A 72,089-nucleotide genomic window follows, 5' to 3' on the forward strand; every position below is an offset into this window, starting at 1 on the left:
TTTTAATTTCCATTACTTGTAAATTATCATGTGTAGCCTATCATATATAGGTTGTTGGAGCTTACTTGTTTAAGAGATTGATATGTACATGTTTTGATAATATCTTAGAAGTAGATTGCTCAAATCAAAATGACTAACAACTCATGGGCATAAAAAGGATGAGAAAATTAAGCATCAAGCTCATCTCTCATGGCAACATCGAAATATTTAGAGAGTATGTTATTCCCTCTCCCTTTATTTTCATATTCTTCAAAAATTTGTAAAGAGAAGTTCATCTTGACGCTGCCACAAAGTTCTTTCAATGTTTTCTTTGTTTTAGCCATATCATTAAGCTTTTCAAGTTAGTTGATATCTCATTATCAATGACTAGATAAACTCTTGAATTACGCTCTCCCCATGAGTTCTTAAGTAGTATGTCACTACTCAATAAATTAAAAAAAATATTATAGACGAGCTTTATTAATTTCTATGATTGATCCCATCGATTACATTAAGAGGGGATTTATAGAAGAAATTTTCTAAAGGTAATAGGATTTTCCTAATTTCCTTAGGAGATAGATTTTATAGAAGAAAATAAAGAGAAAATATCAAATAAATAGTAGAAAATAGGTTCCCAATTTCTATTAAACTTCTAACTTATCTAACAAGAGTTTCTAAAAGGAAATAAATATAAAAGTTTGGACAAAAATTAAAGAAAAATCATCCTTGAATTATGGGCCATGGAATGACATTTTCATAATTTTTTAGAAATTCATTGATATAAGTACAACTTTGATAAATTGCCCGTAAATTTCTCATCCAATCTCCTTTGAATGATTTAAGATGTGTTAGAGGCTCAACTCAATGCCAGATTATATGTCTCAATCTTCAAAATTCAGGTTTATTAGATGCTTGTGAATCAAGTTTTACTTTATATTCTTTCGTAGAGTCATGCTACAGATCTTATAGTTGACTAGAATGCATTCCATCCTGTCGGTGGATCTTAGCATGAGTCTCAATATAGCCATACCATCCTTTTAAGATTCGAGGATTCTACCATGACATCTATTACTTCCTAAAATCATTTTTTTAGGCATTTGAACCCTTCATAGTTTTAGTTTCACCTCCGCAGTTGAGCATGCAAATATTTAGTTTAGCTAATAATTATTATCTAACACTTAACTTATTATAATAATAATTATATAGATATTATTTTAAAATCTATCATTAATCTACATAAAATAATTTTTAAAATTTCAATCTTCAAGCCGGTTATAAAAGTTTATTTGCATGCGATAAAAAATGACTCACGCAAAAAACATTATTATTTTTAGAACCATCTAGTCATTGTCCTATCCTCAAAATAACGACTGTTTTTATTTCAATCATAAATAATGATTTCTCAGGATCCATATTGTGGAATATCATTGTCCCAAATAAAAATTTACTTAGATGCAATTAGAGCCATCCATCTATTTTTTTTCCCTTGGCAGAATTGCACGAACCGAGCGGTATCCAACGTGTTCAGACCGGTTCATCCGGTTGGACTGCTGAACCGGTGGCTCATCCGCATAATAAACAAAGCGGCGCACGTGCGAGAGCATCAGCCCAGAGGTACCTTCGGAAGAGAAGCAAACGCACACGCGCTTGCACGGCGCAAAACGTGGCAAAGATTTATTAGGTCTCCCATGCTTCCTCCCCTATATATATATATGCACGTAACCCCCTCTATTAACCCTAATTCTTCTGCGAGCGGCGAGGAAAGAAGCGACTTTCGGGCAAACGGAGGCGGCGGCGACGGCGGCGAGGGCGAGGGCGATGGAGGGAGGTCTTGTCGCTAGGGCTAGGGGTTGAAGAAGGGAAGGAGAGGAAGAAACCCTGGGCGATCGATTTCCGAGAGTCGTAAGCCTCAATGGCTCGGCAGGACAACCCTTTCGCCCTCCTGGGTGAGGACGACGACGGCAGCGACGTTACGGTGCTCATCGCCAAGGTCGAGGCCAAGATCTCGACGACGGCAGCGCCGCCGGCCCCGGAGCAGCAGAAGCCGAAGGCCGGTGTCGATGGCTTCCATTCGAAGCCTCTCCCTCCTTCCGAATATGGTACGGGCTTTATACTAAAGATATTTTCTTGTTTTCGTTTTATTGATTGCTGGGTAAGGGTTTTTCCTCTTTTATGACAAAGATCTCTTCTTCTGTTCCTTTTATTGATTGTGGGATTAGGGTTTTTCATTCTTGATGCCGAAGTTCCCTTCTTTTGTTCTTTTTGTTGATTGCGGGATAAGGGTTTTTCATCCTTGATGCCAAAGATCCCTTCTTTTGTTCCTTTCTTTTATTGATAATGTGGTAAGGGTTTTCATCGTTGATATAATGGTCCTTTCATCTGTTCTTTTTATTGAGGTACGATAATTTCCTTTATGATGCGGAAGTAATGTTCTGTTGTTCTTTTTGACGATTCTTTAATGGTTTTATTGATTACAGTGAGGACGGAAAGGGGTAGAGGGAGAGGTGGCCGCGGCCGAGGTTTGGGAAGAGCTGTGTTTAGATCTCGTGGTGGGGGTGCTGGCGATGAAGCAGATGGGCAGTTTGGGAACGGTGCGTCCAGGGCTTTTGATGGCGATTCTAATGGACGTAGTCGGGGACGTGGTGGTGGTAGAGGAGGAAGGGGGCGTGGAAGGGGCAGGGGATTCTATGAAGAGCGGGGATTTGGTAACGAGAATCAGAATAATGGAGGGAACGAGAACCAAGGCCAGGGAGGAGATGGGTTGGAGGAGCGGGGTGAGGTCCAGGGCAAATATTACGGTTCTGGTGAGAATCGCCCTCCCAGATATGAGAATGGGAAGTTTGGTGAAGAGGGAAGGAATTCAGATTGGGAGGAGAAGGGGTACAGTGGTGATGGCCGTGGGTTTAGAGGTGGGGAGCGCCGTGGGGGAAGGGGTTATACTGGTCGTGGGTTTAGGGGTGGTGAGGGCCGCAGATATGGTGGGCGTGATGGAACTCGGAACTTATCTGAAAATAAGGAAGCTCCTGCTGATGGAACGGAGCAAGCTGTGAATGATGCCCCTAGTGGTGATGGTGCAACTGGATGGTATGCATCTGTCTGAAAGATTTCTTACTTGTGTTGGGTTTATTGCAGTCTTTAGTCTTGATAGATAAAAGTCATATTTTTTTAATGATTGAGTACTTGGTTTAATCTTTTGAATATCACCTTCGATCATCAGCAGAGCTCTCATTCTGAATGAATGATTTAATATAGCTTTCTGTTTTTCAGTTTTATTATTTCCTTTGGAGCAAAGTGTACACTTGATCTAGTATGTCAAGCTAATTTTTAATCATGGGGACTGGTCAGTTATTGTACAATCTAGCATCATATAATTTTAGACTAGTTTTTGTTAGGGTCAAAGATATGTATAGTTGATGATGGTGTTATGGAAGTCATGTTTTTTGATATGAATACTGCACCACAACCTTCATCAGCTATTGATATGATTAATAATACCCTTAACCAGGATATTGTATCAAGCAATGTTGGCAGCCGCACATATGCCTTTTTTATGACTCTATTATTTTTAGTATCTTCTTTGAGACAGTTATAGTGTAGAATTTGAAGTCTGCCAGATTTTTATAAAAGCATCTGGGAAAGGGGTGATGAGTTTAAAAACCAGAGACATTTGTACAATGAATATGATCTTGTTACTTGTCACTGTTTGATAAGAAATATATGTCTATTAACCGGATAAGGTTCAAACTCAATATATGAGTTCAATCTGAATGATTTTAAGGCCAGATTGAGATTGTGTGATGTGTGCTGTATGTGTGGTTCTGCTTGCTTATTTGTATATATGTATATGCTTATATGGGCGTGCAGATATATGTATAATATGCATGCATGCATGTGGGCACTACCTGCATTCATGATAAATAGGTAGTTTCATATAGGTCGCTACAACATGCAAATTCTTTTCTCCAATTTGGTTTAAAAAAATATTGATAATGGTAATGGTGCTTTCTAGGGGAAACATGTAAGGAACTTCCTTTAAGGATCTTACAATGCTGAAAGTGGTACTCACAAGGGTTGGATCTCTGTTATAATGTTAATCCATTTGATTACTTTGCTTATGTAAAAGATACGTGGAGTGGGTTTTACTTAAACAAAATTGAATATCCGGATATTTGTTGATTTGTATACTTTAAGGTTCAGTTATAGAACATTGACTCCCCATTTATTTTTTTTTCATAATATGTGCATTTAGCTTGGTTCAATATGCAATATGGTTATTTGTTAATTTGGATAATTTAAAGGTTCAGTTATGAAAAGTTCACTCTCCATATTTGCTTTATAATGGGCATTTTGATTGGTTCAATATAGTTTGATATTATTGAGGACCTTTGGTTAGATGTAGAATAGTTTGTATTGGTAAAAAGTATTAATTTGTATTGGAAAAAGAAGGGCGAATTCATTCTTATGGAGTAGGTGATTAGCCAAGTTGAAATAGCATTTTATGTGGTTATTCAAAGACTATGATCTGAGATTCATGTCCAACAGGACCATCATTTTTGTATGAATTTTTTTCATCACTTCTAACATAACTTTGGCATGTAGAAGGTTTCCATTATGCGATGTAGGGCCAACTTGATTCTTTATGAATTGAGAGGGGGTGATTCAAGTGTGGTGGGGAGGCTGGTAAAGTAGATTGATTGAACGATGACTAAATTTACTATAAAATTATCAAAAAAATGTTTTGATTAAGAAGAGCGGAACTTCTCTTTGAGTCATACCTATGGTACTCTAATTCAACATATGATGCATAGTGATGAACTTATGTTCGGCAGTACATATTAGATATTTATGAAATGCTCCATGTTTCTAAGTTCTTAGACACATAAGGTTGAGGTGTTCTTACCATGGACAGATGCTCTACTTATTTATGAATTTCAGGTAGAATATATGACAATGGTTTCAATAATTTGAACTTATCCTAAATGTGTATAGAAGTGCATATAGAAAGGGTGGCTGGTTAGTTTTCTTGGATGGCATTTAATATACACTAGTGAAACAAAGTGAGGGAATTAATTCATGATAAAACCAATCTGTTGAAAAATGAATGCTATATTTTGCCTTCATGGCTCAACTGTGGTGTTTTATTCGACTAGTGGTACAATAACACATGGTATTATAAATGATATTTCTAGAGGTAGGATTCTCTCTCTCTCTCTCTCTCTCTCGGAAGGCGATTCTGAGAGGTTTTTGGGGTATAATTTGTTAAAAAATTCAGTTCTTGTCAGACAGAAAATAATTACATTCTTGATAATTTATACACGTGGTTGAACTTAGTGGTAGGCTGCCATGAGGCATAAAATTTTATCGAGCACCATGAGGAATGGCATTTGTGATTATTTTTGTTTGGATGTTGAATGCTCGTTAGACCTATCATCTTGTTATCTTTAGTGAAAGTTAAAATGTGATCGAGTTCCATGAGGTGCTTTATTGTTAACATAATGTCATTGTTGAAGAAGGAAAATGGAAAACTTGTCGTTTAGTTCTCTGAGATGACAAGTGGCTTAGGCTGAGTACCAAGGCAGATCTCCAGTTGGTGCTCATGTAATGTTCTGTTTATGGAAGGCCTTTTAGGGATTGAATAAGATCAAGTATTTTTCAGACAACAGATGGGTCATCTGAGCACTTGTGCTATTCTTTTCATCTTTAGTTTCTATATTGCTGCTTATATGGAGCTTGGTTCTTTGATTCCAAGTGTGCTTGTATTCTAATCTTGTTCTTAATTTTTGTGTATTCTAGCCTCTATATGAAGCTTTGGCTTTCTGATGCATTTATATTTGATTATTGATATATCTGACTAAAATTATTTGTATCAGGGACATGCCTGCAACGAATGATGTATCGAAGGATGCAGAGCCTGAGCAAGTAAATCCTGAGAAAGTGGTTTCTGAAGATGCTTCTGAGAAGAAGATGCCTGAGGAAGAGGATAACGTAAGAATTCCTTCTGGAGTAGGCTGGATTAGTTACATTTTGAACATCACTTAAGTTGTTGCCTCCATATTAAGTCATTTTTGTTCTGTGATCCCAACCAGTTGGGGCTCTTCATGGGGCTGCCTGTGGGCCTGTTCATTTAATAGGCAAATTACAGTGATAGTGTTCATACTTGGTTTTGGACTCAAGTTGCAACTGGATTTTATGTTGTTCCCCAAATAAGTACCTTATGTGTTCTTTTCTTTTCTTTCAGTCAATGACCCTTGATGAATATGAAAAGTTGCTTCAAGAGAAGCGGAAAGCTTTAGAAGCTTTGAGGACTGTGGAGAGAAGGGTTGTTGTGGACAAGGAATTTGAGGGAATGCAGTTGGTTGAGAAAAAGAAGGATGATGAACTCAAGCTGGTTAGTTGTTAGGCTCATGGTCATAGTTAATGCTGCTTTAAATGTGTTCTTTAGAATCATTGCATTTGCTGACTTGTGGCTATTTTGTTGTCGCAGAAAGTCGAAAAGGACAAGCTCAAGAAGAAGGATAATGTTGAAAAGGAAGAGAAAGTTCGCAAGGTACTGTCTACATATATGAACTTATTGACTGGCTTTTGTATGCTCCATTTGTATCATGATTTATTTGCATGCAATCATTTTTATTTTTTTGTTTATTTGTTACTAAATACAACTATTGGAGAGTTTGCATGCTATTTATGACTTGATTTGTGCTCACGTGCTTTCAGATGCATGGAAGTTGGAATGGATCTATGGTGCATTACTTAACAATTCTCATGCTAATAATCCACATCTAGGATAACCTTGATCTAATTTTGTTGAAATGACTAAACATTTCGGTAGTTTGTTGTGAAATGTAATCCAAATATTACCACAAGAAAGTGAATCCGACATCCTACACTTGGTTGATTTCATCAGCAAGTATAGTGGTTTTTAATGTTTAGGATATCTATCATCTATACCCTGGTGGATATGGCAATTACTGCAACACCAGCAGAACATGTCTTGTTCTTGAATCCTTCAAAATCGATTTAATGGGGCTCTTTCCTCTTGTTTCCAGTCAAAAGTACACACTTATTGGTTCTCTGTCAAGAAATTTCATCAAATGTCAATATTATGATTTATAAGTCAGATTATTGAGAGAGAGAGAGAGAGAGAGAGAGAGCGAGCTAAGTAGCTAGCAATTCTTGTGTCAGAGCTAACACCATGTTTGATTAATCTAGGATGTTGTCTGAGATAGCTATATCCTTCTTTGGCTGATTTATTTGGTCTAGTTGTCTAATGACCGATATTTTTCATTGATCCTTCTCTCAATAGAAGTTTTGACCATCCTTAGGAAGTAGAGAGGAAATTGAGCTATAAAGATAGCAGGGAAAAAAAGATAGAATTTATTGAAAATGCATCAAGGAAAACTTATGTCGTGAAAATATTTTTCAATTTATTCGCTGTTCAATTTCTCTTGCCATCACTGAGTCTTTACTGGTGGTATTTAGTGGTTTGAAAGCGACATTTGAAGAGCCTTCATAGCGATAGATGTTTGGATAAAGTGACATTAGTGTTGAAATGAAGATTAACAAAATGAGAATTAGGGTGTAACATGCAAGGCTAATTGTGATATGATCCGCTACGTTCTTATGTAAAGTGTGTTTAGATTATCCTAGCATTTTTTGTGTTGTTTTGGTTCCAGCCATGATAATCAATAAGATGGCCTGCTCAGCAATTTTCATATAAGCTTGTATTATGTAATTGTATTTTTTCTGTCTGCAAGGAGTTGCCTGGTGTCGATGATACTCATCGACATTTAGGCAATGACGGCAAGGTGTAACCTAGTAATGTAATATGAACCTCCTTTTGTTCATACTTGCAGTCGGTGAGCATAAATGAGTTCCTGAAGCCTGTGGAGGGTGAGAGGTATGTTGGGCCTGCATCTGCTCGTGGACGTGGTGGTGGTAGAGGTCGTGGTCGTGGAGAGCGTGGTGGATTTAGAGGTGGTTATGGAGGTCGTGGACGCGTCGCTCCTGCACCTTCCATTGAAGATCCTGGCCAATTTCCAATTTTGGGGGCAGTTGCTAAGGCATGATTTTGTCAGTGGTTAGGTTTTTGTTTTATTTCATCTTCCTTCTCCTACTTCTCTTTTTGGGTTATGGATCTACATCAGGTACTTTGTAGTTTTATATCAATCTTATGGAGGTGTCAGGGACTTCAGGTAATGCTGACATTTTTGTTTGTGTGTCTGGGAACACCTTTCATATATATGGCGATATTATTTTTTTATTTTTGACGTTCAACCTAGCAAATATCATTATTATACTGGTGTTCGTGGTATGTGTATTATCTTTGGATGCACTCTGAATGGAATTTGGATTTGCTGGCCCTGTTATTCTTTTTCAGATTGATATTGTGTGCCTGAAGCCACTTGGAGAGCTATAAAGCATTTTCTAGGAACCAGGCAATGCCGTGGCCACTTTTGTGGTTGGCTTTCTGCATCCTGTTCTAGTTTATAATTCTCAATTTCCTAGCATTTTCTAGGAACCTGGCCGGGCCGTGACAGCTCTTCTGCATCCTGTATTAGTTTATAATTCTCGATTTGGATTTTGATAATTAATTGGTGTTGCTGGGTCAAAGGTTGTGATTGCTTTTTGCTGACATATTTTGTTTAAATCCTCGTTCACTTCCCCCTTGATGTCTCATCATGACTCATCAGGTCATTACGCTTAGTTTCATCCATTTTTAATCCCTTAGATGTAATCGACTTTCCGCAATTATATCTTTGCTGCACTCCAAAAGCTTTTATTTTTGCACTCAGTAATAATGTAGTTGCATGCTATGTTTTTTACGTGCCAGGGTACGCTAGCATTGTTAATGGTGCTATCTCCCAAAAGCTAGCCGTGTGCTGTCTTTAACTGGGTTTTGCTCCAATGGTGATGGTAGCCCTTTTTGCAAGTTCTGGGTAGATTTTGGGTGGTGTGCGTACAAGAACCTGGACTTTAGATAATTAAAGTGCAGGAAGGTCTCATCTCCCTTTTCTATGAGAAAAGCTTGCTGTCTATTCCCTGCGTCGAGCTCTAATGAGGAGGCCCATTGAATCTGAAACTTCAAATCCCTAATTTTCCTACTTGCTCTTATTTTGCAAGCTATGCACTCTAACTTCAATAAGCAGAGTCTTAACCTAGACTTGATCCCCATTACTGGAAACCAATTACATTCCAAGAAGACTTGCTGACCTCCCCATCATTATGTGCCAACACAAGGTGTATGACCCTTTTGCTCTCTCAGGCTCACAGTACTCGTATATTCAACAATGCGAACTACCCCAATGATTTTATTGATGAACAATGTTGTAAAATTTGTCAGCGGTCGCCATCCCTTCAGCCTTTTATTAGTTGAATCCCATGCCTCTTTAGCACCACTAATTCAAGAATCAGTGAGCTGTGAGTCCTGATAAGAAAGAATTCCCATGCCGCTTGCTTACAGCCAATGTACAGGAAACAATAATCGTAGGAGGAGCTGGGGGATGCGTTTAGTTCGTGACTCTGGAATCGGAATCGAATTTGGATTGGGATTTGAATGCTAATGGGAGAGTCTAAATTAAATTTTGTGAACTGGGGCATTTCTATTCCTTTTGGAATTAAAATCTGAATGAGACTTTTCCGAACCAAATGGCTAGAATAGGAATTACTTATTTTAATTTCTATTTCAGAGCCCAACTTTCTCCAACCATACATGCGCTAGTTTCTTTTCACGTCCCAAACAAAGCCACCTCATCTCCAAGTCTCCATTTATCTTCGGTTAAGATAGCTGACGCCAGAGCAGTTGACAACTAACAAAACAATTGTCCAAGGATCTGACTTTATATGGAGATACAGAGATGGTTGTTTCTGGAATTGTGATTGTGTCATAGGATGTTATCCATGCCGATGCCAAACTGATGAACCTGCAAGGCTCATACCGAGCTAATGATCTCAAGGCTCCTCTATATATGTATGGGTACAAAAACACCACCTATCCTGTTTACACTGACATATTAAAATGTATCCTTCAGATATCCATACAACTTACATTAGGAAGGTCTGGGATCAGTTGGTATTAGCTATATGCTGGCAGCTATGACAAGAGGGAAATGAAAAGGTCTTGCTCAATAGAAAAGCCTCTAACTTTACCACCCTTGCTGTTGCTTTGAAGTTTGAACCTTTTTCTTTCCGGGACAATGGTTCGAATATTAAAGATGCTGGTAGTCTGGCCTTCTTGCTAACATACTCAACAATTTGTTTTTAAATACTCTCTACTGGCCTCCTCCTTTCCTAACAAAAGCAGGGGAAAGGAGCTACTTTTGTTCCTTCTCTCCATTTTATTCCCACGAAGAAGGCTATTCTCATTATATATAGTGGAAGTTCATAATAGATTGCTAACAAGATATTTTTAAAAAGAATATTTGTTACAATCTTATCTGAAGCCTGCCATGTTATACACAGCATATAGGAAAAAGGATCATCATTATAAGAGCATTTATTATAATTTTATAGATTTTTTTGTATATATACCTTTCTAAATATACGAAATTGCATGAAAACCTTTGTAATTTTTTTTTTTGCACGTACATCTTTTTTTTTTTCTTTTTTACATATACCGTATCATTTAACATCGTGAAAAAATAACCGGCTTAAAATTTAAATAACTAAAATATCTTTATGGGTAGATATGCAAAAAAAAGTTGTAAGGATATATACATAAATAGCAATTTTATAAGGATATTCATGTTTTTTTTCATATTTAGAAGTATATATATTTAAAAATTTCATTAAAAAATAAAATTTGGCCAAAATTTGTTAAATTTTTATTATAAGCTTGCTAGCTCAAACCGGACCGGCATTTTTCTGCTGAAGACCGGTTCGCTTCGGTCCACTTCTTGACGTCAAAACAGACCCCTAACTTGGTTCAATTTTACCGTATCTCTCTCTTCCTTTCGCTGTCGCGAATTCGACTCTCCTCCCAGCTCTTGAGATCGCGCCCTACTCGCTCGCTCTCCGCTCCGCCCCCGAGATGGCGCCCAAGGTTCTAATGGTGAGGAGAGGGCTCTTGGATCCCCAAATTCTCTTTCTCCATCTATCTCGCTCGCAGCCTTAGTCCTCTTCGTCTCTTTTGATTCTAATCTCCCCAAAAATCTTTTCCTTGTTCCAGGTCGCGGAGAAGCCCAGCATCGCTCTCTCGGTAGCCTCGGCGCTTTCTGGTGGTCGGGTGAGTCCCAGTGATTTCTCAACTTTGCATAACTCGAACCCTATGTGAACTATTTTGAATCCAAATTGTTGAAATATGAATTGCATGTGCTGGAAAAGATTGCCAGGAAATTCGAAAAAGTAGCCTCTTCTTTTCTTTTCTTTTTTGTTTATATTGATGAATCCCAGTTTTATTATGGTATCTCATAGGTTGGCATATTGAATGTTTACTTGTTGTTGAGTTCATGGTGAGAAGCTGTTATTTTGAGGATTTTATACATCATGCGAGAACTTGAGATGAATGGGAAGATTTTTCAACTGTAGGGAATGGAGATGTGCCAAAGACTTGGGGATGGCAAATTCTGACCCTGACTTGCGGTTGAAATAAATGGGGTTGGGTGATTGTTTTATAATTGGGTAGTTTGGGTTTGGCCTCCCAACTTGATGGCTCAACATGAGTTGGATAAACCATTAAAATCCAGTTTAGGACCCTAGAAATGTGGTATAATGCAATGGGCCCTAGGCTAGACAAGGCTTGGCTTGAAAGCTTAGGAAAGTTTTGCAATTAATTGATTGAAAACAAGACTACTGAAGAGAAAAGTAGACAATGCTTAGAGGGTTCAAGGTTTATCATGTTTTCTTCTCCACTTCAATTTTATTTCCTCTTTTTCTCTCTATGGGGATTCGCAACCTTAGATCCCTTCTTTTTGGCCCTAGTGTATAGATTGGTTGGTGGGTTAGAATGGGTTTACTTTTCTAAAACCAACAATAAATGTGCTACGTATGGGTTGAGGGTTTTTTGACCCAACATGAATCCAACCAGACCAGTTATTGCATTCTATACAAATAGCATATGAGGATTTGCTTGATTTGAGAACTATACCATTGAGGTGATGCTTATGTAGAGAATTATGGGAAATAGGATAGGCTGTTGGCAAGATTGGTTGATGAGACATTCCAAGGATCAGTGATGCTGCAGAGCCTTTTGCTCTTGAATTTTGTCAGCAAATAGTTAGTCCAATAGTCTCTTTATGCAAATTAGGGTATCTAAGTGGTTCTTGCTATTTATATTTAATCATACGTTCTTTGTGATAGTAATCTGCTATGCATGGATTATTTGCTCGATTCTATTTCCAGCATATTGTAGCTTGTTCAATAATGTGCATGCACATAGGTCTACTAGAAGGGAACTCCAAGGTGACCATTCACAATTGCATGCATCTGGCAGCTGACTATTGTTTTTTTTTCACCCTGATAGGACAAAGGGGAACCAGGGATCCCCAAACTGCATTCTATTGAACAAGCATTCACCATTGTTAGCTTTAGACATAAGCACTAGCCCACTAGGAAGACCAAAGGTCCATATACAACTCATTTTCGATTTCAATTATGGTTCCTTGGCTAGAGTTTCAGCAGTTTTGGCAGTTCAGATGTTTCACTCTGATTTCCAGAGTTTCAGTCAAAAAAGTCAGGATAGAAAACCCCAAAATAGAGAAAATAACAAACAAAGAGAAATCAAGACATGCCATTTTACATTGATCTAAGTTACCCAGGCTCATAATTAGTTGTTTTGGGTGGTTTTTTGTTGAAAGCTTGCGCTTGTATCAAGGGGAGAGGCCTATCATTTTTGAATCAATTTAATTGAATGCATTGTGCAACGAGAGGTAACAAAAGTTCTTTTCTTCTTCTACTGCTCCTTGTAGGACCAAAGCCCACATAGAATCATGATCCTTAAACACTCAGCTTTGCGAAGGTAACTTAAATGTCATATAGGTATTTGGATAGGAGGGTCACTACTACTATATTTTTTGGAAGAAAAATAAGTTGGTATTATGGCACATGCATGTTGGTGTTATGGCATGGGACAATTTGCTTATGCTGAACATTAGTATCTTAGATTGACTTCAACAAGAACAAGGGTGCTATCAACATCTGCCAGATTCAACACCTAGCTAATTTAGCTTCATTGTAGTATCAATTATCTTAGCCAATGGAAAGTGGTTGCTTACAAGTTATCTATGAAGCACGTACATGGATATTCTATGATATGGATATACCAGTACAACAAATCTTGATAAGTAAGATATGATATGGCTAGAATATGTCTCTCTATATATGGTAGAGCTAATATGTAGGTATTCACACAATAACCCTTATAAGGTCGGTTTCTAACCGGACAATTGGGGCCCTGGCACCATTGATCCGAGCCATTAGATGCGATCTACTTTCTCTAAACTGCACACTATTAAAGATATCTAGCCTATGCATCTAGTGGTCAAAATATGCATTGTTTCATATTATCTAAACTATTCATTTTTGACCATTAGATGCATAGGCTAGGAATCTCCAAATTATATGATTTTTGACCGAGAGCGATTTGGACATAGTAGATCGTATCTAATGGCTCGGGTCATTGGTACTAAGCTCTCGGTCATCCAGTTAGGAACGACCTTACTAGGGTGGTTGTGTACGTGCTTATATATTAACTTTATTTTATCTCTATATTAATATATGTATATATGTATATGTATTTCTATATATTTATCTTATACATATATACGTGCCCACATATATAAACATAAATGCATATGTGTGTATGTAGAAAAGTATCGATAAAGTGTAGTAGGCTACCAAAATAACATATTCCATACTTTATACAATAGCATTAACTTCATAAGTTCATCGTTAATCATTATTCCATGGACCACAATCCATAATCTATATTTTAATTTTAATATCGATAGACTACAAAATTGATCCTCTCCTTCATTTTTGGAGGTATTGAGGAAGTATCTAAAGTATATCTGGGAAAAATCCCAAGTTTTTTTTACTCTACACAAGTATTGGACATATAACCAAGAAGTATTTGATACGGATATCATATATTAACGACATGCGATTCAAAGTATTTGTGCTTTCTAGCAAGTCATGTAGTCAAATGTTATGTCCTTTTGTAATTAATGTACACCTTGCATTATGAAGCCAAAAGGAGATGGGTCTTGAGCAATAGCTTTCTTATAATTTTTTTAATGCATCATTTTTTCAATATAAATTAAATTAACTTGCTTGCTGTTGCCTATGTAATTAACGGATTAAGACAATAAAAATAATGATCTATGATAATTCTAATTAAACAATGATATGGCAATGTCAAGGAGAACTTGCAAGGAAAAATATGATCTTTTGTTTTGCACCTATATAAGAATCTTTCTTGAATTTCAAAATATTAATTAAGATATCTACTCACCTACTGATTTTTGTAGTGATCTTATCATGATTATTTGCTTGTATCTTTTTGTTCGCGACTTACAATTGCAAAGATCTATAAAGCTTAATTTTATTTTTGTGCCAACAACTATATGGTACTATAAACATTTGGTACCTTGATGTCTACAAAATCAACCCAAACAACATATTTTCGAAAGAAAATCATAGTGCAGCTGAAATGACCGAAATCAGCCAAATTGTCGAAAATTGGTTGAAGTCGGTTGAGACTAATGGAATTTGAAGATTTTGGTTGGTTTTGAATTGGTTTTGGCCGAACTTATCTACTTCATTCGAAACTTCAAAGCTTGCTTATGATGAATAGAGCAAACTAGGCCCACTATAAAGTCAGTGTATTTATTTTCTTCTTTGAGAATATAAATGGCCAAGGTATTAAATAATGTTGCAGGATCTTGTACTAATTTTTTGCTAGAATAATACAATTAAGGCAGGCCGAACCAGACTAAACCGCTCGGTTCGGCCCGTATCGAGCTGATCCGGTGGAAAACTGGGTCGGTTCGCCTGTTAAAATTGGTTTTGGCCTCGAACTGGCCGGATTGGATATCGAACCGACTGAAATCGGCTGAAAAAGGCATGAACTGGACTAAATTGGTCGGAATCGGCCTGGTACCCGCTGGAACCGTTTGGAACTGGCCGGCTCCGTTCAAACTTGGTGCGAACCAGAGTTGGCGGAACTGTTCTGAACTGGGCAGTTCGGGACGTACCAAGCTGTACTGGCGGCAGACCGGGATGCTCCGGCAATGGAAACGAAACCCGCCGACGGAGGGGAAGAAAGAGAAGGAAAGAGAGAAAAAGAGAGATTAAGTGGGGGAGGGAGGGAAAGGAAAAGGAAGGAAGAGAGAGGGAAGTAGAGGCCGGCCGACGTAGGGCCGATGGAGGCTGGCGATCTGCGCGGAGGAGGCGGAGGAGGGCTGGCCTCCACCTCTCTCTCTCTTCCTTCCTCTCCCTCTCCCTCTCTCCCTTGCTTTCCTCTCTTTCCTTCTCCGCCCCCTCCGTCTCCTCCGCACGGGTCATCGTACTCTGCTGACCCTCCACCGGCCTCCGTCACCCTCCTCTCTCCCTCCCTCTCTCCTTCTCTCTCTTTTTCTTTCTTCCGTTCACTAAAAAAATTTGCAATTTTTAAGTAAAGCCGGCAAATCGTTTGCTGGCTTCACTTAAATATCGCGAAATTTAAAAAAAATTAAAAAATTAAGTAAGTCGGCAATGAGTTTGTCGATTTGAACTTAAAATGTGAAAAAATAAAAGGAGCCTCCTTCGGGCAAAATGAAACAGGGGACCGGAGGTGGAGCCTCGCCTCTGCTCTCCCCGGCCTCCTCTGCATGGAGGCTCCCCGGCCTTCGCCAGCTGGCCCCAGGCCGACCTCTCTTCATTCCTCTCCTTCTCCCTCCATTCCCTACCCTACTCTCTCTCTCTTTTTTTCTCTTTTTCTCTTTTTCCTTCTTCTTCCCCTCCGGCGACAGCGTCTCGGTTTGTTTGCCGGAACCGTCCTACTAAGCTGCCGGTACGGCTCAGGACGTCTCGAACCGGGCGGTTTGGGACGGCTCTGCTGACCATGTCTTATGTATTATTTGAATTTAGTTAATGTTATTCTTTGCTTGGAGATACTTGGTTATTAAAGATGCTTGAAAATTTCTCCAATCAATTTTATGTCCGGCATTCTTCATCTCTTCTTTGTTATATCAATATAGATTTAGCTTTGGCGTCTACTGGTTCTTTTGCTTTTTCTTGGTGGTTGTTATTATATGATTCATCTAGCTGTCTTACGTGTCACAGATGTCTACACGGAGGGGCAGTACTGATGTACATGAGTTTGATGGAATGTTTCGGGGACTTCATGCACATTTCAAAGTGACATCTGTTATTGGTCATGTCTTCAGGTCTCCCATCTTATTGTTGTTTCTGAGGTCTTTTTGCTCTGATAGGATAGAAGTAATAGTCTTTGCAAATACCTACTTTTCTTGTTGATTTGCTCTGCTTTTTTTTTTCCTTTTGTTCAATCTTGCTAGTCTTATATTTGCATGTGGCATTGCCACATATTAACAATGTAATTAGTTGCCCATGAACAATGCAAATATATATTTCTGCAAGAAATGTTGGATGAAGTCCTAAGGTAGTTGTGGATTTGAAGATAGCTTTATATATCCAATTGAATTTATTTATTATTGATTTTAATATCAGCAAAGCTTAGAGAAAGAAACAAGAATGCGATGAACTTCCATCTGATATGACACAACTATTTAGCATAATGTTCATGTGAAATCACAGGAGTTCTTAAGCAAATATCAAGTTTATATGTATGGGTTTACTTACATAATTGAGTGATATTTTTAGAAACATTTATTTGGATAAATCTTAGCTACCTTAGTCAGGAGTGGATGCTGTAGTGGGTCTGGATGTGAGTGCATGAACTGGATCTCTTAAAATAAATTAGAGTAAGTGGGAAAAAGGGTGCAGGAGCAAGTTTCAAGAGAAATTGCAAATTGTGTACTTTATATTGAATAGTTTGGCCACAAAGGGAGAGATGGCTACCAAACCTTTTTTACTTTACATTGTTATGATTCATAACTTATGAAGAACTTTATCATGAACATAATTGAATGGAAGTCCTGTAGTGACTTAAAAGCATGTGATGATGGTAATCTCGATCAAGACCCTCCATGCTATGTGAATGCCTTTTTTGACCAAGGTTTGTTCTCTTTGGGCATGGAGGCTTAGTATGTGCTCTCATTATGTGTAATTTTTTTTTGGATGTGTATTTAATCTTTATTGTATCTTAATTGCTTTATTCACATCTCTTGAAGAGAAATAAGTGCATGCTTTTGGATAATCTTAAAGTTAAATTGCTACGAGTAACATATCAAGTAGTTCCAAAGCCAAGTTATGTTGATCATATGGGATTATGGGACAAATGTTTGCTTCACTTGAAGACTTGATGATAATCTTTCTTTTTCCCATAATTCCCTATCTAAACAAATCATGATTCTTTACAACCTGTCTCTAATTGTACACATTATTTTTATCCTATCAAATTCAACATGTTTAAGCACACAAATTTGGAAACCAAAGAAAGTGGAGCCATAACAGTGTCCTAAGATTTGATGATTCATCACTCAAAGTTAGATCACACAGTATAAAGATATTTTATAATGTCTGAACTTTGAACTGCTTTTATAATTTGGGTGAAACACATGGTCTTCTCGAATTTCTTTTGGGTGTCCTAATGATTTGAAGAGTCGTCACTGAAGTTAGGTAAGGGATTAGTGGCAAGTGATTTAACATGGACAATGCATGATCCTCTCGATCTTCTTTTGGGTGTCCTTATGGTTTATATCCTCGAAAAGTTTATGTCCTTAAACAATTTATCAAGGAGATCAACTACTCGTCTCCTATGAAGCCTGAACACAAATATAATACCATACAAGATGGACAAGGCTACATGGAAATCTTGAAAAATTAGGATGTAATATAGCTCGGATACAACAATGAATAACCATATATTGACATATTTTTATTATATATGACTAATTTTCATATTGTCTGGCTTAATAGAGAATTTGTAGCTGTAACTTAAGATAAGTCATTTGAGCATCCTTTATCTATTTACCAAGGAAGTGGCTATTGCTTTATCTTCATCTTTAGATGTTGCATATTGATGCTTTGACACATCTCCTAACACCTTTCCTATCTCGTAAAAAGGTTATGGTATAGTTGCTCCTTTGCGTCACTATCTTGAATGTACAATCCTCCTAATGTTTATCCAATTAGGCCTTTAGTTTCTACTAAGAAGTAGCTCAACATCTTGTCATGAGCAACCATTCTTAAGTAACTTGTAGCACCTTGTTAAACACATACTATTAGACAACCTCTAAGGATGGCTTTCTTTCTTGGCTTGTTTCTTGAAGGACCTATAGGCTCCCTCTTAACATTCCATCTATCTCGGTTAGCATCTTCTGGCTTGGCCTAGCTATACATGGGGTCAGATTAACTCATGTCTAATTTGAGCACTTCTATCGTTTTGTGCTTAATTTCAGATTTTACCAAAGCTGCCATGGCTACACTTTGTGGTTGATGCCCAAAATTGGTGCTTCCATCATTGTCCATTCAAGATTTTATATCAATCTTTTAGTCAACTCTTCTATGTCCTCAAGTTTTCTTATTCTTGTTGTGCTATAAACATCTTAAAATGCAGTAACCATCTGTATCTTATGTGCTCCATTTGATACTACTATTTGTCTCTTGCTTAAGGATCTTGTAAGGTTTTCTCCTCTACTCAATTATACTTGGCCAACGTGTCTATGTTGTTTTTGTCTTAAGCTAGTTCCTAATGCTTTATTATCTATTTGCTATGTTGTTCTTATGTGCATTCTTCCATTTCATTGAAGGATTTTGCTTGGTCTCTATCAAAGGTTCAAATCTCGAGTTTTGAGATCGCTTCGATGACCAGCCAATACAAACTGGTCCTTGATAGGGGGGCCCTACATGGATGGTATGCCTTGATACTAATGAGTCAAGAAAAGGTGTACCAAGTAACAGGGGATCAGTATGGGGTTGATATGCATGGTTAACTAAAATCAGTGTGCATTGGCACCTATCATATCGGCTCGTGGTTGTTATAGTTTGTACCAACCAATTTGGGGCCAAAATGCGTGAGATTTCAACCCTTGCTCTTACTCACTTTTCTACCTCCATGTTGGAGTCAGAGTCTTCACCATTTCTTATTGTGCTTTTGATTCTACCAATTCCAATTCAATTATTCGATATAAATATTGTTTGGAGCCTTTGTCATATTTAGGGAAGTGTAGAAAGCACAATAACTTCTCTATACTCTAGCACTGCAACTCTATATCAAGCAACGGCGTGTATCATTGTAGAGGCTATATGACCCTAATGTCCAATCTTTCATACTGGGGTTCACGCTCATGAGTTTGGCTTATTATGATAACTAATGTGTGTATGTGTAAATGATAGAGAATGCATCAAAATTGATAGCCATTCTACTTGCCATTTTTATTTTGATATCCTTAATTCCATTCCTCCCTATTTGATCTATCCATAAACTTCTTGAAGATCCACACCAAGGATGGCGGAATTGGTATCGACAAGCATGCTTGTCGGCGATTGGTATGGTGTGGTATTGGTATGTTTTGTACCGAACTGTAGCATGCCGGAACCATGTGGAGGGAGAGGGCCAGAGAGGAAGGAGAGGGAGGCAGAGGGAGGGGGGAGAGGAAGGAGGGGGGATAGAGAGTGGGGGGAGAATTCACCTAGAGCGCAGTTTAATATGTAGAGGCTGAGGAGATGCTTAGAGGCGCGAGTCCACCAACCTGCCAGCATTGGTCGGTCTTCCAAGTCAAGTGGCCGTAGTCAGGGAAGGACTGGGAGCAAGAGAAAGGTAGGAAGGAGGAGGGCAGCTGTGGTGAGTGGAGGTGGGAGAGAGGCGAGGGTTTAAAACGGTCTACATGGGGGGAGAGGGAGGAAGGAGGGATAGAGAGGGGCTGGAAGAGGGGAGGATCCACGATTTGGTTGAGGGTGGGGGGAGGGAGCGGTGATTGCAACCCGAGTGTCTTTTTAATCGAGTGCGTCGAGTGGATCTCGTACGAGGCCCTTTTGAATTGTTTATTGGGGGTTTGACTTGTTTACCGAGCCAACGGAGCAAACTTTCCTGGTTCTCCATCGATTCGGTTCGAGACGGTATGGCCAACAACGATCCATACATTAACTTTGTAAGCTCTACAGATTAGTTGATTTGTATTATGCTTATGTTAGCTAGGGTTGATGCTAGGAAGAATATGCCTAAAGAGAAGGTCGAATGATAGTGTAAACATATAGGACATGGGGATTAATCTTTGGTGTCTATTTATAAAATTTTAATTTTTTATTTATTTTTAATATTTATCTTCCACCTTGCTTTTTCTAATAAATGGTAGTTTATGGTCTATATCATTCAGATTGTAGCCTTGGTTTTTCCTACAATTGCTTGCTTCTATACTAATGATATTTTGAGTCTTGGGTCATAGCTGCCAAATTTTAGGTGATGGACCAAGTTTTGCTATGGGAGGTTATAGGGGAGCCAGTAGGCGCCACGGTCTTCACCCCTCCCCTCCCCTCCCCTCCTCCCACCAAAAATAGAAAAAGACCTAATTTTTAGATGAATCTTGGACCCCTCGACAATCCATATTGGATCCATGTTAAATTGCACTCTGTTGTCTGTCCTTTTTTAGGTACCTTCGATGGAAAAGCCTTGTTTCAATAGTTTTGTTCGATAAACTCATTGCCATTGGTATCCCAAGGATTCACGCTATATAAAATATCCTAGGGAAACCATCTCTAAGCAGTAGCATGTTGCCCTTACCCATTTGGCATCCTGAAACTCATGAGTCAACCAACATTTCCTTTAATGAGTCCTCAAAATATGCCCCAATCTCCTGTATTTCTGATGGAATTTAAATTTTGGTAGGAGCTTCTCAGAATGAGATTCTTATCACAATAATTTTTTCCCCTTTTTTCTAAGAAATTGATAAGCACAACTGTTGTCCATCCAGACCTGATTATCCACCTAAATTCCATCAAATTAGTGAGATGGAGAGAACAACAATATCTACCCTCTTAATCAAGCATAAACCTTAAACCCTCTCTCTTCCCTCTTCCATCCCCAAAGACATTTCCTCAAATTCTGTTAATTCATCGAGGAAGAGTGCTGCATCCTTTGTTTCACAATTTTATATTTGAAAAATAAAAGTATTTAGAAGAAAAACAATATTAAAACATGAATTTTCCTAATATATGTAGCAAATAGTTTGTCTTTGTCCCACACATGTAATGTAAGGCAGGCCGAATTGGGTCGAACCGGTGCAGAACTAGGTTGGTTTGGTCCTGTTTTTCGAAAAATATCATGAACCTCTCTGAACTGCCTGTTCCGCCCTATTTTTCGGAAAATATCACTAATCGCTCCAAACCGGACGCTTTGGAGCGGAACTGGTGCGAACTGCTTGGTTCACACTAGTTTGAACCTGTTTGCTCCCCACCTCTTTAAAGGCTTGAAATTGGTTTGTTGAACTGGGGGAGAACTGCCTAGTTCACCTCGTACCGAACAGTAGCCAACTGGTGCGGTCCTAGTACTGCTCGGCTAACCTTGATATAATGAGTTCAGGTTACCTCCCTTTTTATTGCCTAGGTGATGGATTTAATTACTCTGATTTTACCTTTATTTATAATCATACCCCTTCCTTCCTCCATGTGCACTGTTGAACAGAGAACTATTAAATAGTATATGAACTTTAGTGGATGTATATTTGCTGAATCTAGTGCAGTCTATTTGATTGGTAGAACCGCAACCATCCATCCAATGCACCTGTTTAAATAAAGACTGTTTATGGCATGTGTCAATATCTAGTTTATATAATATAAATGGACTGTGTATGATGGTATGCGACTATGCATTCCAAGGCATGTCATCTGTCCATAGGCCTAGGAGGCTGCTCATGGCCGAATATGCTTGTGAAGTACATAGGGAGAACTCTTAGCATCCAAGGTTTGGTAACCCTTAAAAATCTAAATATTGATATGCTTTCTGAATGTTTTCATATTCAAATTTCTACCCCTCAGAGAGATATTGAAGTCTAAACCAATTTTCTTTCAAAACTAATCTTGAAAGTTGAAACAGTCCAGCTTGATGGTGCTTTTGGACGATACATTTAACAGTGTGTACTCAACTAGTGACAAGAAAGTGCCAACGGATTTTCAAATTTTTGATGATAAAAATCAAATTATTTATCAAGCAGTGAGCTTAGTTCAGGATATTTTATTAATATGAAGGTTAACATCTTGCGTTATGTTTCCTTTTGATTAATATTTATATAGCTTGTACCGCTTCATCTTGTATAATTTTATGTTTGTGCATTGATCAACATGTGCATGTTATATTGTGTGTTCTAGGATTGCATTTTCTAATCTATTACCTATTCAATATATGACAGTGTAGATTTTCCACCAACATACCAGAACTGGGAAGTGACTGATCCAATGGATCTTTTCCAAGCACCAATTTTGAAGTCAGAATCAAACCCGAAGGTATCATTTTCTTGTAGTTTTTGAGACTTATGATTTTTTTGATTGATGCAGTTAAATTCATTGAACAGATATCTAGTGTTTCTGTTACTCTTATATAACTAGCTTAATTTTAGTTATGTTGTGCATCTTTTCATGGGATAACAAATAGCTGCACATGCTTGGTTTATACACTTTATTTTATGGTTTGCCAAACCGGGCCGAACTACCTAGTTCGGGCAGTACCGAACTGACCCGTTCGTCATACATATTCAGTTGTGGCCCCTACCGTTTGAAACCGATATTGGACCGGCCAAAATCGGTCCTTTACCGGTCGGAACTTGTCGGAACCGGCCGGTTCGGTGCCGATTCGGTGCGAACCGGTTAGTTCGCACCGAGTCAACCCGATTTCGAACCAAGTTGGGTATGAGCCACCTGCCGCTACCACCTGGTCGGTTCGCACCGAGTCAATTCGATTTCAAACCAAGTTGGGTATGAGCGACCTGCCACTACCACTTGATGCCTTTTAAAGGCATCGGGTGGCGTTAGGAAGGCCCGAGAATGCCTTCCTAATATAATTTGAACCGGCATGCCCTACCGGTTCTGTCCGATACCGAACCAGTACCGAACCGTACTGGGTGCCGACTGGTACGGGTCTCGACATCGATTCGGTGGACCTCGCTTTATTTATTATTCATTGTGCCCTTAGAGTTGCAGTTTGATATGCACAGTTTTCTCTTTTGGAGGAAAGACATGATTCAGTTTATTATGAGGCTTAATCATGGTCTGCTAAACCATGCTGAACCGTCCGGTTTGGGCAGTGCCGAGCCGACTTGGTGCGAAATCGGAACGGTTCACTATTTTTTCGGTTTCGTCCCCAAACCAGCTGGAACCGGTACCGAACCGACCGAAACCAGTCCCGAACTGACTGAAACCAACTGGAAAGGGTTCGAACTGGCCGAAACCATCCAAAACCGACCGGTTCCATTCAAACTCGGTGCTAATCGGTCGACTCAGTCAGGAGGGTGACATACATCCTTCCAGCATAGCCAGGTAGAGGGGCATGAAGGGTAAAAAGGAAGTCGCCCAGCACACTAAAAAAAATAAATAAAAGGCACCTGTAGCCCAAATGAAGTGTTGAGGAGTCAGTTCACTCAGATTCAGAGATCGGGAGCAACAATTCTGGTGGTCATGAATATGTTGGTCAGGAAGAGAGTGGAGGACAAGAGACCACCGTTTATGAGACATAGCTGCAGGGTGGTCTTCAAGTTATCGGTGAGTCTCAGTTTACACATGCTACACAGGATAGGAACTACGATGCACAATTTGGTAGAGCCCGTAAGGGTATGATTGCATATAGGAGACAGACTCTTCGTGGTCATTCAGGAGGACATGATGCGGCTGTAGATGACCTCGTACGTGGAGTAGGATTCATAAACATATCAGGTTTGAGTCGTATACTAAATCTTATTACTCGCAGATGCAGGCAGTCTATAACCCATATGGATACAGATATAGATATAGTGCATCTAAGGAATCTTCCGGTGGCTATTATCCTACGCAACTCAGAGTATCTTACGGATCTGATTTTGTTACCGGCATATTTGGTGGCCGCGAGGGGGCTGACGCCGGGCTGTGCGGGCCCTCCGCCGGCATCCTCTCCCTCCCTCCCCTGATCTCTTTTTTTCTTTCTCGTTCTCCCTCTCCTCTGTTTGTTCTGCTGTGTCGATATGGGCCCGACATGGCACAACGCGGGCCCGTACCGAGCCGTTCCGCCGGAGAACCAATACCAGTTCCTCCGACCTTGGTACCAACTACCAAGTACTGCTATGCTGTATTGACCTTTATGTCGAGTATATTTTAATGTTTGTGAAATATTATAAAATATATTTTTGTTTCCTATACAGAGTATATGAATGATTTTTATAATTTTATATAAATGTTACCTGTTACCCTATAAATTTTTATCTTTCATTTCCCTCTCCCGTTTCTAGTACTATTTCCTGTAGTCTCCCACATATATAAATGTTACCTGCAAGGTTGCAACTATATTTCAAATTGCTTTTTTGTGATTCACTAATCATTATCTATTCCGTTGTTTTATTTTGAATCAATATTGTGAAGTTACTCTCTGGTCGAATATTATATATGCACCCAAGATCCATGATACCGAAACTAGCACTCGTGCCAGTATCGTATGGCATGGTACCATGCTGTCCCATCCCAGCGTGAATCAAAAACGAAAAACTAGAGGGGGAGAGAGAGAGGAAAAGAGAGAGAGGGAGGGAGAGGAGGGCTTCCTCCCTCTCTCGGCATCTCTCTTTCTCTCCCTCTCCCTCCCTCCCACACACACTCTCTCTTTTTTCCTCTCTTTTCTTCTCCCTTTCCCCCTCCGTCGCTAGTTTCTCGTTTTGCTTGTCGGAAAACCGTCCTGGTCTGCCGCCGGTATGGCTTGGCACACCCTGAACCAGGCGGTTCGGGATGGTTCCATTGTCTTTGTAAGCATCTATCTTGTTCTTCTTTGCTTCCTTAAATTTCGTACACCATTTCCTTGCTCCTGCACACTCATTTCATTCAGGACCTGCTGCTTAGGCTGCTAGAATCTGCTATAAACTTTGAACTATCGCCTATATTTATTTTCTTGAGGTCATTTACTGTATCTTCAAGATCACTAAGCTTATTTGTTCTAAAGATTCAATATTAAAACTTAATCTTGCAGTTTGGTTTATAGTTAAATAGGAAGTCATTTCTATTTTGGTATCACAGGAAGGCTATAAAAGTGTAAATGATCTAAGCTGTCCATGAGCAGCTGATGATCGGCTCGATATAAGCTCTGCTCAGTTAGAAAACAAGCTGAGCTCAAATAGATCTCAGAGCTCAGATCATAAATTAGCTGATCATGAACATGAGTCTCCCAAAAAAATAATGGGAAGCTTGCTTTGGCTCGATAAAAGCTTGGTGCAAAAACGGATATAGGCCAAGCTTGAACAACTTAAGTTAAGCTCATGTTGAGCAGCATTTTATATATCAAGCTGAGCCCAAGCATTCTCATACTGGGCTCAGCTTGGCTTGTTTGCCTCTCTTATTACATTTGCTGCTAGCAATTTATACCACAGATAAGTATCTTTCTGTAAATTTGTAAGTATCATTCATTTTGGGTAATGGGCGGACTAACTATGACTCTCTTTTGTATGTATGTATGTACTTGTCTCAATGTTTGCTGTCATATTCATTGAGTTTGCTTTGGTAATTTATACTCCTGATATATGATGTTACTTTATAGTTCTTGTCCACGTCTTTTACTTCATATGCTGAAACACATACTTTAAAGGCTCATTTTTATAGGCATCTGTCTCAAGAAGCTAAAGGGTGTGGCTACTTGATTTTATGGTTGGATTGTGATGGTGTCATATTCATTGAGCTTGCTTTGGTAGCTTATACTCCTGATATATAATGTTACTTCATAGTTCTTGTCCCCATGTCTTTTACTTGATCTGCTGAAACACATACTTTTAAGGCTCATATTCGTAGGCATCTGTCTCAAGAAGCTAAAGGATGCGGCTACTTGGTTTTATGGTTGGATTGTGATCGTGAAGGTGAAAATATATGCTATGAAGGTATACTCTATTGGTCCAATATTGTCATTGGCAACAATATTAGTGTTGAATCTCAAAGGGATTACAAGTTTCCTGCCTCCTGGATAATTGACTAATAATTTGTCACCCTGAAATTAAATTGTGAATGAATGGAAGCTTGAAATATCTGTTACTAAATTTGCTACATTAAAATAGTGGCATTCACTTCTTTCAGGCAATTTAGTAGTGCTTAATTTTGATTCTCATGATTTTTCTTGATTAGTTCGATCATTGAAGTATGTTCTGTGGTTAGTAAGTATTTGAATGTTGGTTTCTTAGATGTATTATATACTTTTGTAAGACATCCATTTCAATCTTCACAGACATTTCTTTGATCTAGTATGTAGTATAGGTCACAAACTTCTATTTGAGACCAGTTGGCAGAACTTTGTAGCTTCAGTGAAAGTTTGGGAGAGAGATCTTACAAATGTCATTATCATTTTCTGGTTATTCCTTCTGCGACCACAGAACTATTCTTTTGAAGATCATGCAGCTTTTTGTTGCATGGTTTCTTTTATTAGTATGCCATACTGGTGTTGGATATGTTTCTCTACTTGAATTTGCCACAACACGCAGTCTTTCAAAATCCAAAGGCTTTTATTTATGATATGACAACTTTTTTTATACACAACTCAAAAGAAGACAATCTGTGTTTATGCTTATTCTGTTAGAGCATGGAATATATTTAAAACTTGTTTTGATTTGAAAAGTTAAAAGATGCTAAAATTGTTTCATGGTCCCAGATCCCAACCCAGCTAGTCACTTGTCCAATCTGGGAGATCCGGTATGAGCCGATTGCAAGTGGGACTTAAAACCATGACATGGGTCCACTGAAATTTAGAACCCACCTTGTTATTCATAGTCTAAAGCACCAAAAAATGAATATGAACCCTTTTATTTTTGCAAGGTAATTGAACATATGCATTGAATGGACACAATATTCATGTTCATGGTACTTAGAGAGAATGCATGCCAAAATGCATGGTAAGCCATGTGAATTCAGTCATTTAGAACTTGCACTGTCAATTATTCCCTGCATGTCGCAGGAGGCACAAGTTCGGCAGGTAGATGCTCCAAACATAAATCAAAGGTAACCATTATGCTGTCATTGAAATGAACCATGTTATCACCATTGAATGCATAACATGCAGGTAGCGATCGTCGAAACATTTGAATATCAGTTTGTAGGCAATCAAAGTGTTATGGATTAAGATTTACAATGTGTAACTCATGTATTTTCACTTTTGGACAAATTCTAAATCCTATATGCACGAAATGGACATATACGTTATACATTATATATACATATAGAGACAAATTTAGACAGATACATTCAATTTCTGTAGAAGTGGGAAGTTCTAGGATGATTGATCCATTTTGGTTGATTGATCCATTTATTGGTGGTATATAGAATGTGTACAATTGGTCTAGAATCTAGATAACCATGTAAAAAGAATGATGCTATCTGATGCAAAAGATATGAGGATCACAATGTAGTCTTAAGTACACTTATCTACATCAAGGAAGGAGTTCTCCTTGTTTCTTTTCGGACCAAGCTCAGCAAATCTTTTTGATTGCAAATGAAAATATTCTGAATATTTTTGGTTGAACACATGCACTATGTATTTTGTCCATACTCTATACTTTTTTATATAATAATTGCTGGTTTGGTTAGTTTATTATGGTTAGAGGCACTTAATTTGGAGGTTGATTTATATATACATTCAGAAAAGGTTTTAAAATTATGCTGTGATTTTGTATTTAATAATATGTATGACCATTCTGTTTATTTCCGCTGGTAAAAATAAATGCTGACCTTCATGAGATTGTGTGCCAGATATGTTCATAGCCATGTTTAGAAATCTATTCATTGAAATACATGTCATGATTCATGAGACTTTAAAGCCAGCAGTCATGTGGGATCAATAATTGCCTTATACTATCTGTGGCTTCAAACATTTTAAGTTTTTAACCATGGATCTGCAACTACTTTACAATCTTGCCCAAATTCTGACATGTTCATCACATTCTGCTAGTCTTAACATTGCATACATGCAACCAGATATTTTTCTATTTGCAAGAATCTTTTTCCTGAAATCATATTGTTGTAGTAGTTTTGTTACAGATCACTTTTCTTTTTTTTGGTACATTTGAAATTATTCTTATCAACTCTGCTCTTCAATCCAGTTATTGACTGTACTGGAATACATGAAAACGATGCTGGAAGAAGAATTTACCGTGCTCGATTTTCATCTGTTACTGAGAAAGATATATTGAAGGCCATGGACAACCTTGTTGCACCCAACAAAGATGAAGCATTGGCTGTAGATGCACGCCAAGAAATTGATTTGAAGGTTGGAGTAGCCTTTACTCGATTTCAGACTCGCTATTTTCAGGGGAAGTATGGAAACCTTGATTCTAGAGTCATTTCGTAAGTTCTTTTCTCCTCCCCCACCTTCCCTTGCCGGTCCTTCCCCTTATTCTTTTCTTCATTCATGTATTGTTGATTTATTTAGCATGCTCTCATTATAAACTACTAGGTTCTTTTTTTTCCATATTAATTTGTTATTAACTAGTCATACTATTGATTTGTTGAATGCCACCGTCCTCTTTTTTTTCTCCCCCTTAAATACACAGTACCTTTTTTTTATTTGATTTGCTTGAAAGTTCAGTTTCATTTTCTATGATTTACTGGACCTAGGAAAAAAGGGTATTTGACTGCTACCCTTTTTTTTTGTTGCCCAAATCTAAAAATTAGTTTAAGAGCCAAGCCATTGGGAGAGGGTTCATTTCATTTGCTCAGCCTAATTTGGAGAAATAACTGTTGCAGTAGGAAATGGACAATAGGTTTGGAGGAATCTAGGTGTTTATTGTTCGTAGGAGTTCTTCTCTTCTATATTCATTTCAATATGGAGCTTGGTTGTAATGGGGTTCAAGAACCAATATTTAATGTGTTTGTCTGGTTTAGAAGAGGTTTTCCTTTTCTTACGGTTCAGCCAAGCAAGAGGTTAGTTTCTTCTCTAAAAAACGGCAGGTCCACAATTTAATGAATGCACCAAGACCCTCCTCTCCAATTATCTATTCTTGTTTTGTCCTGTTTTATTTTTTTTCATTTTTTATAGTGAAGGCCAACTAAAGTATAACATTATAACTATAAGACCACTTCTAAATTCTAAGCGAACTTCTATTGTGAAGAGTATAAATTTGTAATCAGATACATGGGGTTTATGTTCTGGCTGCTCCTATTATTGTTTTCGAAATCCTAGTAATGTCTTTAAAATATTTTAGAATGCTCTTTAGTCTTTACTTTTAATTGTCTTCATTACTAAGGTGATGGATTAAATTCTGGCTTTTAATGATGTAGATTTTCTCATAGTTTTACACAAGGGTTTAGATCCCGGAACGAAGGCTTGTCCTAATATGGGCTGAATCAGTAGGTATCAGGATCGGCTGACATAACCATTAAAAACAAGAACAAAGAGAAAAAAATAAAGATAAAGTCAATGAAAAAATTGGAGTCCAAGGATGCAAGTCTGTTCCAAATGTCAGGACACAATGGTCCCAATTTGGAGACCCAGAGCTCCTGGTGCACCCCACGGCCTGGTCTCTCCTTGGTCCAATATGGTACTGCCAAGAAGGACCAGGTCCTTCATTTTTGCTTTTACTCATGTCATTCTTATTTGCTGTTCGCTTGGTTCTTAATTTCTTTTCTTGAATACCCCTTATCCTCTATGTGGTTTATAGTCAGAAGATCTGTCTTATCATCATCATCATCATAATGATAATACTAATGATAATTATCATTTTATTATTATTATTATTTATGTTTACATTTACCTACATATGAGTTTTTTTCTCTTTCTACTATTATTTCTAACAGAAATTCCTGTGTTTCTCTTATTAATGCATTAGTCTCTCCTTTACACTGCTGTTACCTATTGCTGTTTTATTTAGCAAGTTTAACCCCCTTGTTATCTGCTTTTGTCCATAGTGCCTATTAGATTGATAGTTGTAATAGTCATCATCAGTTACAGATTTGTTTGTGAATGTTAAATCTTAACCAGTACAAAACAGACCATCAATTTCATTGTTAGATCTTACTTAGGTTTAGTCCATTATGGTCACCTGAAGTGACCTGGGTTGATTTGCGATTGAAAATTGCAGAATACCTGATACCTTTGAACAACTAGGTAAATATTCAGAAGCAAAAATTAGAAGAAAATAATAAAAATATTTTTAAAAATATATTGTTCTTCATGATTTTTTCCATATCTTTTCTGTCAATTCCTTTGAATGCATGCAACATGTGTCTTGCAGAAGTTAAAAATGGAAAAAATTGTCAGTATCTAGGGGAGATCTCTATTTTGCTTGTCTTACATGGATTATTGGTTACGTCCTATTCTTATGAGTTATGAACTGTCTTTTACTACTCGGTAAGCAATTCACGTGCTAATTTTATCAGTTCCATATATTCATGACTGGCTATTATAAGATCTGTTTTTTGTTTCAGCTATGGCCCATGTCAAACTCCTACTCTGGGATTCTGTGTACAGCGTTATATGCAGATTACTACATTTAAGCCAGAAAAGTATTGGTCTTTGAATCCTTGTATAATAAAAGATGGTTATGAACTACGTTTAGAATGGGATCGTAACAAAGTATTTGACTACGATGTGAGCTTCTTTTCTGATTCGTGCTTCAATCATTTACTTGTTGTTCTACCTTTCTTCATTCTTATGAAGACTTTAGTTTCTCCATTCGAATTACAGGTTGCCGTGATGTTTCAAAAGCTGGTATCTGATAATCATACTCTAAAAGTGACAGATATTTCGACAAAAGAAGAGTGCAAAAATCGCCCCTGTGGCCTTAACACAGTTAACATGCTGAAGGTTACCACACTCACCTGATGTTCTTTACTTCAGCTATATTATTTAAATAAGCTATATATTTTTTGTCTCACATACTGATGACTTCTGTATTCTATATAATTAAAATGCCCTTGTGAATATACTTTGTAATGAGCTTTCCATCAAGCAATACGTTAGAAACTTGGTAAGTTGATCTCTTGGTCTCCTTTAAATGAGTGATTTAACTATATTTTTATATGAATAGCAAGGAGTTTCTCCATTACTCTCACAACTACAGTAAATGCTCAACTCCTACGAGCATACATGAAGAAATTTACCCCTCTTAAATTGGTACTTTGTTTTGTCTGTTCTTGTTGTGGAAAACTAATATCAGATTTGAACATTAATTTTATTTATCGGTGCTGATTTAGTAACCAAATTCTAGGTTGGTTTTTAATTTTAGATCATTGGTAAAGAGTGCACATTTCATGTATTTTATGATTCTTGATATTTAAACTTCACCTTGTGCCTTGGGTGTTTTGATAGGATATATAAGGATATAATCTTTAAAAACTGGAACCATTATTTGGTGCATGCAATTTTGGTTCCTTGTTTAGCTTGTTATCCATTTAAGTATTTGGTCAGTTTTGTGACATTGAGAGTAAGAGATATGGTGGTCAGAATCCATTAGTAGGATAATAACTTATTATGTGTAGTTGTGTACTCATGACATACCCATACCCGTTTCACAAACATAACCAAGGATGCTGTATGGACATACAAGTAGCATTGTTTCCTCTTACGCCTCTTTTCCAATTTTATGGCAGAACATGGATCTTGAGTTTGCTAAGCCTTCATAAAACTTACTATTGATGGTATGCAGTGACATCAAAAGTTTTAGTTTTTGTATGATGTTTTTTTGGGAAGTGAGCCAAGTGGATATAAAAAACAAACATCATGGGGATTTTTAGCATGTTTATTTTCTCTTGAAAAAAAGATTGCTAGCAGTTTGTATATCACTTAAAGTAGTAAAAACTTAAGCTTGAATCAGGCTACTAATCCTTGTAATGATTGAAAATTTAAAGGTACCTGATTTATTTTAATGTCAATAAGATAATAACACCGCTATTATAGTATATATATACGTAAAGGATTTCACTATAAATGTTCTCAATTATGTGAAGATACCTGCATCACCTAATAAGATATGCACGTTATTATATGCAATTTTTTCAAGAAAGATGGGGGCCACAACAAGTTTCATTTTGTCCTTAATCTAGCCTCACTTTGTTCAAGAAAACAATAGATACCTTTTATTTGCAAAAATAAAAAAAAGAAGCAAGCTAATTCATTCCAAACTGAGGGCAGGCCAACCAACTTGATCCTAAGCACATTACAAAGCTAGCACTTGAAAAGCTTAAGACCATTGAATTCCAATAATAGTCACACCCATTATTTTAAAAGAACCTTGGGCCTTCTTCAATGCCATGTTCTGACATTCTGCTTCCACTTGAGGCTTTTCCTTGCTCTCTTGCAGTCTTTGATTTATCATCACTGTTATCTTTTGTGATATTTTCAAGATTATTTTGCAGTGATCGATTTGATAGGTGCTTGTTTGGCATTTATACTTAAAGATGAGTTGGTATCACATAACTATCCCAAAGTCCAGACATAGGTTGAGTTGTTGAGGCCTTGAGGGCCTCCACAGGAACAAGCACAAGCTGATGCATGTAGTGTATATATGGATTCAAAAACCCAGGAAATGGGATGATATCATCAGTACTGTACTGTTTTAGCATGAAATTGGCATCAGTATGGTTGTTGGGACACCAAAACAACACAAGGTTAGGACGTACTGGCCGTTCTAATCAATACCAACTGATACCAAGGCTAGTAAGGCCAGCCGAAGCTTATCCCGATCAGATGACATTTTTTTAGAGCACGGGAATGGGACTAACTGACTGTCCTCCGTTTTGATTGGTATAAGTTGGTACATAGGGTTGTCAGTTGGTACCAAAATGTTTTATAAGAAATGGTGGAGGGCCATGTTGGTTGATGCAGTCTGAAGTTGAAAAGAAAAAGACAAATCGATTGGTCACTAATACAAATCATTCTAGGAATTAGATTATTTGACTCGATAATAAAAGGAAATATGCTAAAATTAGTTGACCAGAGAAATATGGAAATCCCGTGAAAGCTAATGCCGACTTTGATGGAAATTCTATAGGACTTTTGACCAAATAACGAGTTGTCAAATTTCCTGGCCCGAATCCTCTAGACTTTGCTTCCACTTGTCTAAATAGTTATGAGTTTTGACCATGAATGATAGGGATAGGGAAGAAAAATTATTCCATATGCTAGAGGCAATTCACTCCCAAAGTTGATTATGCTACAAGACAACAAATGCAATTCAGATCAAAACTAGGCAGTCAAATTACCTTCAATTCATATCATGTCCATATTGCACATCAAAAAAGAACAAGGTTGACTTAATGTCTATGTTACATTAATAAGAACCCCAAAAGAAAATTGAAAAACCAAAAAAAAAAGAGTCAAATTTGCTACTAGTATGATACCGGAACGCACCCACTGTTTTGAGAGTTGGTATTGTATTGGTGGGTATTGTACCATTCCTGGGGAAAACCAGTACTACCATCAGTCTCGGTATTTCAACTTCATTCCATTAGAATGAACTACATGAGATCATTCTCTTAAATGGTAATCATCATCATTGTCATGCATGCTGCATAATTATTGCCTTCTTGATCTGTTATTCTATTTTGCTTATCATGTGTAGATTCATGGTTTAAGAGCTGCATTGTTAATTTGTCTCATGCTAGATATTCTTTTGAGCTTCATTTGTGGAAAATGTCACATGGTTTGGTATGCATATATTTTGATTTTCTTTTTGGTGTTCTTCATACCCAAGTGTTTGTCAGCATCTATTCACCTTGTATACCCTCCACAAGTTAGTATTTTCATCCATTCAAATTAAAGGTTATATTAGCTTACCTTAACTGTAAGGCAACTTTGTAGGAAGAAAACGACACCATTGTTGGGCCAAACCCTGATGAGAAAGGTGGATGGTAGATGTTAGGTTGAGAGCTGTCACAGATAACATGACAAACTATGAAACAAATCCAAATTTAATATGTTGAACATTAGGCCTTCCCCTGACATTTGATGCGGCCCTTTATAGGAATGTTTGGCAAGTGAGAATGCATAAAGCCAACATCAAATTGTTGGGATAAGGCTGGGTGTTTATGATCATGGTTATAAGGGCAAGATACATGGGATAGCTTAGGACTAAAAGGAAATTGAAGGGCATCTTGTTTGTATCAAAATTCTATTTTCTTTTCTTTCTTTCCTTTCCCTCTCTTTCTCTTCCTTTGCCTTTTTCTTCTGACATCAAGTTGATGGATTGGTTGCTGAATGTTTGTATTTTGTAATAGATAACTGATTATAGTCTTACTAATTTAACCCTCTTGGTCATGATTGTCGCTCTTGAAAAATAAGAAATCTGTATTGTTTATCGGTTAATGGCTCATCTTGGTTTTGATCTTGTTAACACAAATGCCAACAAGTTATATTTCTACTAGATAAACAATGCATGATAGTCATCAGTCAATGTGGTATTTTGACAATCATAAGGTCCATCATACCGGTATGTGCTGTCCTGTACTAGGCATACCGTTCCATAAATCGAGACTTGGTACAGGGGGCGTACCGAGTCTTGGTATGCTGAACCACTCCCTATATTAGTATGGTATCGGTATGGGATCTGGTAGTAAGAAGATGAATTAACCTATGCTTCAAATAAACTTTTTTATGTCCCTTTCATGGAAGAAGTGGTTTATGATGTAATGAAATGTTGAGTGAATGTTGGAGATATTAACAGCCATTAAGATATTCATGATTGACCTAACAACACAAAATGAATAGCATGTCTACATGGGCTAGCTACAACACTAATGATGAATTCTTTTGTTATAAGAGGATAAAATTTCACGTTTTTTGAAGAGGAATTTCTGAGCAAGGAGTGGATATAATTGCACACTCCAAGGGCTAAGTCATTGTGCATCATGCCCATATTTGACATCTTATTGAATAGTCACTATTTGTAGAAGTGCCATCCACATTCACTAATGATGAAGCCGTGGAATAGAACATGCAATTTCACTTGTTAGAAAAGGCATTTTTAGGCATTTAGCAAATATAATTATTAATGAACTATGAAAAGTATAATTTATCATGCCCTTGCTAGTTAAGGGCTGGCATGGCATTCAGTTCACCGTGCGCCCCACCCTGTAAGTATGTGTTGCTGTAGCTTGCACCCCAAATTAACAAACCACTTGACCCCACAAGCTTGAGTAGATAGGAAATGGGACAACAATGTATATCTGCCTTAACACCTGCACCCCCTGTTTGGCCTGGATCATGCATGTTTATGGATAAATTAGTCGAGACAACAACTGAAATGAGTCAAGATTGCAGCTGCGTGAACTAGATAATTACCCAATGGAGGGAATTTGAACTCTTGACCTTCAAACAACCTGAGCTCTGACACAATTGACTAACTACCTGACCCAAAAGCTTTAGCTGATAGATAATGGGTCAATAATGAAAGTCTTGCCCAACAAATATGATATTGTGATGGTCCCTGGCATGCAGTTAGCGTGGAAAGATGCACACATTTAAGATTCACGGCAAACAAATACTCCAAGTAATTCATTTTTTTTAAAACATAGATCAGTTTCTACTGCTTATACTGGTTTATGATTACATAAATGTTTAAACTACTAAAAATAGCTTTAACATAAATGTATTATCGTAAACTATGCAAATTTCTAACGTGTGGACTGTATAGCATCAAGTAATTTATTACACAAACTAACATATATGTGTGTGTGTGTACGCATATATATAATATATATGTGTGTGCGTGTGTATTTCTACTCATTATACAACACAGAAAAGCTACAGTAAAAGCATATGATGGTCTTGTTACCTGCTGCCTGTAATGTGGGAAGCTTATTTGCCAGTTTTGCAATGGAAACTGATATATATGTATAATGGGTGCACTTAAATTCTGGCCTTTGGTTGAGGTACAACAGTGGTTTTTTATTGTTACTGTTTCAAGTTTTTAAATCAGGCCTCCAAATCCTCAGAAAAGTGGGCAGGATAAATGAATAATTTAGAAAGGATTTCTGACTGTGTCAGAAATATAGGTATTTGGAATTCTTGTCTATGGAGTTAATACTGAAAAACAGGATACAAGCTCATAGTGCTTCATATTGCCATGGAATCATGGATAGATGCATATTGATATAATGCACATTTGGTATAGCATGATATGCTATGATAGTTATAATATCTTTCCTTGTTGAAGGTAGGCAACAAAAGGTCGCATACTTGTTTATTCTTGTAAAATGGTGGTCATTCCTTTTAACTCACCGTAGCTAACAAAAGTTCAGCAACATGTTCTGAAGTGGTATTTACATGTTTTTATTAACTTACATGAAACATGAATTACCAACAGTCAGGGAAGAGTTTTTGTCCAAGTAGTCATAAGCGCATGGTAAGGATTAAGGGAGATGTATGAAAAGTCACTATCATACAGCAATTTGTTTTGATGGGCTAGACTACCATTATACTGCAATATCCTTTCATTTGGGCTTTAGTGTACTACATGTTTCCTCCCCATTATCTAATGCATGCACATGCATGATTATTTACCTAGCTATTTCCCTCTCCTTTTCTGTCTCTATAATATATTTGTATATACTTCACTATCATATTGTATTGATATTGTTACTAATTTTAATATGACAATATCACTTTTATCAATCTTTTTCATCTAGTAATTATACAGGGTTACGTGCTACTTGAGTTTTATTTTTAAAATTTTTGGATCCATATTTCTTCTTAGTCAATCAATGTGTTTTAGAAACATTTGGAAATTGAACAATGGATCTGGCTAGCATGGTATGTTGTGTCTGTATGCTTGTTTATGTTGTTTATGTTGTCATGGGGGATAGCATTTGGCTCCATTTCACTTATTTTACCTAAGTATTTGATTCTTTGATTTTCATATTGTATCTTTTGACTTTTTTCATATGTATGTTAGAATGTTTGATGTTCAAAGCATGATATACGCTTCTTACCCGACTAATATTTTGAATCTTTTCTTTAAGATATCAGTGACTAAATTTAGGAGATTTTGCTAATTGTCTTTGTTGATGTGTCAGCTAAAAGTCATAGAACTTGATAGATTATAAATTCATCTACATGTGTTTTATCTTTTATAGGTTGCCTCAAGCGCACTAGGGTTTGGACCTCATATGGCGATGCAGTTAGCAGAGAGATTATACACTCAAGGCTTTATCAGGTTTTATCCACGCTAAATTGTGTTAGGGATAGTAGAGATATTTGGTTCCTCCCATAAAATTTATATTCTGGACTTCCTGACAAAATTTTTGCAATCTTGAGGTTTTGTGATAGGTCCAGATTGAGCTGTGATAGTATCTAACTTACTGTTATATTCTATAGAATACAACCAATAAGAATGAGTGCTTCAATGTGTCAGTAGTGTTTCTCATAGGAGACTTCCGTTTATATTATGTAGGGCATTGGGTGATTAAATGCATGGACATTTTGGTCTTTCAATGATGACAAACCCATTGATACTCCCTCTTCTTTGGCGTATACATAGTTACCTAGCATACATACAGTAAAAAAATCTCCCAAGATCTTAAAAGTTTCTAAAACATGCTAAAGTTCCTTCTTTTATTGCTATAACATCATTAGAAGAAGGAAATGGATTACTTCCAAATAGAGAGAGCATTAGAGACTATTCTTATATAGCAGAAAAATGATTATTGTGCTCTGGTTCTTGGTCCAAAAATAGTTAATGCTTTGTGCTAGGAGGCATTAGTCACTTTTGGATTGCCAGTGTGTCTGCATCATGTTCTCTGTTTTTGTAGATTGCTGAGCATGAGGGCAACCTTATGGCCCTAAGGGCTTATCTAGAAGGGATGCCAGAAGGTGAGATGCATGAAAGGGATGCTGTGGTCATGGTCGTGGATAATGTTGGTCCCATGTCCATGAAGTAGCTATCTCATTCCCCAGTGTGTAGGTTCTAGAATTAGAGTAGCCTTTTGTGATAATGGGCACGCAATTTGAACATCAATCCTGCAGATTTCTTTAGGCTCAAATTATGTGAAGCAAACATGTACGCAGAGACACTAGAGTGGAGGAGATGACATAAGGATGGAGGGGGGGTGGGAAAATAGGTGAAACAAATGTATTACATAAGAGTTTTAACAAATTGAAAGAATCCCAATTGGTTGTTGTTTCCCAGTTACAGAGCTAAGCAAGTGAAAAGACCATGTTTTGGGCCTATATGGCATGTCGGCATCTCCCACCTCCTAACCTATGTTGGCATAGCACTTTTAGAAAAAAAAGAAGGAAGAGCTTCATTAGCCAAATAAGGGCAACTTAAACCAAAATTACATTTATAAACTTAAGAGAGGATGCTTAGTGATTAAGAAGAGAAATAATTTCTTATGAACAACAGAATAGTGACGATAGATAATAAGATTTTATTAAAAGATTGCCGCTTGCTAGTAAACAAGAAATCTAGGGAAGGAAAATAATCAAGCTGCAATGCAACTCCTATAAGGAGCTCAACATGTGATTTTAAAGATAAATTGAAGTGGAAGCTATTGACATTTAGAGGAAAAATTTACTTGTTAGAGAGCAATAGGACACCAAATTGAACCTCAGTGAAGCAAGGAGGAGGAAAACTGTAATGAAAATCAACATGACGTTTGATATTATGGCTATGTTTCGAGCATGAAGTCCATGCTCAGATGATGCTATATATATGTTAGTTCTTTTGTTATTGACTTCTCTCGAACACAAACAATGTTGGAACCTAAATACCTAGACACTCGCGTCCGGCTCCAAACAATGTGTTGGATATGCTTCTAAGTCGAATATGTATCAGATACCTAGATTTTAGAGAAGTCCTATTTTTTCCACTTTGAAGATTGGCATACAGTTGAACTCTTCCAACAATAAGTTTGACCATCCATTTTCATGCTAGAAGTGAGTATTTATTCTTCCTAGCGATTGACCAAGGATGTAGCTATTGGAATAACATTTCAAAATATTATTTTCTTATATCTTTTAAGTTAATTGGAAAGTTTGAATGTGGAACAAATATATTGAAAAATTTTAACAAACAATATCTTCTTAAAGTTATCCTACATATCCTCATATCTCCTTCTCTCTTGCCAAGTCAGACATTTGGATGCATGTCTGAATCCCATTCTTGTATTCATGTCCATGCAACACTAGTTGGAACTCTTGCTAAGGGCTGATAAATTATATATTGATCAGGGCATGAAATCTCACAGTCATGTATTTTTCCTGTATCATTCGCATATTGGTACAGTGACATATGCAAGATGCCCCTTCTATCTACTCATTGTTCACTGAAGTGGATGATACCTGTGTCGATATGGGTTGATATGACATATAGGGCCAAGATTTCAAACCTCGATTTTGATGCAATTGATCATCAGCACTGTGTAAATTGTTCGTCATGTGTCTTATCTGTTTCTTATCATGACCTAATCAAATATGAAGGCCAACCACTCTATCCGTTCTGTGTACTTTTGACTACTAATAATGTTTTTGCTTATTTTGGCTGTCTGCTAGGCTCATTTTTTTCTTTCTGAATGACAATCTACAGTTATCCACGTACAGAGAGCACAGCATACCCTTCATCATTTGACTTTAGAGCTGCACTTGGTGTACAACTATATAACCCTATATGGGGCAATGATGTGCGGGCACTACTAGCTGATGGTTTTCATAAGCCGCGATGTGGATTAGATGCAGGTGACCATCCTCCCATTACTCCAATGCGATCGGCAACAGAGGACATGTTAGGAAACGATGCTTGGAGACTGTACCAATACATTTGTCAGCATTTTATCGGCACTGTTAGCCCTGATTGTCATTATACAAGGTTTCTAAGTCAACTCCTCTTCTTCTCATGATAATCTGCTCATAAATAAATCTGTTGTTCCGTCCATTGTCTATACAATTATATGTCCAAGAAGTACGTTCACAAAAGCATATTTTGTTTATATAATCTTTCTTATTCAGATTTGCAAACATTCTTCAGATTTTTCCTTTAGCTGTACTATGTACATTTGAGAATTGGTATTATTTCAACTTATTCAGTTGTTTCGCTATGCATTAGTGAGCTTGGTTAGATATCATGCTATAAGGTGGTTAGTTATAGATTATGACTAGGGTCAGCTTTTATGAGTATGTCAACTAAGGTCCGCTGAATCGGTACTGAGTGCCATACTGGTTGGTGACTGGTATAATGTGGTATTAGTTTGGTATTATACTGGCACAGAAAACGGTATAGCATATAGTTATATGACTCGTCCACCATTTTTTTTTTCAATTTTTTTGTCTTCAGTTATTATTTTAATCATTGTGGTTATTTAACTTAGGATTTTGATGATGTTTTGATCTATTTTTTTGTCATCAAATGGACTTGAAGTATAATTAATGCAATTGTAATATAACTGAATGCATGATTATATATAGTTGAATATATATAATATATTAAATGGACTTAAAGTATAAAATACTATTGACATCTAAAATTTTGTGGAGTATTTATGTTCCTCATAGACGTCAGCATCATGGTCAAGGTTTGTCGAATACCCTTCAACTAGTTTAAAGTATGCATACCCGACACTTGGACACATCTTCATAAGAAGAGATACACAAAGGATCCAACACTTAGACATGCACCTATACTTGTCACACATACCTGATTACATGCAATGTAGGTGATCAGATCGAGTATGGAAGGATTTTGAAGTGCTAAGGATCAAGTAAGATGGTTCAAAAATTTACAAGCAAATTCCTAATTTTTTGGTCATGTTCACCAAAACTTCCCCATAGTAAATTGGTCTTTCATGACCACTCAATATTTTCGAGATACTTATTAATCACACTGTAAATAGTGGTGTTGGTAACACTAGCGAGGCCTAAAATTGATAATCTATCAATTCAGCATTATGTTATGATATCTAAAATACTTTGCTTTGTTATTCCTCTACTTAAATATCAGGTCAATGAACTGCCAATACGAAAAATGGTGCATGAGGACCTTTTCGGGCATGTATTTAGTCCTGCATTGGTTGTGCATTAGGGAGGTCTTGGATTTTAAGCATGGCCAAGGACCCCAATTAATAACTTGGGTGCGATCTTAGGTTATTACACTGTGTGTTTGTGTATGTGCCTGTGAGAGGAGATATATATATATATATATAGAGAGAGAGAGGGAGAGAGATCTTATTTTGATTTTGTTGCAAAGCTTTTCAAGATGGAAGAATATCATTTATAGTCTTCCTCTAAAAGATGCTTTTCTCTAATGATTGTTCCAGGACTAAAGTAGAATTTGCAGCTGGTGGGGAGCTGTTTCACTCAGTTGGGCAACGTGTTACTGCTAAAGGATTCACATCTATCATGCCATGGATGGCAGTTGGTGAGAAGAATCTTCCGCAGTTTACTAAGGGGGAGAAGATTGATATTCTAAAAGTTGACTTATACGAGGTGGAATTCTGCACTCCATGTATTTGTGGCTTCTTTCTTATGAACAACTTTGTCAACATGTGTTTTAATTGGTCATATCATTTTAAAATACCGCAATCTGTAATATCTAGCTTAAATTGGCCTCATAACTTCCATAATTATGCTGTCCAAAATTTGAGTTTATTTAGCGATGAAGTTAATTCATATCTAGGTACATACTAGAGATTTATAGCTAGTACCATGATTAGTTTTATTTAATTTTTAGGGCAGTACATCACCTCCAGACTACCTCAGTGAGAGCGAGCTAATTTCGCTCATGGAAAAGAATGGGATAGGTACAGATGCTTCAATTCCTGTACACATAAACAACATCTGCGAGCGCAACTATGTGCAGGTTTTTACCTAATAATCTTTCTTCTCGATTATTTTAAATTTTCACTTCTCATTTGTGATTGTGCTTATATAAGTTTACGCAGATCACTATTTAGCAGACTAGCACCTGAATCAATGATCTTTGAGATTCTGAGTGTCCAATGCCTTATGAATCCTAAATTTTCGGTTTCTTATGTTACTTATAGGTCAATTCTGGAAGGAGGTTGGTACCGATGGCCCTAGGGACCACTCTGATAAGGGGATATCAATGCATTGATCCAGACCTTTGTTTGCCAGACATCCGCGGCTTTATTGAGCAGCAGATCGCCCTGATTGCTAAAGGAAAAGCTGATCATATCCATGTTGTGCAGCACGTCCTTCAACAATTTAAACAGAAGTATACTTACTTCGTTAGAAAGGTAAGTTTTAGCTAATATGTGGTAAGAGCATGTTGGATGCCTTATAATTCTCTTTACTTTACCTATATCAGGATTCTTGTTGTGAATCTTGGAAGGTCATCAAGCTCTGCTTTACGACCTAAATGACATTCCATTATGATTTTATTCTGCAGCATATAAGTAACATAGTCAATTACCTATAACGGAATAAAATGATAAAGGTAAAGTGTAAATTTGTAATCTATATACTCAAACCATAGATGTATAATTAATGTATCATGCTGTGCTTACCAACCCGTCCTCTTCAAGAAGGATTCCTGTACCAACTAATATCCTATACTAGCATATCTTGGTATTATGATTGGGGAATCCATAATGTGTGCACCATCCATTTTAACTTTCTTGTCCAAGAACATCCATATCCACCACCACATATAGCAGAACCTCCTAACCCACCTCTATATTTCTCTTCAAGGCTACTTGCGATTGCCAAAGCAGATATTTTGTTAGAAATATTCTGTGTATCAGGACAAAAAGATTGCCTTTGAATGCACGAGTATCTTTTGTAGAACACCATCATAGCTTATTGGTGCAAATAATTTTTTAAGATTTGAGATTAATAATTTGCAACTCTTCAAGCTACATTTCTTGGGCTTCAATGTCTTGAGTGGTAGATAAATTCTCATCTTCATTAACACCATAAGGGCAACATACTACTTAGTAAGAAACTTTCAGTCCATTTTGCATTATAAAATACAAATATTTTAGAGATCAAATCAAAGATTCTATTAATTCTTATTTCCACTTACTCAATAGTTTCACTGCTCTATCTGCTTGAGAGTAAATATTAGCAGGTGTGTAATTTTTATAGCAAGAGCATTAGTTTAATGTGTATTGTAATCTTATATACACTATATGGTCATTGCTGGAGAAATGGAAGTAAACTTTTCTTATCTCCTGATGTTTTCCTCCATGTGAGAGGCACAGTTGTAGCCTAAAATATGAATTGATTATACATTTTGACCAAATTTTGGTTTCTACCTAAATGTATGGATATGTTTTGAAAATCCTAATATTTTTCATATTGCATTATTAGAGTCTACTCGAAAAATTGGGGGAGTTCGTATCCATGGATAATTTTAAAATTCAAAACTATATAGTCAATAAAAAACTAATTTTTAAAATTTATGCACATATGGAAGATATGACTGATTTTAGTCTAGTATGATTTCATTTGGATGGTACAAGAGGAGAGGAGGAAAGGGCCTGAACGGGGTCGACAGAACCGTCCCAAACCGGGCGGTTCCAGCTGTTCCAAGCTGTCTCGACAGCTCACCGGGATAGTTCCGGCCAGGGTCTGCTGAACCGACCTGTACCGGTCGGTTCAGCCCGTACCGGACCGGTACCGACTGGCATCGGTCCGGTACAGGGGTATAAAACGGTTCCGACCCAATATGGGTCGGAACTGTTCGGTTTGAGCATCTAACCGGTGCGAACCGCTCGGTTCGCACCGGTATGAGCTGGAACCAGTGCGAACCGGCTCGGTTCGCATCGGTTCGGTGCTGGATTTTAGTGCCAGCGCGTGGCACTTTGAAAGTGCCACAGCGCTGGCCAGAGGCACTTTGAAAGTGCCACACTGTGGCACTTTCAAAGTGCCGGTTTGTGCGGCACTTCAAATGAAAGTGCCACATTGCGGCACTTCGAAAGTGCCGGTTGGTGCGGCACTTCGAAGTGCCGCACTGTGGCTCACAGTGGCACTTTTCAAAGTGCCACAGTGTCTCAAGCCCTCAACGGTTGGCTATAAAAGCCGACCGAATGCTAAAGCCAAATCCATCAGCTTAGGTGAAGGAAAGGCAGAGAGAGGAGGAGGAAAAGAAGAGAAAGGCAAAGACAAAGGCATGAAAAAAATTAGAAGGGTCGGAAAGTATCGTTTTTCTTGAAGAAAAATCCAGTAAAAACTAAATAAGGTAAAATAAGTGAAAGAACTCAAAAAAAAAAAAAACGACGATGGGGTCGAAACCAGGCCGAATGTGCCCTATCGGTACGGTATCGGTTCGGCTCGATTCGGCACCCGTACCGTACCGTTACCGGAGCCGACCGGTACGATCGGTACCGCGAATCTTGGTTCCGGCAATGAAAATGAAAATCGTTGCCGGAGGCGGAGAGAGAAAGAAAGAGAGAAAAAGAGAGCGAGCGGGGGAGGGAGGAAAAGGGTGAGGGAGGGTGGCGGAGGTAGGCGAAGGGCCGTCTAAGGCCTGTGACAGGGCAGCAGGCGAAGGCCGCAGCCGGACCCTTGTTTCTGGCCTTCGCTGGCGCTCCGCTGGCCTCCCTCCCTCTCTTTGCCTTCTCTCTCTCTCTCTCTTCCTCTCATTCTCCCTCTCCCCCGTCTCTTCTAATGTGTCAGTATGAACCCGACATGGCCCAGCGTGGGCCCGTACCGACTCATTTCGCCAGGCAACCGGTACGATGCCCGGTACTGATTTTGCCGATGCTAGGCCTGAATAATAATGGTCTCCATCACAGGGTGATTAATAGATTAGAGGCTTCCTGTGCAGTGTTGTGGTCACAGTATATTGAGGTGAGAGAGGAATTTGGTTAGTGTTCTAGCGGGTGGCCATTGCCAAGCTGATCAATTAAGGGGTGAGATGGTTCCGGGGGGGGGGATGGCAATGCTGGTAAGTGTTGGATCTTGGACATACTACATTGCAACAACTTGGTATCATTATGCGCAATAGACTGAATGGTAATGACCTTTAAGGATGAGGATGTTTTTTCCAAAGCAGAAGCATGCCAAGCTTTGGTTTTCACCTTGGACTTCGATGCAGGTCAAGAGCCCTAAAGTCACACACCATCAGTTGTGATGCACAACCTTGAAGTCTTGAATTCATGCATGCTTGCTCAAAATGACTGAATTCAACTTGTAAACTTCCTAGGGTTTCTCAAAAATCTCACAATACTATGTATAGGAAAACACAGAGAGAGAGAGAGAGAACATTAGATAGTGAGTTTTAATTAAATGAGGGCCATGTGGTACCTCCATAGATGGAAAGGAACCCTAGTAGCCATTCCCTACCTTTTGCTTATCCTATATCACATGGACTGTGTACATGCATTGAGTGTGAATACTTTTTTAGGTGGAGGATCATTTTAGTATCTAAGAATTTCTTCTTACAGAGCTGTGTCCAAGTGTCATACCTATTTGCTTATTTATGTGTCGGGTGCATATACTTTAGACTAAACTGAATGATCAAGTACTATAATGACTTTATATCCAAGAAGGTAAAGCAGATGCCTCTCTTTGGCCAAGTTGGTCTTAACTTGGGTTTTACCTTCGTATTAAGCGTAAGTCCCAGTAAGCTAGCTTATTTTTTCACACATTCTAATGAGTTTGTATAAGGAGTATAGACCAAGGTACACAACCTAGAAACCCTGCAAAGTGGCCCATATGTTTCAGAATAAGCTAGTTTAACCTATAGGATTATGGGACTAAGCAAGTAGGCTGAGATTGGAACTCATATTCCTACTTAAGGGCTATTGGTGTATAGTGAATGAACTGTTTTTTTTTTAGTCTTATAGCATACTGTGATATTGCTAACCTTGCATCTACTTATTAGTAATTTAGGCAATGATGCTACGGCAAACTCCTTAGATGTTATAACATCATGAGATATATTTTGCACAAGTTTCCCCACAACAAATTACCAATTTTATTTTTTGGGATTAAATAATGTAACATTGTTTACTCCATAACAATCTGCACAATCATCATATGGCTTTGGGCTTTGACAAGATATTGGATAAATGCGATCTCTAAGAAAAAAACCTCAAAACACATAGATGTAATTTATATTTTTTCCATAATAAATTTATTAGAGCTCTTCTGCAAGACTGTGAATGCTGGATCTAACTTGTCCTATTAATCCTAATTCCTCAAACTAGTATTTCCCTCTCATCAGGTAATGGTTCCTTGGGTTACGTAACTGAATTAAATTCATTAATTGGTTTACTCGGTCTGATCGTGAACATAATGAAATCGAAACCATGAAATTCAAATTTTGCAAGTTGAAGAATTGCAGAGACCGTCAAACTATGAAAACGCAACCTTATATTGACAGGTTAACCTCTTCTGACAGGTTAATTTCGGACAGACATGCTCTTAACTCATAGATTTGCCCATCAACATGTGAAGAAATGACCAAGCACTAATGAGAAAAAACTACTCCAGTAACCAACAAAGGTTGCCTTAATATCGCCATACAGTTTTAGCATCCATATAAACAGGTCACCTGAGATCACTCATAATTGTGACTAATTTTAGGAAGCATGATTTAGAACCTTAGTTCTCTCTCAATTGGTTATAGCTACTGAGTGTCCTATATCTTATAATACCCTATGTATCTTAGGTGTTATACCATGCTAGACATCTCAATCTAACATACATGAAACCCAATATTCCTGGAAATGAAAGAATGTCATTTTGTTAATGCCTCGTAAACTATCTCATACATTATAACATGGCTTTGTTAGGGTACCACCTCTAACAAGTATTGATATTGTTGGTCAAACATAAGAGAAGAGAGGCAAGTGAAGTTTGTATATCTATATTTTATGCATATAACAAATTGACACAGCTTAGATATGTGTATTTGAATGATACAACAAACTCTTTAAAACATTAAACACATTTACTTGTTAACAGAAAAAGAAAAAAATCCAACTGTTTCAGTTGGTTTTGGCTGAAACTGCCAAAACTGATCAAAACCAAATATTCAGTCGGTTCTTGTCAGTCTCTGCTGAAACTGATCCTTTGCAGCCAAAAATTTGAATCCTTGGTGAGAAATGTTTCCATTGCTTCCTAATAGGGTACTATTATCACCCTATCTCACTCATTCTGTATGTTTAAATAGATGGCTAGAGCATTGACAATCAATGGATGTGCAAATTTGTTTAGTGTATGGTGCTTACTAATTTGTAACTTGACTAAGTCGAATGATCTGAGGGCGAGCCTTGGTGCAATCGTAAAGTTGCTCTATTGTGATGTGGAGGTTACGGGTTGAAGCATGGAAAATGCCTCTCCGCATGCAATGATAAGACTATATACGTCTGACTCTCTCCAAACCTTGCAATAGCGGGAGCCTCATGCGCTGGGCTGCCTTTTTTACTAAGTTGAATGATTTGAGCTAACTCAAATGGGTTTTTGAGTTGACTCATCAAGTTAACAAATTAATTTTATTCAAGTTCCATGCAGCCAGTTTTGGCCAGTAGATTGACTTATAATCCTGCTAGGTTTAGTTGATTCTGTAATTTTTTAAACACCGATATATGGTAGCTTTCTCGTTTTATATTTGTGAGTTCCTAAACACTGGTGTATGGTAGCTTTTGTGTTCTGCACTTTTAGGTCTGTACAACTAATATGGCATTTACGAAAGATGCAGAAAATGCATTTTCTTTTGTAAGTACTGAATAAGATGACAAGATGAAAGCTTACATCTTGGTGGGATTTCTGTTATAGAACCATACAAGGCCCTCCTTGACTTGTTCTAGAACGAAGGGCCAGGGTCATGTTGCTGAGCCCTAATATTAGCTGAATTTTTGTCCGTAATAGCGGAGAACTGAGATCAATGAGAGGGACTTCTGAAGCTATCTGCCATTGCATTGTGTCTATTCTTCATAATTTAGGCTGATTTATTCTCTAGAAGTATGTATACATATCATTGCTGGATTATTGGAATGTTAAACTAGCTTCAAATTTATGGTTCATTTTCCACATATAACTGTTTTCCATTTTGAATGAGTTAACTGAAGCTTTAGTGCAGATTGAAAACATGGATGCTCTCTTTGAAGCACAGTTCTCACCCTTAGCAGACTCGGGGCGTCTGCTGAGCAAATGTGGAAAATGTACTCGGTACATGAAATACATTTCTGCTCAGCCACAACGGTTATATTGTGTGACTTGTGAGGAGGTCTATTACCTCCCTCAGAATGGCACCATAAAGGTAAGCCATTGCAATTATAGTGATTCTACATATACTGCCCACTGGAAAGTCATATCTAAGGATGCTAGTCTTACTACTATTTTTTTCTCTCCCATGGTTATGGTTTTAGTGAAATTGGAATATTAAAACTGGATGTCAATGCTTCATACCAGTTTGCAATCTCCCCTGGCAGGCATGCTGGGGATAACATCATTTAATCATTTTAGGCCAAGAATATATTTATTCTTTATGGTAGACCAAAGGAGAAATTGTCTCAGTGCTTCAAAGATTGATTTGATCAGACGTACACAATAGTGTAGCTTGTCTTATATGACATGGATTCACGTATGTGTGTCAGGTGTGGGTGGATGCAAGTGTCGGATCCTTTCAATATCTAAAAATTTCTTCTTGCAGAGATGTGTCTAAGTGTCATTTCCATCTCCATATTTAAGCGTCTGGTATGGGTATTTTAGATTACATTGAGGTTCCGGGAAACATAGAGCTTTTCAAGTACTGTTAAATAAATGGAGCTTGACCCTATTTGATGTAAGTAGATGAAAGAGTCAATATTAAACCTGGATTGTCTGTTTTGGCCCCTGCGTGCATGGGCTAGGCCTTAGGTGTCTGGCTGTTAACCAGTTGGGCTGACCCGTGGGATCCATGTGAAGGTGAAGAAGAATCAGCCAAAATACAATTTCTGAAATGTAGTCTATGTTTCTATCATTTGTAATAATACTGTAAATATATTTTTTCAACCTAAAAAGGTTTTGAGATGAATTAAGTAAAGTGCATTTTGGTGCTCTTGTTTCTTTGTGTTTGTAGAATGTTCAGAGGCATTTGCCATATGATCTAGGTGCCGATCTTCTCTTTAGGCTACTCATCAATTTGCTTCTAATAATTAATAAATCCTTTTTTTCCCCAGCTTTACAAGGAACTTGCATGCCCTCTAGATGGCTTTGAGTTGGTGCTCTTTTCCATGGCAGGCCCTGATGGGAAGACATTCCCACTCTGCCCCTATTGCTATAATAGCCCCCCATTTGAAGGAATTGACAAACTGTTTGGTGCCCTCAAGCTTGGAAGTTCTGGAAAGATAGGAAAGGGAGCGGGTATGCCATGCTTTCTCTGCCCTCATCCAACATGTCGACACTCTCTAATATCCCAAGGAGTTTGTGCTTGCCCTGAGTGCAGTGGTACACTTGTCCTCGATCCAGTTAGTGCACCCAGATGGAGGCTTTACTGCAACATGTGCAACTGCCTTGTCTCCCTCCCACAGGGTGCTCATCGAATCTCAACTACAGGCAAGAAGTGCCCTGAATGTGACTCAACAATCATCGAAGTGGACTTTAATAAGAGGACAACACCCCTGAGCGATGGAGCAACTTTACATGTGGGTTGCATCTTGTGTGATGAGTTACTGCATTCGCTCGTGGAGATGAAGCATGGCAAATCTTTTTTCAGGCGCGGAAGAGGGAGAGGTAGAGGTCGAGGGAGAGCAAGCAGCAGGGGTAGGGGTAGGGGTCGCTCAAAATATGAGGATCCAAAGATGAGTTTCCGAGATTTCTAAGCAGAGCATGCTGTTTCGTTTTGGCTTGACATCTCCTGTTCTTGGTAAGTTGCTTCATTTTTTTTTCCATCTGTAGATTGATTATTATATGTTTTTTATTGCTTATGCAAATATTAACTGGAGAAGAAAAGTTGTTCACTTATCATGCACGTTGCATAACTTTAGATGCCCTATCTGTGAATGTTTGTGTTCTCTTTCACAGCCCGGAAAATAATCCTCTTTCACACAAGAATTAACGGTGCAAGGATAATTTTGAGGAGATTCTGATAGCTCTGTACATGCCATGCAAAATTTTGATGCAAAGATGACCAAATAAGACAAAACATGATACTTCAATTCTCTACACAAGAATTTACGAGTGTACTACTGTCATTAGCTTGCCTGCAAATTTTTGAAACATCAACTGCATTCTGCTGCATTTCTTTTTTGTTACAGAACCAGGAAAGATGTTTTTATCAATGTACAACATTGATGCAATGGAATCTCAGGCCTCTATCACCACATCTAAAGGTTTTTTGCTTCCTGGAGCTGCAGAATGGCAAGATTTGATGCTGGAATCTTTGCTCTGTTAGGGCGCATGATTTATAGTTATGAAGTTCTCAAACGTGATTTCAGTGTAAAACTAAAGGATGTTGCTGATACTAGATGTCTGTCGATGTATTTCTAGCAACCAGACACGCCTCAATGATGTTCAGACACTCTGTATCATTCTTATTGCAATTATATGTGCTGTATGGATTTATGACACAGCGATTATTGTATACTTTTAGAAAAGTAATATATTTTCAGAAAAGTAATCTGATATTAATGGTGCCTTGTGTCTTGAAATTTACACCAAAAGATCATTTGCATCTGACTTGCATTTCATCCATCTCTATTGTATAGCATTACTTTGTATCATTATTCGAGCAAAAGTCTTGAAGGACATCAAAACCAGAAAGGTAGAGGCTTCACTGATCGTTTTATGTTGATCTCTATGTATTTCTAGTTAATTACCATTTGACACTATTGCCATTGTTTCAACCATCCTGTGCTGCGAATGTTAAAAGAGTTTTCAAATAACTAACGTTTGTCTTGCAGGTGGAAAAATGTTAGCAGGTCCAATCCATGGATATTGGTGGTATAATGAAGGAGAATCAAGCAGCATGTGGGGTAACCTTCTTCTTGATTCTCTCTTTAGTTTCTGATATGCTTTTTCTTAGTAAATCTGAAATACCACTATTGCAACAAAGTAGAATAAAAGATGCTCCTGTTGATCCACATTAAGAAGGCTTTCTCTTCGTTGATCCTAACACTAGCTTAGTGAAAAATGCAGAAAAGATTGAACTACTTTGAACAGCATTGGTACCTCTGCGTGCTTTCTTTTACATCCAATCTGGTACCTCTGAGAGAAGACTTCAGAACCAGAGGCAGCTCCCCATCGCCGCTGCTGAGTGATTTCCTGCTGACAATCCCAGAAATCCTCTCCAGAACCATCAGGAAGGCCTTCTCCACATTAGTTATCCATCGCCGACGTCTCCAAGAAGAGCAGTCCCTCTCTCTCTGCCAGCTCCTTGCCCGACCCCGCCGGCGCCGCCCTCAGCCCCTCGAGGTCGCACTTGTTGCCGGCGAGCATGACGATGACGTTGGGGTCTGCATGGGCCCGTAGTTCATCAAGCCACCGGGGGACCTGCTCAAAACTGGGGTATTTGGTAATGTCATAGACGATGAGAGCAGCAAGTGCGCCGCGATAGTAGGCGCTGGTGACAGCACGGTATCGCTCCTGGCCGGCGGTGTCCCATATCTGGGCCTTGACAAGCTTCTTGTCTATGAGGATGGTCTTGGTCTGGAATTCAACCCCAACAGTTGCCCGGCTCTCGGTGCTGAACTCATTCTTGGAGAACCTGGACAGGAGCTGGCTCTTGCCCACGGCCGAGTCTCCAATAACCACCATCTTGAATACGTAATCCATCACCCTGTTGCAATCCTACGTACTGTCCCTCCCTCTCCCCCTCCTCTCCTTGTTTCTGGTCTGAAAACTGGGCTGTGAGATCTGTGTTGGTGGCGTGGTAGCTGATTCTGGTCATCAGTCAGACCACCATTAGCTTTTGTGCCTAAGAAATTAAAGGGCCTATGAGTGCAATCATTTGAAAGCTTGCAGGGTTAAACTCGCGTTGTGCGGAGCTGACAGCAGCCTGGGCGGGCCTTCACCATGCCCCGTGTGTCTTACGGGCTAGGTCCATTATCCTAGAGGGTGACTTAGCCACCGTTGTCAGTTGGATCCGGGGGGTCCAAGGCGTGGCGGTTGTAACTATCCCTTGCTCCGTGACATTTGGGCTATGGCGAGGGATGGATGGGCCTTTCAGGCCAAGCATATTTACCGTGAAGGTAATGGTGCTGCGGATTGGGTAGCTGCGTATGTAGCTTGTCACTTCGGAGGCACCTTGTGGATTGGCGATGGGGAGTTGCTCTTGGCACTCCGAGATATCTTATTTTTTAACCTTATTGAGTGTATCTGGTTCCGTCAGGTATGATCCACCCGCATTAGCAAAAAAAAAAAAAAAAAAAAAACCGCGTTGTTTTGAATACCCAAAAAAACTCGCATTGCTTTTATGTCAGTTGGCGTGTTAATTACGGCCGATGGTGGACAACTCAGTAGGAAGTCTGTTTTTCTGGTTTCCAGGTGTTTATATTGGGTCTGGGGAGGGCAACCACTTGCCAAAGCTTACTTTGTTATTCTAGAAAGCCAGCTTGGATATTCTAAAGAAAGGTATTGGTTGCAGTAATTGATCTTTTATTAGGAAGAAAGAATACTGGAAACCCATTGTGGTGGCCTATCGACAGGCTATTTGGGCCTGTCATTGTCCACGGTCACCCTTATTATAATGGATGAGTTTGAGGCTGTGATGGAGAAAACTCGGTTGCTTTTGGATTTTAGTTTCAGGACGAAGTTCCTTGCGTCCCACATTTTTCATGGTCTGTAGCAGACCACGGTTTACTTTGCCTCGGGTGAAGCAATATTTAAATTGTTTTGCATTAAAAAAATCCAGAAATTTTGATCTCTTTGCCAAGATAGAATGACTGAGATTTCTTGTCGACGTAGGAAGACAGAGCAGCTATCATTTTATCGATGCATTTTTAATTATCTAGTGAGGATTCCTAAGGGTGCAGATGAGCCAAGTTGAGCCGATGTATGTCTTTTAGAGATTGATATGGTTAAATTTGGATCGAGCTCAAACCCAAGCCTAGCACAAAGTTTTAAGGCATTGAAGCTTAGTGTATATGCATCGGGTCACACTTAAGCTTGTAGCTAAGCTTAAGAACCTTGTTAAGTAGCCCAATTTATCATCTATGACTAGTTAAATTTTATTATTGAGACTAATCAGTCTGCATCCCACAACTTGGGATCTAGATAATTAGTGGAGGTGGATCTCTTTCCGTCTCACTCAAAAACAAAAGGAAATAAGTATCAAGACCGGTGATCACTAAGGATGCAAATGGGCAGAACCCTGGACAACCTGTTTCCCTTTCGAAGCCAGGTTATCAAGCCGCAGTGCATGCAATTGTAACCTGACTCTTTTTTTTTTTAACTCTAGGTTATCGAGCCGCAGTGCATATAATGTTGTGACAGATTCCTTTTTTTTTTTAACCTATAACTCAATAGATTTCACTATTTTTTTAGCCTTCACATTTTCTCCTTATTTTGACGAGTCTCATGAGGGATATGTTACTAAAATTGAACCCTGATTTTTCTCAAGTCCAACCAATTTGAGCTTGGTGCTCTCCGGCTTCGATTGGTAAAGTTGAAACTATAGCATGGGCTTGGATCGTACAATGATTAAATGGGTCAGAGAAAGATTCTTCATGTGCCAATTTAGGGTTGCAAGGGGGTTGGTTCAGATATGGGTCTACCTTGAGGACCCAGGCACCATGCAAAACGGCTTGGGTTGTACAATTTAGAGCCCAAACTGGAATTGAGTTGGATCTCCTTTTGCGTTGGGTTCATGTTGATTATAAGTTTTCCATTTTTTTTTATTTTGAGGATAGACCTAAAGTTCTCCAGTTCGTGAGATCCGTTACTGAGCCGACTGGAAAATTAGATCATAACGTTTGGGTTATTCATCACAGATCTAGGCCTACCTGACCTACTTGCACCATAAGCCGAATCCGAGGGATCCATGTACGATTAGGTTCCCAAGCAAATAATATTAGAGATTAAAGACTCGTTGAGTTCGCGAGAAGAGGAGAGGAAAAGTGTGATTAACGAAAAAAATGCAGAACTACCTCATGCTTAGTTGGAGTTTTTAAAGAGAAGAGGTAGAAAAGTAGTTTTTGTTATGGAAATAAGATTCCTACATTTTCATAGGAAAGAATAACTCATGTGAGATATAAAAAAATCCAATTCCCATTAGCTAAAAATTGGGATAATTTTTTTTTAAAAAAAAATTACTCTCAAGCTTTTTAGAGATTATAGAGTAAAATCTTTTCCTTTATTAAGGACATAACAGGTATTTTGCTTGTGGCAACTTGCACTGCCATGCCCATCCTTGCTCTACAAGCTTGGCAACTGCATCCAAATTTAGTGTTTCTTCAAGACCCTAACAAACGAAGTTCAGTGAGAAGTAAGCCAATTGCACCTTTAGACAGTGTGAAAACATGTGATAGATGACGTTAGGGCAATTCAGATTACTTGATAGAATAACAAAATTGCTTGCTTTAAAGAGCCATCCTTCTATCTGGATTCTACTAAATATATATCCTACTTGGATAAAAATATGGTCCTTATCTTATATGCCAACCTACTCTTCTCTCCCAACGTAGAATTTGCTCCCTTTGTCATAATAACGTGGGTTCTACTTTGTCCCTTTGACAAAGCGAAGAGTTGCAATGACCCATTTGGCTAAGGTTAAGCTCCTCACAAGATTCTTCTCCTAAAAAGTTTTTGGAATATGCTCGTGACTTGGCTCTCTCCTGCTGCTCCGAAAGGGCATGCCATTTAATCATCCAGGGATTGTGATGCTTGTTGATAGCCAAAAGAATTAGCTGCAGAAAATAGTTGCGATTAGTCCTTCAGTTTAATATATTTTATCCATAATTATCAAACTTGGAGGCTGGTGGGGCATGTAAGTTTATCATGCTTTTTTAAGTGCTTGGAGCCTTTAGAATTCCCAGAAAGTATTTAGAGCAATAGATTTGACATCCTGTTTTCTTCTAATATATCTCTTTTAGAGAACAAAAGCATCATTTAAGATGTTCGATTATTGAATCAAGGCCAATACTTCTACTCATTTCATATAGGTGGCTTGGCTAAAGATATGCTTTTTTTTTTGTTTATTTACTTTTAATACGGATGGCTTGAGATCTTACAATTCAGTAAGTTAACAGAACAACATTATGAAATGGTGTAGCGCTTGGAAGAATGGACTAATAAGATTTAGTAAGACTAAAAAGATCTCTTATTTGATGATATTTAAACCTCATTTAAGATGATTTGATCTGTGTCCTGTTCTGCTAGATGGGTCAATATGTGTTACAGAAAATCAGAACCTTCTTATGTGGTGTTAGGAGTGACAAAAGATTTGGTTGTCAGTCGGGTTAACTGGAGCACCGAGAGTAAGCTAAAGGACTTCGTATCCAGGGTCTTAAGAAAATTAGAAAATTACAAGCTGGCTCTCATACAAATACTTGTCTAAATTAAATTTCGATATATCTTTAGCATAGGACGATGCTCCATAACCAGGTATATAATGCTAAAAGATTTGTCTTTATAAAAAGAAAACAAAAAAAAAACTAGATGCTGCATTAATTGATTATCTATGAATTCTGCACACAATAGAGAGAGGGAAAAAAGAAAGCAAATGGAAAAGAAGCAGGTAAAGCGGACAGCTCTAATCCAGATTTCCTGGAAGAAAAAGATCTTTCTTTTCCATCGGCCCAGAGAAAGAGCGCATGCTTTAGTTAACCCTCATTAATTTCTTCTAGGAGTATTTTTCCCTCAACTAAGCCATCAGAATAAGGTGGGTTCTACTCATGTCGCTGCGGGTGTGTATTTAGTCCCACACCGATTATTTGCCAAATAGATTTTGGGTACTTATACAAGACTAAATAACCGAAATAATATTTTCAGGCTATTTTTTTGGATGAAATTTTAGGTTGTTACAAATGATATCAGAGCAGACCTAGTTCATAATCTATATGGACTAGCGGACACTATAGCACGGATTTATGAGAACTAACTATGGACCGATTATGGTGCTTATGATTAGATTTGAATACTTACTCTGGCAAGAATGTCAGAATTTAGATCCGTACGGACGCGTGTTTAATTCTACATTAGTTATTCGCTGAGCAGATTTTGGATACTTATATAAAACTAAAAAAAAAAAAAAATTTGCAGGCTAAGTTTTTTGGATGAAGATCTGAGTTACTGCGGCTGCTAATTCACTCGATTTCTTGCGCTGTCGTATCTTCATATAACTCTTATCTTATAAACCCCAAGGCTTGTCATCCAGGCTGTAACTTGGCTTGCTTCTCTAGAACAACATATAATCATATCATGACCATTATAATATACTACGACTGATGTGAGTTGGAGTTAATTGGTTGCCATCCAAATTTGTGGTTAGAAAAGCATATCAAAATTTGTTATTGTTTCGTAAATAAATTGGCAGCTTTATGTCCTTATCGCAACCCCACCCCACAAGGTTCATGTGTTATTATACCTATCTTGCAGATGTGACAAGCTTCAGCTTGAGTAGTGGTGTATGTAAGCCAAAGTCAAGGTTCTTTATGTAAAAAGAATGAGGTCGAAGGTACACGAAAGTTCATAATTTGATTTAGTTTATTTCTTATCCAAAACAAATATTTTTTTGTACATCCTCCAAGATTTAACAAAATTTTATATGACTATAGAATTGATTATGATTCAGCCTTATCTTTCCCGAACCCATGATGTGCTTCTTGATGTTACATGAGGCAATGACGCCATATCATGACCACCTTATCCCGAGCATTATTGTCCTCTCTCTGCTAAGGAGTCCTTTTCGTAACCATGTGTTTAGGATCATCTCAGGTTGCTTTAGCTCCAATTAGCTTACATGGCCCTCATTTTGTTTAGCACATCATTAACAGACCAATTTGTGCAAATTTTTTGGTGACTGGCTGGCTACGAAGGCAGATTTTCATAGCTTAAAAACTTATCGATCAAGTTCTTATCTCTATTTGAAATCAACCAACCCTGTGCACCTCTAAATTTAGCATGAACCAATGCTGAATTGCACTAGATACACATGATGGCAATATTTAAACCAAAGCTCAATTGCACTCAAATTGCATCAGCTTGCAATGAACTACTCTGAAGTTTTATATCAACTAACTTATGTACAATTGCAGCGGCCATGTGCTCATGGATCTCGATCTTTTTAGGAACCAAGTTCTAACACAAACCAGGCACCCTATTTACCGAATTAGGTCAAATACAACCCGGCGTGCTATAATCAACCATCTTTGACAGGGGTTTCAATTGTTGGGGTATTATGATGGTAGCATGAATTCTAGGACTTCAAATTCAAACCACAAATTTCCTACAGCCATGTAACACCTATTAGGTAGCTTGTATATCTTGTTTTGCGAATAATCTTTTATTTGGAGGGTGCTAACTAGTGCAATTGGTGAAGTCTTCTAATTGATATTTGACTTAGGGTGAGTCTTGTCCTCATCCCGATTTCGTCCATGTGAAGAAAGGGTGAACAATGACAAGCAAACAAAAGGAGAGATGTTGGACCCTAAAATACATCATGGACAATGATGAAGATGTGGAGTAGGTAATGGATGTAAGATAGCATCAAATATATAGGGGCTCAACCATTTATTTTGGATTGGATTCCTATCATACAATTAGAGCCAACCACCTCTTGGCCATCCACATCTCGCTCCACTCTCTGTTACCATCTATCAACCTTTCGAAGGTCAGGTCTTGCAATTTCTCCACTTGTGAGGGAGTGTTGGAGATATGAAAATAGTCTCAAAGCTTTGAGAGAGGAAAAAATGATCACTTGATTAGATTACAATGGAATACCATCAATCATGATAAATCATGATTGTATACTTTTCAACCCTTAAAGGTAATTCATACATGATAAGATTAAGGTACACTAATTATTATTTTCTTGGGCCAAAATGGCGGGTCCAAATATCCCAGCTCTTAACTCAAGCTTTTGAGTATAGTATAAAGAAAAGATCGTTATCAATTGTTGTGATGGTATATAAAATTGTTATTATGTATTGACATAATAATATTACAAACATAATATACAAGCATCACGAAACGATTTATATTCTAAGACAATAGCTTTGCTAGACAGCAACCACATGACATATATGCAGTAATAATTGTCAAAGCTTATATACAATGGTCATTATTTACAACTAATATGAAAGCATCCTTGCAAATTAAATGGTAGATATATCCTTCGACTATTTTGTTTGCTATTATTTAATAGCATATATTGCAGAGAAAAATAAGGATGCTCCAAGACGTCAATTACAACACGTGAAGCATGCATCCTCTGTCTAGTGACATTCCACCTCACATTTGAGGATATTTCCAAGCTTGTGGGTGACATTCATTGTATAAATATACATATAATTCCAAGGGATGAAACATTTGGCAGTTGGTGGTATACAAAAAAAAATGGCACCAAAGTCCTCATGCTAGATGAGACACAAGCCAAGCAGATCAATATTCTCTTAATGGAGTTGGAGTTTAATTAGCAGTCTTTTATTTGGCATGGTAATCACTGGATAGCCGGTGCTCGTTGCCCCAATAATGAAAAGTTGGAACAAATTAATACTATCCTTAGGTAGGGCTTGTATCTTTCGAACAGAAGAAGGGTTCATCTTGCTTTATGTGAATCCACCATTAGATCGTGCAATAGCAACTTTGAGATCTGTGCAAGCAGATGAATATAGAATTGAAATATTATAGGCTGTTGTGGTGGTTATAATGGCTCCTATTTCCCCAATTAACCCTTTCAGAGGATCCTTTAGTAAAAATAGCTCTTACAACAATAATATAATAGGTATCATATTGCATGAATAACAAACACAATAGCACCATTATTTGCATGTGCCAACTTTATATATATAGTTTTGCATCTTTTTAAGATTTTATTGTCTTAGGTGTTATTAAAGAATATTTTGAAAGCTATCATCCCAAAATTAATAGAAGAAATTACATTTTATTGTATGAATTTATTATTAGTACAAGATAAAATAATAAGCAAAATATAAATGTAATAATGACTAATATTAATGACTTTATCTAATTAATAATATTAATCTTATCCTCTAACTAAGTCAAACCGATCATGACTAGTTAGTAAATTTAAATATGAGTAATCTAAATTTTTAACTAGTTCAATTAGCAACTTGTATCATTAATTTATTATTAGCATTAATTTTTAAATTACTCGATATTAACAATTATAGTTGTCATTACCTAATAGCCATTAATTAACTAAATAATGTGTTATTATTTAATGATATTAAATTAATTTTTCATAATAAATTTTATTTATAAAATATAATTTTGTTATATATTTAATATAGCATTAATAGATATCAACAAATAATATTATTTAAAGCTTATAATTTAAATAATTAATAGAGAGTTATAATTTGTGATAATCCTAAAATATAGACACACTATAGGAGGGACAAATAAGACACGTTTTATTTCATTAAATGCCAAGGAGGGATGATTGTTTATACCTTCATATAATACAAGATGCACTTGTTTTCTTTAAAAAAATCATTAAATTTCAAACATCCTCATCAATTGTATTATCATGATGGGCACTCATCTCTCAGCAGAATACAAATACAATATATAACAAACCATGAGATGCTCTTAGCTTAACAATAGTTGATGGCATTATACTTCGTCATCTAAGGATATGCTCTTGGATCCAAGATGAGGGACTAAGGCCCTGTTTGGGGAGCTGTTGGCAGTAGAGCTGTTGAAAGTAGAGTTGTTGGAAGTAGAGCTGTCTGAAGTAGAGCTGTTATAAAAAGCTGTTTGCTGTTTGGTAACTACATTCGTAAAGTAATGTGGTACTTTGTTTTGTGTTTGGTAAACAAACTGAGAAAGTACTTTTGTATGACAAAATTACCATAAAGGACATTGTATAGTATTATGCAACACAACATAATAAAACATAACATAAATTAATATATAAATATACGATATAGTATAATATTATTGTAATATAAAATAATATTATGTTAATATAGCATAATAGTAATATAATTATTAGAGTAAATTAATATTTGGTAATATAACATAATATTAAATTATTTAACATAACATATTAATGTATTATGATATAATGTAATATATTATATTTATAGTATAATACAATAATAAAAGTATAAATTATTATAATTATTAGTATAAATTAATTTCTCATAATATAACATAATATTAAATTATTTAAAATAGCATATTAATGTATTATAATGTAATGTAATATAATACAATATTTATAGTATAATACAATAATAAAGGTATAAAATATTATAATTATTATTATAAATTAATTTTCCATAATATAACATAATATTAAATTATTTAAAATAACATATTAATGTATTATAATGTAATGTAATATAATATAATATTTATAGTATAATACAATAATAAAGGTATAAAATATTATAATTATTAGTATAAATTAATTTTCTATAATATAACATAATATTAAATTATTTAACATAACATATTAATGTATTATGGTATAATATAATATGATATTATATTTATAGTATAATACAAAAATAAAGGTATAAAATGTTATAATTATTAGTATAAATTAATTTTCCATAATATAACATAATATTAAATTATTTAATATAACATATTAATGTATTATTATATAATATAATATGATATTATATTTATAGTATAATAAAAAATAAAGGTATAAAATATTATAATTATTAGTATAAAATAATTTTCCATAATAATTTCCCATAATTTTCCATAAAATAATTTTCTGCGGTCCAGGGGCTCTTCTTCATGGTCCACGCTCGAGGAGAACCTCAGCGCGGGCCGCGAGGTTGATGATAAAAAAAAAAACAATAGATTGATTTTGGAAGGTATGGAAAAGGATTAAAATTTTTTTCTTCTAAAATGTGGTTCAAGAGATGCATACAAAAATTGAAAAGAAAAATACCTTTTCTTACGGAAGGGAGTCTGACGGCTAGGGTTCTTGGCTACAGCAGATTTTTAGGTTTATAAAGGGACAAACTATGTAATTATGTTATTTTAATATGGGTATTTTTGTCAAAAATACAGCTTTCTGAAAAAGCTGAAACAGCTTCCTTCCAAAAGCTTCAAATTGGAGCTTCCTCCTAAAAGCTGTTTTCAGCTTCCCGCAAAAGCTGAAACAGCTTTTTGAAAAATTTACCAAACACAGTTTTTCATCTAAAAGTACTTTTGGAGGGCCAGAAAGTGCTTTCTGGCCCTCCAAAAGCTCCCCCAAACAGGGCCTAAAAGTGAAAGTAAAAGCATGATCTCCATCAACGAAGAATTGTAATGGTCCAAATAACTATTATGATAATATTACCAACCAGCCCAACATATACTTAAATAACTTAATTAGGGATCACGTGTGCCATAATTTTAGAGAACTAATTATTTATAGAAATATAAAAGGACCACAACATAATCCACTGTTGTTGAAAAATCTAGATATGAAAACTTTGAGCAAGGCTTGTTGAAGTTATGCTTCAACACCTAACTAGAGGAGTTTTCCCGACTACTTCGACATTTATTTTGATGCCTCGTCAAAAATATCTTTTGCAAAAGAAAAGGACATTTTAAAAACATCTAAAAAAAAAAGCATTAGAGCACAATCTCTTAAATGCTATGTCTATGAAAAATTAGATATATTAATTAATTAAACATATTTTAATGTAAAGGTACAAATAGATATGATCAAAATTAGTTAAGCAATACAAACTTCAACTAAACCATCTAACAAACACAAGTAACGCGCCTTTGGCCAACTACAGTTAGTGTCGATGCTGAGGAGGGTCTACATGTCTGTGATCTCATGTCCCCTGGGGAGGCCGGCTGGGATGAGATTCGATTGGCCCGCCTCTTCGGGGAGCATCTGGCGGAAAGGGTTCGTTCTCTCTCCCTACCTCGGAGTGGTGGACCAGATGTACGAGTGTGGGGTTCCTCGACCAGTCCTAGAGTCCGGATGAGTGATCTTTCTCGCATTCTTAGGCAGGAGTATGAACCTGATCTTGATTGCGCCTGGATTTGGCGATTGGGCCTCCTCCCGAGGGTCGCGCTTGAGACCGGCTCCCTACGAGAGCTGTACTTGGTGGACGAGGAGTGAGGATCCCATTGGAGTGTGGGGTGTGCGGTGCGGTCGAGACGGTAGACCATGTCCTGTTTCGGTGCACATGGGCGAGGGATACTTGGCGCCTGGCAGGGGTCCCACAGTTGGTTTGGAGCTGTAGGAACCAGTTCTTACAGTCCATGCGTCAGGGCTCGGAGTCCCCGACGCTTAGTCAGGTGGTGGTTCGAGCGAGCTGTACTGCCTACCAGATCTGGTTGGCCAGGAACGCTCGTACATTCGGCGAGCGACATATGTCGCCGAGATTTGTGGTCGAGAGTGCCCGCTGTCAGGCGGCAGAGCTGTGTCACATCACCCCCGTTGGAGGGACCTTGATAGCTCGGGACATCTGGAGCTCCCACTCTGCTTCGGCAGCTTTCCGCACGGTGTTTTTCACCTGGGAGCCCCCACCCCCGAGTTTCCTCAAGGTCAACTTTGATGGGTCAGTCTTGGACGGTGGCACTAGGGGAGGCACGGGTTTCGTTATTTGGGACCCGTCTGCTAGGGTTGTGGCTGCCGGGGGTAGTCAGTTATTTGACACCTCGGTACCGAGTGCGGAGCTGAGAGCTGCCTGGGCGGGCCTTTGCCACGCCCGGTGTGTGTTACAGGCCAGGTCTATCATCCTGGAGGGTGATTCTGCTACCGTTATTAGTTGGATCCAGGGAGGACCTAGGGGTGGCGGTAGCGACCATCCCTTGCTCTGGGACATTTGGGCTATGGTGAGGGATGGAGGGGCCTTTCAGGCCAAGCATATTTACCGTGAAGCCAATGGTGCGGCAGATTGGGTGGCTGCGTATGTAGCTAGTCATTCCGGAGGCACTTTGTGGACTGTAGATGGGGAGCTGCCTTTGGCACTCCGAGGTATCCTATTTTTTGACTTTATTGGGTGTACCCGTACCCGTCGGGTATGATCTATCCGCATTAGCAAACAAAAAAAAAAAAAAAAAACACAAGTAACTAAGTTTAATGCCACAATTTAGATAATGATTACACATATCTAAGATAGAAAATTGGAGACTATCTCAATAATAATGCCTTTATCACACCACTAACTGCTTTATAACGGTAAATGGTAAGTCTTGAAGCTGATTACTCCATCCAACCATCCACCTACTCTCGCACGTGCGACTCACGTACGAGATGCCACCTCGGACGGGCGACTTGGAGCTCCCCGCTCCCCGAAGAGCCATCGCCGCCCAACCTCCACCCTTCCAGGATAAACCCAGGTGCCACAGCATATCCCGCCACGTGTCCTTCCACTCGGATCCTTCCCATGAATATTCTCCAGGATAATCTCTTTGCTCATTTTTCTTTTATTTTGATTAACAAGGAAATTTACAGTTACAGAAGAGCGACAAGGAATATTCCACGGTAAATGCTCCAAGTAATTAATTTTCCAAGTGGAATTTTAGAATTTAACCCGGTATTTATGCTTTTTTTCATCATGAGAAATGGGCCCCACAATCTCTTTCTTCCTCCTATAAAGCCCACTTAATCCCCTGAACTCCACGACCATCAACCCGTCGCCTACTCTCTCTCTCCCCTCTCTCCCTCCCTCTCCCTCTAGAGCTTTTGAAGGAAACTGAGATCGATATATGACCGGCAGATGGCGGTGTTCACCCGGGCGAAGAGGGTGACCGACCCGCTGGACGACAAGGTGAAGGCCCGGCTCCGCGGCGACGACGCCCACGGGATGACCGGCTACGCCGGTAGCAGCAGCGGCAGCGAGCACGACGCCGCCCCCTGCCTCTCCGACCTCGTCCACGCCTTCCTATTCGAGAACGCCGCCGGCTCCCCCTCCGCCGCTGGAGACGCCTCCGACCGTGACGCCACCTCCGACGAGGATGACGCCGGCGATCGCGCAGCCGCCGCCGCGGAGACTGTCCGGGATTTGCTCAACCCGCCGGCGGAGAGGGACCCTTTCCGGGCTCGGCTGGCCTTTGATGTCTTCTCGGCGGCGGAGGCCTTCTCTGGGGTGAGAAAGAACGGATCGGCCTTTAGGCGGGCGGTGATGGCGAAGCTGAGGGTGGCGGGGTACAATGCCGGGATCTGCAAGACGAGGTGGGAGGCCTCCGGCAAGGTCACCGCCGGGACATACGAGTACATCGACGTGGTGGCGGCGTCGGCGGAGAGGACCGGGGACGGGGAGTCGAGGTACATCGTGGACGTGGAGTTCGCGGCGGAGTTCGAGGTGGCGCGGGCGACGGAGGAGTACGCGCGGGTGCTGGCAGAGCTGCCGCGGGTGGCGGTGGCGAGGGCTGAGGCAGTGCGGCAGGTGGTGCGGGTAGTGGCGGGCGCGGCACGGCGGTCATTCCGGAGCCGTGGGCTGCACGTGCCGCCGTGGCGGAAGAGCCGGTACATGCTCGCCAAGTGGCTCGGGCCGTACCGCCGGACGGTGAACCCAGTGCCGGCCTCCTCTGGTGCCACCGTGGGAGGCGGCGGGGCGGAGGTGAAGTGCCGGGCCGTGGGGTTCCCGGCGTTGGCGGCGGCGTCGGGGAGGCTCGTGCCTCCGGCCCCCCGGACGAGGTAGAAGAAAGCGCTAGAGATTTTTTTTATTTTATCTAAGAAAGGAGCGAGTTCTTTTTTTTCTTTTCGTTAGATTTTGAACTTGAATCGGTAGGGAGGGCTGGGAATGGCCGCGGCGGAGGGCAGCGATCCGTGGAGCGGCGCATAATAGCGTGATGACGTGTCAGTTGCTGACGTGGAGGTATGAGATGACGTGGCAGCCACTTGAATGGTCGACAAGGTCACAATTAACAATTACGTAGTTTTTCTTTGTTTTTGTTTAATCCTTGCAGAGTTATGTACAGGATGGGAAGAGGAAGGCAAGTAAAGGTTTTCTTTCTTTTTTTTTTTTGGCATATGCACCCTTATGGTATTTAGATATAAATCATTGGAAAATAATGGCTCCTACACTTTTATCTTAAATCTCTTTTAGAAGCCAATAACATTATCACTAATCGGTTCATTTAAATAACGAAATGAAACAAAAACTCTAGTACAGTAACCTTTAGTTGAGCCAATAACATTATCGCTGATCAGTTCATTTAAATAATGAAACCAAACAAAAACTTTAGTACAATAATTGTTAGTTGAGCCAAAAAAAAAGAAAAAGAATGTAACATCCTTATAATATTCGAAATTTTATGTATACTCTTCAAAAAAATCAAAAATTTATAAATATATTTCTCCAAAATTTGGAAACTATAGACATTGTTCTATGACTAAATGGTATTTTTCAAATATCAAATAACGTTGCAACGTTACTTTACTGATTGCCTCTTCAAGCGTTTTTTCCAGTGACAAATTAAGTTGATTTTCAATCTAAACAAACTAAAATTGAAATGATAAAGGGATGTGAAACAATGGAAAGGATATAAAATTGGAAAAAAAATAGATTTTTAAAAAGGAAACCATATTGCTATGTGTTTTTTGAGGATGGATATGCAACTAAGGAACTTGGAGTGATGTAAATGCAAACTTCTCTCAAAAATGTCTATGGAACATAAGGTTGGCATGGGACCGTTGACAAGCAAGGAATTCACATATAAATAAGATAATGTGTAGGTGGTGTAAGGTCGTGTGAATTATTATTCTGTCACTTCCTGATCTGATGGCTACTAACCTTGCATGGGTCCCACGTGAAATTGACGTAAAGATGGCATCTCTACTTGCACGTAGCTTCATGGCATTTTTTTCCCATTTAATAAATGAAAAGATTTTTTTCTTTTTTCAAAGAAAAAAGAATGGTGAAAACTTGCGTTCCAACTATCGAACTCGCTATTAACTATAACAAGATATCGTCCTTAAACGACGATGTGACATAGATAATTTATAATAATAATATGGATAAGGCAAGCATCATTTATAATAGAAGTTGTACCATATTATAATATTCCATGCATAGCACCATGTGGATGAGTTCCAAACTTCACACCCACTCATAAAAGCCATGGTGTTTCCCATGGGGGCGGGGGGCAGAGTCCCAATGAGAAATTGCGAGAGGGTGGCCTTGCAAACAAACCAACTTCAAATAGTTGGCAGCAAATAGAAAGATTTGCAGGCTCAAGCTCAAGTGGGCAAATAGTTTGCTTGGAAGCTAGCAGGCTTAAATAAATCTACGAGTTTAAGCTTAATTACCCTCAAAAACATGAAATGACCTATTAGGAGGGCTTAAATAGGTTAATATTCAGCCTACTTTAGCTTGGTTCACACCAAGTATAATTTGCTTGCTGGCTATGAAACTTAGTGTATTTTGGTGTAAATATGTAAATTGGTTTTGACAATTCTTTGGGTGACTCCAATTAATATTTAGTCCATATTAAAAATGAGTGCATCAAAAAAAAAAAAAAAAGATGCCATGTACTTGTACATAAAATTAAAGGAGAACAAGACAAGTTGTATCCCACTAAGGACAATCTTATATAACATGATATGTAGGCTGCATAGTGATAATAAGAAGATGGTCTAAGTCGCAATTTGGTGACCAAGCTCATATGAGCAAACCTTACATTTTGCGAAACAATTTTGTTTGTATATCAAACTTACTTTGCTAGTTGCCTTTTGATAACCGATATATCTTTGAAATTGTGAATGTGCACTGAATCTACCAAACCCTAGTCCATCTCAAAACTAGCCAAATTTCATGTAATGACTTGATTTTAAAAGTCGAGCTAGAATTGGCAAGCTTAACAATATCTTTTTCCTGGAGAAAGCTAGCTTAACAATATTTAATGCGATTAATAGTGGGTCACTAATGCTTTAGCTATTATTTCTCGAACAACAAATGAATGACGCCTTCTTATATGTGTTTAATTAGGGAACAAGATACAAACTCTTGATAATATCCATGTTTGCCAACAAATGTCCCTGCAATAATTCATGAGAGACATTAATATTTGGCCCCTCAGTTAAGGGACACAACTTGGTGACCTGAGATGGTACCAATAATAACTATGTGTGGTTTATGGAGTGTGATGATCTTGGACCTTGGCCCTTATAATGAATTAGTGACTATCACTGCCCTTTGTGAACTAGGATTTGCCTCCCTTATGCTTAGCAACCAGATGTTTTATGCTCAAATATTTATGGGAACAATTTATTTAGAAATCTTGTATCGGTGGTAGATTGACAGATCAAAACATCGTACACTTAGAAAGATGGCTCCCGATACTTTGGTTGTTGCAGCAGCTACTGTTGCATCGGAGGCTGCATTTGGCACAGAATTATTGATGAGACACGGCCTTGGTTGCTTTCAAATATTGTAGAGACCTTGGTTTGCATAGATAATTGATTTTTTTTTTTTTTGGTACAACGGTCGCTCACGTTAGGCTGGCATGAGTGCAACCAACTAGGCATGATTGATTGAATCTCCAAAAAAACAAAAGCAAGCATTTTGATCATATTATTTTCAACCAAAAGATTTCGTTACTTACCAATAGTATTGGCCGAATTTTGTAATAGTTGTCGAGGAATCTCCAATGGAGATAAAGTGAAATGCTACTTCAATATCATTCTCTCCTGAATAGGTAATTTGTAGACCCATAGTTCTTTTTAATTTGTTAGTTCTAAACTTTGAGTAGAACTATATTAATTATTGCAGGTCCACTTTTTCTAAGCTCAAGATGTTTACCTATTGGAGGGAGTAATGTGGATATGTTATGTGGATGGAGTTATAAATCTAATTGATCTTGTCATGTCGCGGAGCTATGAACTTGTGCATTTTGTTTCCTTATGACTGTAAATCATAAGGCAACAAAATGTATTTGAAGTTGAAGCTACAAAAGTATTTGAAGTTGCTCCACAGTAACTCAGAAAGCACATTGGAAACGCATTCTTTGGATCTAAACATGAGAAAGCAAAAGATTTTACTAGCTTTTCAGCTAACTCCATATTTAACAGCAAATATTGTACTATTCTCATTTCTGCATCGCAGTTTAGGACTAGAATCTTATTCTTCAGTTTGATACTCCTTGATGTAAATATACGTGGTTAATCATCGAATTCTCTTTAGACCTTGATATTCATGCATCTTCCAAATGCTTGGAAAAATATCTAGTTGTATTCAGATAGCTTCACAAGAAATTTTGCATGTTATACAACTTGACATCTTCTGTTTCAATCTTCTATTCATTCATTTTTCTCTGCAATTCACATATAATTCAACTTGGAACCACTTTACATGTATTACAAAAGCAGGGATGTTTTGCAGCCAAGCAATATGTTGCAGTGCAAATCTGTTGCCTCGCGCAATTTGGCTTTCTGCTGTATTCGAAGATCATATTGTTTTGAACATTTGCCTCGGCCCAAGGAGCCTAAATCTTGGTTAGATCCGAATGTTAGCAACTGGAGAGCTTGAGGTGGATTTCATGTCCTTCTCTTGAAAATATAAAGATCATTACCCGAAATCCAGGATGCGCAATGAGAGCATCGGGGAAGCTACAAAAATTCGACAAAAAAAAAAATGCCAATGCAAAATTAGCAAGCAATCAAGGCAGTATCTCATTAATAGTCTGCGACAGTTGCCAAAGACTAGTGGAAAACCAAAGCTTGAAATTAAACAATGGATTATAACAAAGGTAAAAAAATAAAATTACAAACAAATAGTTCTTTGCATGGCTATGATCAGGATGCTTCGCATCTTGACGTCGAGGAATTCTGTCTATTTAGTTACATAAATGTATTAGTTCTCTGTTTAAGAAATTATCTCGGTTTTTTTTTTTTACTTGGGATATGGGGAACTATGATATAATTGTAGTTTTGTAATTATCATCTAGATTTTTTATTTTTTATTTTTTTTGAGAGAGAGAGAGAGAAAGAAGCCATTTTGGAATGTCAGAGGCACCCACAGCTTAATTTTAACATATATATTTGTTAGTTAGCATAAAATTTCTAACTTCTCTTTTGTTCTTCAAATGAAGCACAGGTAGGTGGAAGAGACTCGAGAACGGCTCGCATGAGCTCTGGGTGAAAACATCATCACAAAGAAATCTATGTATCCCGGTATTAAACTAAAGAATTCGGATTCAACGTTATAGGATTCTAGGACACATCTTCTTGTTCCGTTGTTAGATATTTTGTTTGCTGATTCTCATGGATGTACCTATACTCGTTTGGTTTAATTTATCTGATTTACCATTAAAAAAAAATTATCTATCCAGTTATTACACTCCAAAGAAAACCATGGTATACAGATTCATATAAACAATGGAACAATGAATGGTGTAACCATCATTAAAGTAAGATCGGTCTTCATAAAATAGTGCCTTTTAATAAAAAGAGAACTTAATCACATCATTTAGTAGGTGTAAGAGCCGCAAAAAGATTTCAGAACACAAAAATGAAAGAGGAAGAAAAACTATGGCTTGGGAGACAGAATAAAAAACCTAGAAAAAAATCCTAGCACCAATCTGAACTTTTTGTTGATTTCTTGCTGAGACGACCAATGGAAGGATTTATAAAAAGAAGAAAGAATGAGTTATTGCTTCTTATTGAAATATTAACAAAGGTAAACAAGTCTTTTTGTTGACCCGGGCAGACCACAATCCCTGATAAATTCAAGATTCCAACACACCACCCCTCCCAAACAAAAAAAAGAAAAAAAAAAACTTAGCTAAAAATCAAAAATAAAACAAACTAGGAAGAAAATTGTTCTTCCTCTTTCTCAAGTCCTAGCCTCTTCTCCATATAAAATTGACGTGAAATTGGGTAGACAGGACCTAATCAGGCCAAACCTGACTAATCAAAATATGCAATCCTAATCTAATCTAAATCGACAATGAATCTAATTAAAGAAAGAATATAAAGCAAATTTACTATCAGATCCAGTACTAATAAACTTTTTCATCATAATAAAGATCTGCACAACTCTACACCAGAACATATCAATCTTCCCTTGTGGTGCCTCCTAAGCAGTGCACTTTTAGGTATGGATGGTATGGGACTTGTTACAAGGGAAAAATTAGTGGAGACCATAACAAATGGTTTGTAGACTGTGGATATAACCACCAAGAGTAAATCTGCAATCCCACAATTTGCTCCTATACACATCTCTCTCACATGCACCAAAATATTGCATTCTAAGATGAAGAGTTTTGCAAACCATGTATCTTTTATAGGCAGCATGCTGGTTCTAGATTATTCTTTTAATAATTAGATAGATGCACCTTTTTATTTGTCTTTATTGATTCAGAAGTTTCAAGAGAGATTGCCTATATATCCCATTAAACTTATGTGCTGAAGGTTTGAGAAAGTTATCATATTCTTTTAACAATTAGATAGACATGCTTTTTTTTTTGTTTTCCTTATTTATTTAGAAGTTTCGAGAGAAACTGCCCATATATCCAATTAAAATTATGGGTTGAAGGCTCGAGAAAATTATCACATTCTTTTAATAATAAGATAGACTTATCCTTTGTTTTCCTTATTCATTCTAAAGCTTCAAAAGAGTTTACCCCTATGTCCTATTAAAATTATGTGTTGAAGGTTCGGGAAAGTTATCACAATTTTTGAATAATTAGATAGATTCATTCTTTTTGTCCTATTTCTTTGGAAGTTTGGAAAGAGTTTGCCCATATATCCCATTAACATTATGTGCTAGATTCAAGAAAATTATCAGATTTTTTTAACAATTAGATAGACATGCCTTTTTTTTTCCTTTTCCTTATCTTGTCTCGTAGATAGCAAGGTCAGTCGATTCTTGCTCATTACAAGGCAAGGAAATTCCTCCTTCCTAAGGCAGTAGATTCGGGATCTAAAACAGATTTTCTAACAAATTGATTCATGAAGACAGTCAATCTCAATGTGCTGGTGAAGCAAATCATTCCCATTTTCAGACAAAGAAGACGTGTAAAGATCCCCTTTTCCAATTGAAATGAACTGAAGAAAAAATGGAAAAAAAACTTGCTAATTTCCTTTTTAATACAACCGTCGACTCTATCTGATATTTCTCTGAAGTACGAGTTCTATAAAAAGGTATTGAACCCATGGATCTATTTCCTATTTTTGTCTAATAATTTAGATCTCGGATCTATAAGGAAAGGAATATCGAAATAGAATAAGGGTCCTTTTAGGATAAAAATTATTTAGAAGTTTTGAGAGAGTTTGCCTATACGTCCAATTAAAATTATAGGCAGAAGGCTCGAGAAAGTTATCACATTCTTTTGATAATTAGATAGACTCATCTTTTGTTTCTTTTATTCATCCTGAAGTTTTGAGAGAGTTTTCTCCAATATACTATTAAAATCATGTGTAGAAGGTTCGAGAAAGTTATCATATTCTCTTAATAATAAGACAGATGCATTCTTTTTTTTCTTAATTTTTTGGAAGTTTCGAGAGAGAGTTTACCACATATCTCATTAAAATTACGAGCAGAAGGTTTGAGAAAATTATCGCATTATTTTAATAATTAGATAGATACGTGTTTTTTTTCCTTATTCATTCAGAAGTTTCGAGAGAGTTTGCCCGTGTATCTCATTAAAATTATGTGTGGAAGTTTCGAGAAAGTTATCACATTCTTTTAGCAATTAGATAGACATATCCATTTTTTTCTTATTCATTCAGAAGTTTCGAGAGAGTTTGCCCATGCGTCCATTTATGTGCGGAAGGTTTGAGAATGCATCGCATGGTCCTTTCGTCTCATTCTCTTAGAAGTTTCAAGATAGTTGGCTTCTGAAAATTACCATGCATCCCTTTTGCCTTAGCTCGTGAAAGCTACCATGCATCTTTTTTATTTTATTTCTTAAGTTTTAAGAGAGTTTATTCATCTATCTTCTT

General features: G+C 37.8%; 3 protein-coding genes and 1 pseudogene across 7 annotated transcripts; 3 read left to right on the forward strand and 1 right to left on the reverse strand.

Annotated features, from left to right (window-relative positions):
* The first annotated feature begins 1,706 nt into the window (after positions 1-1,706).
* On the forward strand, positions 1,707-8,290 carry LOC103709415 (RGG repeats nuclear RNA binding protein A-like). Its single transcript, XM_008794729.3, has 6 exons — positions 1,707-2,078; positions 2,457-3,063; positions 5,850-5,964; positions 6,218-6,367; positions 6,464-6,526; positions 7,833-8,290. The coding sequence occupies exons 1-6, from the start codon at positions 1,892-1,894 to the stop codon at positions 8,043-8,045; spliced, it is 1,335 nt and encodes a 444-aa protein (XP_008792951.1). The 5' UTR covers positions 1,707-1,891; the 3' UTR covers positions 8,046-8,290.
* Positions 8,291-10,915: 2,625 nt separating this feature from the next.
* Positions 10,916-50,737, forward strand: LOC103709416 (DNA topoisomerase 3-beta). 5 transcript variants are annotated; one of them, XM_008794730.3, is made up of 16 exons: positions 10,916-11,026; positions 11,144-11,200; positions 16,237-16,340; positions 22,440-22,533; positions 26,027-26,126; positions 28,332-28,575; positions 30,655-30,817; positions 30,914-31,033; positions 37,300-37,379; positions 39,750-40,028; positions 41,473-41,641; positions 41,886-42,014; positions 42,199-42,411; positions 48,207-48,386; positions 49,288-49,973; positions 50,365-50,737. In XM_008794730.3, the coding sequence occupies exons 1-15, from the start codon at positions 11,006-11,008 to the stop codon at positions 49,927-49,929; spliced, it is 2,595 nt and encodes an 864-aa protein (XP_008792952.1). In that variant the 5' UTR covers positions 10,916-11,005; the 3' UTR covers positions 49,930-49,973; positions 50,365-50,737. The 5 variants fall into 5 exon arrangements, with proteins under 5 accessions (XP_008792952.1, XP_008792954.1, XP_038985908.1 ...); XM_008794732.3 differs by having other exon boundaries at positions 50,464-50,737; XM_039129980.1 differs by lacking the exon at positions 16,237-16,340 and having other exon boundaries at positions 11,008-11,026.
* Positions 50,738-51,089: 352 nt separating this feature from the next.
* On the reverse strand, positions 51,090-52,456 carry LOC103709442 (annotated as a pseudogene).
* Positions 52,457-63,803: 11,347 nt separating this feature from the next.
* On the forward strand, positions 63,804-65,394 carry LOC103709418. The gene is made up of 2 exons (XM_026805526.2): positions 63,804-64,841; positions 64,936-65,394. Exons 1-2 carry the CDS (start codon positions 63,922-63,924, stop codon positions 65,081-65,083), a joined length of 1,068 nt encoding a protein of 355 aa, XP_026661327.1. The 5' UTR covers positions 63,804-63,921; the 3' UTR covers positions 65,084-65,394.
* The last annotated feature ends 6,695 nt before the right edge of the window (positions 65,395-72,089 follow it).

The sequence above is a fragment of the Phoenix dactylifera genome, chromosome 9 (genome assembly GCF_009389715.1).
Source record: "Phoenix dactylifera cultivar Barhee BC4 chromosome 9, palm_55x_up_171113_PBpolish2nd_filt_p, whole genome shotgun sequence".
Taxonomy (NCBI): Eukaryota; Viridiplantae; Streptophyta; class Magnoliopsida; order Arecales; family Arecaceae; genus Phoenix; species Phoenix dactylifera.

What these genes read in the sequence shown, in the direction of transcription:
- LOC103709418 (XM_026805526.2), top strand. Translation starts at nt 63,922, where the DNA reads ATGGCGGTGTTCACCCGGGCGAAGAGGGTGACCGACCCGCTGGACGAC. An exon ending in CCTCCGGCCCCCCGGACGAG is followed by an intron (nt 64,842 to 64,935) that starts GTAGAAGAAAGC and finishes TTGAATCGGTAG; the next exon opens with GGAGGGCTGGGAATGGCCGC.
- LOC103709416 (XM_008794730.3), top strand. Translation starts at nt 11,006, where the DNA reads ATGGCGCCCAAGGTTCTAATG. An exon ending in GTTATTGGTCATGTCTTCAG is followed by an intron (nt 16,341 to 22,439) that starts GTCTCCCATCTT and finishes AATATATGACAG; the next exon opens with TGTAGATTTTCCACCAACAT. An exon ending in TACACTCAAGGCTTTATCAG is followed by an intron (nt 37,380 to 39,749) that starts GTTTTATCCACG and finishes GACAATCTACAG; the next exon opens with TTATCCACGTACAGAGAGCA.
- LOC103709415 (XM_008794729.3), top strand. Translation starts at nt 1,892, where the DNA reads ATGGCTCGGCAGGACAACCCTTTCGCCCTCCTGGGTGAGGACGACGAC. An exon ending in TCTCCCTCCTTCCGAATATG is followed by an intron (nt 2,079 to 2,456) that starts GTACGGGCTTTA and finishes TATTGATTACAG; the next exon opens with TGAGGACGGAAAGGGGTAGA. An exon ending in AGGATGATGAACTCAAGCTG is followed by an intron (nt 6,368 to 6,463) that starts GTTAGTTGTTAG and finishes TTGTTGTCGCAG; the next exon opens with AAAGTCGAAAAGGACAAGCT.